Source organism: Notothenia rossii (assembly GCF_949606895.1).
Source record: "Notothenia rossii genome assembly, chromosome: 6".
NCBI classification, from domain to species: domain Eukaryota; kingdom Metazoa; phylum Chordata; class Actinopteri; order Perciformes; family Nototheniidae; genus Notothenia; species Notothenia rossii.
In genome coordinates, this window is record NC_136909.1 from 39,138,943 (window position 1) to 39,211,031 (window position 72,089).

Below are 72,089 nucleotides of genomic sequence, written 5' to 3' on the forward strand. Positions count from 1 at the left end.
TAATATATAATATACAGTAATTGTTCCTTTTCCTGTACAACTGAAATATTTTATTGTGTTTATGTATGCACCAAACACCAAAGCAGCACCTATTGAGAGTCACATAACTCCATGAGAATGGAATGTGTGTGTGCGTGTGTGTGTGTGCATTTTAGCAGCATCATATCACACCCCGAGAGGGATGAAATGTCAAACATTTATTATCACCCAGCTGACACACACAAACATGCTTTTGTGTTATTTTTCTTCAATGCTTCAACATGTTACAGCTGTCAGGCAGCAGAGAGATTGCTGAGAGAGTGTGTGACGGTGTGTGTGTGTGTGTGTTTTTGTTTGTGTGTGTGTGTGTGCGTGTGCGTGTGCGTGTGCGTGTGTGGGAGATGATTGACGCCCGATCATACATGTCATGCGGTTTAATGTTCTGGAGCTTCTATTCACACATGGGTGTCCTACAACATCTGAGCAGCAGAATGTGGCCTTTAAGAGGTGTGGTGTCAGTGTGATGTCTTCAGCTCGTCCTGTAGTTCCTGTTCACTTTAACAGGTTTCCTGTACAGCTGAGGATCTGAAGGAGTCCATTTATCGCCTCCCAGCTCCCTCTGGAAAGGCTTATACTTATTTTAAACAAACATAAAAACACAACACCAATCCTCACATTACTTGAAAATATCTCTTACTCTTTACTACCATTTCTTGCACATTATATGTTACTCCACTAAATCTCAGAGGTAATGATTGGTATTTCTACTCCACCATATTTGTGAGTTTTTTTCCAAAATAAGTGTTTTCTTCAACATCACTTGTCTTGTGAAAACTTTGTATCTCCAGATGTGTTGACTTTGAAAGTTTGTGCTAAACTGAAAGATAAACTGATTTTTCATATGTCAAAGAGGACATATTCTGCTCATCTTCAGGTTCATATCTGTATGTAGTGTCTCTACTGGGACATGTCTCCATGCTTTAATGTTCAAAAGCTCTTTATTGTTCTCATACTGCCTGTGCTGCAGCACCTCTTTTCACCGTCTGTCTGTAACCAGAGCCCAGTCTGCTCTGATTGGTTAGCTGACTGGCTCTGTTGTGATTGGTCAACCCCTATAGAAGCACGATGATGTCACTATGTTAGTGTTAACTAACTAAGTGTGTGTGGGGGGGGGGGGGGGGGGGGGGGGGGAGAAACTCCCTCCGGAGGGAACACAGGGGGGTTTGCCTTTGCAGACCATTAACATACAAACACACTACAGGAAAGGGAAGACCCCAGAAAGAATAAGATGGCCTCTTTAAAGGTATAATATATAACATTTCTGCATTATGATATCTAAAAAGGAAAAGACCCTTGTTATATATTTTATTGAGCTGTGCTTTCATAATACAAAATGTCACCGACACTGTTTGATACCCAGAGAAATCTTTTCATCAAGTTAACGTTGTGCTTCTTCTGGTCGCCTGTTGATGATCATATCCCGCATGCACCAGCAAGTTAGCGTTAAGTTAGCTAATGTAGTTATTTCATTAGAATGAAATGTTGTCAAGTAAAGTGAATAAAAAAGTTAAGTGAATTTAGGTAGTGTGAATTAAACTAGTAAAACGTTGTCACAAAGCTGAAAACAGGGCTGTTTTTTTAAGAAACTCATGACAGGTAACTGTTTAGAGATGCGTGTGCTAGCAGGAGACAACGCTACAAAACTGCTTCACACAGGTTTATTAATACTACAACTGCTTCATCAGCCAATCAGAAGTGACTTCAACCAACACCCTGATCTCTCTCTCCATCCTCCTTCTGTTTTCTCTCCATCTCTCTCTGTTCGCCCATGTCTGTCACCCAGGGTCCCTGCACTCAGTCAGATTCCAGCCCAGTGAGTTCACTGGAGAGAGAGATAGAGATGGATGAGAGAGCCTTGGATAGAACAGAGAGAGAGAGAGAGAGAGAGAGAGAGAGAGAGAGGAATACATGAGCAGATTCACTGACAGATTTACAGACTGACAGGAGTTTCGCATATAAAATCGTCCACCCCGGAGGCTGACGGAGGCTCAACTGAATCTCTGAAGGTTTGTTCTCTTTTTTAATGAGTTATTCTGAAAAAAAAATCTAAATGTCATTTTTATCTTTCAGTGTTGAAAAGATAGTTATTTATTGAAAATATATGATATCTGCTTTTCTGCATCCTTAATGAGTCTTATTAGAGTCGAATGTGTCCCTACATGTTTTAAACTAATTAAATATTCATTAACTCTTTCACAGTCCAGTGTGTGAGCTGTGTGCAGTCAAGATGGGCTCAAATGCACATTATTATGATATAATTAAAAAACATCTCATAATATAATACATACATACAGTTATATACTTAAAGTATTTATTGTATCATGTCTAACAGCTATACGAATAATGTGAATTGTTTTGAAAAGTAAAAATGGATATATCATTACCATGAAAGGAACAGTACTACTTCTACTTTCAAACTCAAAATTGTGAATGAAGTCCAACGAATATGTTTTTGAATGCAGATAGATTTTTTGATACATCTGCGTGATTATAAGTGCAGTTTCTTTATTGCAATGGACTGTTTTCATGATGTGGTATTGATACTTTTTCTAGAAGATCTGTATTATTTATTTGTCACCTGTTATTGTGCTGTAGTATTACCATAATCTCAGTGTAATAGAATTTATAGCAAATATGTTAAAGTGAAACTTACCGTTTGAAAATAAAATCCCACACACTGTCTAACTAGCAAAAAGAAGGTTTATTTGGGAGGTTTCGTTACTAGATCTTCATCAGGCAAAATGATGCAAATTACCAAAAGGTCAAGATCACAGTGCAATATATGACATCACTGTTTACAAGTGAAGAATACTTGAATTCAGTAAAAGAAAAGTTAGGTCAAAACGATTTACAACATCACAGTACAATGCAAGTTATCACACAGCAAACCACTTTGATTTACTTATCCAGCAAACATAATACAGGACAAATGGGTTAATGCAGTGGTTCTCAAACTTTTTCTGTCAGGCCCCCCCTTTGGAGAAAAAAAAAAGTCGGGCCCCCCCAAAACGAATAATCAGGCTCAGTGGCGGCGCCAGAGATTTATTTTGGGGGTGCTGTGGGGTAGCTTGACGTTTCATAGAGGGTGCTCAAACATTTAGGGTTTCCCATTAATGTACCGGTCGCTACAGTGGAATTTTCTACTGCAACAATCCCCACGCAAATACACAACGTACCCGCGACTGTTACAATGAAGGCTCGATATTCAGCTCACGGCATATAGGTGTAAGCAGGGATAAAGTGCTATTTTTATAGGTGATGTGTGGACGTCACATAGGGGGGTCCGGGGGCAAGCTTCCCCGGGAAGATTTATTTTTAAATATTGAAGTTAAAAGCATCAATCTGGTGCACTTGGAGAGCGAAATGAAGAGATCTATGGATACATCTCTTAACACCCATATGAAACAGAAATGTAAACAGATTTACTTTTTCTTGATGGATATTTTACAAATCACCCTTTTAAACATTATTCTTGTTTTACTGTCATATAGTATTTCATACCTGTTTTTCATTTATTCTCTTATTTTTTTATAACTATAATGATCATATAAACGTGTGCCTCGGAAATAATTATTTACATTAATGGTGACCAAAACATTTGAGACCCACTGAGATAACACTGAGAGAGTCCTTTAGCTCTCAGTCTGACAGGAGAGGACTCTCCTCCACTTTGTTGTTGAAAAAACTCCTTATATCCGTTAGCGTAGCTCGCTAGCACCAGAAGCTAACAACAACGATCTCCAGTACCGGTGCGCTCTCTCTCTCTCACGCGCACACAAAATGGCTCGTTCCACACACACACACAGAGCCGAGCTTTAATGAAACAGAGACCCAGACGTAATAGTACTGTACTGCATCATATTATTTTCGAATCAATAATTTTTCAAATTATGATTTTTATTTTATTTTTTATTTTTTATTTATTTTATTTTTTTATAACCATTTTTCCTCCTGGTCTCTCGCGCCCCCCCTGGCATGCCTCTGCGCCCACCAGGGGGGGGCGCGCCCCCCACTTTGAGAACCACTGGGTTAATGGCATGACGGTTAATCAAATTAGAGTAATTGCTGCCTCAATGTAACTAACCAGCCAAATGATTTCATTTATTGGAGGATGATAATTAAATGTTCACAGGTGGAAGGAAATCTGTTTTTTGATTTTATACAAAAATAATGTTTCAATTTTAGCATTTTTCTTTGGCTTTCATTTCTATATTTCGTATTGAGGGAAATAATCTATTTCTGTCACTTCAATATTGTGATACTTGGATAATGTTACCTACTATATTTGATTGGTAATCGATCATAGTTTTCTGGATGCTTTTTTAAACCCTGACGATTGGTGTTGTGTTGTTGCAGATGAATGTGGCTAAGATCCATGACAGAATGCACATAAAGACGTTCTGGGAAAAAAAGATTAACACTGAATGTCAGTATGCTGAGACCGAAGAGCAAAGGAAGAACAAGAGCTCACTCGACAAGTAAGAAAAACTCAACACACATAGAGTCACACAACCTGAACCGTGATAGTGTCAACGTCGCCTTCTGATTTATGGGAGAAAGATGAAGGAAAGGTCACAGAGCTGTGCTTATAAAGAAAGAAACACATGTGTGAAACAAGCAGTAATGAAAGAAGTACTCAGATCATTTACTGAGGTAAAAGTTCTCACACTGGGAAAATACTAAACTAGAAATAAACATCTTGCTAAGAACATTTCACCATTTCATAAACAGCCAAATGTAAGGTAAAGTGTAACAGATTACTGTTTGGTAGTTGCAATACATTTTGCATACAAAGCGATGAATTAAAGTAAGTATGTGGAAAATAAGATGATTATTGAAATGATGGTCAAACTTGTGGTTTGGTTTGGAATTTTTTTTAGAGCAGGAATAATTTGTCTGACGTATGAAGAAGTACAAGGTGGGAAATCTATGCAGGAATTGGGTAGTGCAGTGGTAACATATTTATTTCGTTATTTTTCTGGAAGTTAGCATCTCAAGGGCTCCCTCGACAAAAAGCAATACAATTTTTCTATTGGATTTCAGAATGTTGCAGAAAACAAGATTTGGCAAACTCAGGTTTATGATAGACGTTCTGTGCAGCCGGATAGTCTCCACATAGCAGAGGTGGGACCAAGTCATTGTTTTGCAAGTCCGAGTGAAGTCTCAAGTATTTGCGCTCAAGTCCGAGTCAAGTCTCAAGTCTTTGCGCTCAAGTCCAAGTCAAGTCTCAAGTCAGGATGGGCAAGTTCAAGTCCAGTCCAAGTCCTAAACTTTGACAAAACGAGTCTTAAACAAGTCATGATGTGCTTTTCAAATGTAATGACATCCATCAACAGAATAATACTTAATAATCAAACTGCTCTTTATTAGTCACATTCGTAATTTAATAATCAATTATCTCTCTGCTGGTAAAGTAACGTGTTTTTTTTCTATTTTAAGAGGGATAAGTAAGGTAAGGCCACCGTGACGGTTTGATTCAGAAGGAGTTTAATTTATAAGATCCCTGATGTTAAGGTGACCAGAATGTATATTTCCACTGTGTACAACATGTTATAAGGGACCCACAATCTATCTTTATGCAAGGGATAATATGCAGCGAGGCGGTCTTTATGCGGAAAAGAACACCTGAATCTAGATCCCTCTGCAGGTGGTACTTTAAGTATATTTTGATGCTAATACTTTTGTACTTTTAATTGTAACATTTTGAATGCATGACTTTTTATTGTAACCGAGTATTCCTACACTCAGGTACTTTTACTCAAGTACAAGATCTGAACTTCTCCCACCTCTGACAATAAATCCTGAGTGGTTACCAATAAAAACCATGCTCTGAAGGTTATTTTCATTTCACAAATCCTGCACTCAGTTTGCTTTCTCCAATATAATTGAAATATAGCATTTCTTGACTTTTTCCGACGCGCTTGCATTTAAATCCGGCTCCCCGTCTCCCTGTCTTTGGCCTGTACCACTACACCTACTGTCTTTGGAGCGTTTGCCCCCCACCCTTCTTTCACATAATGGTATGATCCTAGTGTGTCCTCGCATATGATTGGCCGCATGGTGGCTCAGCAAAATAAAGTCCCGCCCCTGCCTGCATGGATTCACAGCAAGAGTTGCAGCAGCTGAAGATTCTACTTTCCCCGACGGGAGTCTGCGGGAGAGGCTTCTCGCGATTGGCGTGTTGGAGACCCCTGAATTAAATTATCAAGTCACCTCAAGTCCAAGTCAAGTCCATAGTCATTGGTGTTCAAGTCCAAGTCAAGTCGCAAGTGTTTTGTGATTTTGTCAAGTGGAGTCCAAAGCAGAGTCCTGCATCGGGTCGGGTACCCGCGGGTACCCGACGGGTGACCCGCGAAAACAGTGAATCGCGGGTGGTATTCTTTCAACAAAAAATATTCGGGTTCGGGTCCGGGTAAAACAAAGAAGATGCGGGTCGGATCGCGGGTGTTGCATAAGAAAAATATAAAAATGATAATTTAATGTAATGTTTAAACCCTATGACCTTTCCCCCGCGGGACCGCGCATCCTCATAACATATGCGCCGCCAATCTGCTGCTGAGCGCGCCACATTCAAAATGACTGAGCCGGTGAAGGCGAAGCTCTTCAGCGGAGAATACAGTATTGCCGAAAACTCTTCATCAAGAGCAAAATCCATTGTCTGGGAGGCTTTTGGACTCATCCTAGATGGAGAACACAACCAGGTCGCTGGGTTCGCTGCTTGCAAGAAGTGCAAAAAAGTGTTGGCCTATGATAGCCGCAAGCTAGGTACTTCATCATTGAAAAAACATATGGAGTCGAGCTGCGCTGCCAATGCCACAGGTACAAGAACAATCAATCAATACTTCACCAATAACCGTGATCTTAAAGCACCCAAAAGGGAAGACAAGGAGACGGTGTCCAAATTAGCAGTACAATTTGTCTGCAGTGATGTTAGATCATTCGAAACGGTGTGTAGCGATGGTTTCACTGGATTAGCACAGGGATTGATTGACATTGGTGCGCGGGCTGGCCGTGTCGATGCAATGCAGCTGTTACCAGATCCGACAACAATATCTCGCAGAGTGACAAAATATGCAGAAGACATACGCCAAAGCATAATTCCTGAGCTGAGAGAACAGATGAGTGAGTACAATGGAGCAGTCACTTTAGACATGTGGACCGATGATTATCGGAAAATAAGCTACCTTTGTCACACAATACATTACATCAATAGCAAGTGGGAGCTAGTCGAAAGGGTGCTTTCTACGTCGGAATGGGATAGCACCTTGCGTAAAACGTCTGATAATATCAAACCAGCAATAATCCAAGCCCTGCGGAGATACAGCATTGAGGATTTCTTCACCAAACTGGTGTATGTGACAGATAGGGGTTCAAACATAGTGGCAGCCCTTGGCTCCGTCACAAGACTGAGCTGTGCTGCACACATCCTTAACACCGTGCTTTACACTACGATCAGGAAACCAAGCCAAGAAGATGCGTTCGGAGAGGAAGTGACTACGCTTGTCACGGGGGCAAAGTCACTCGTAACTTACTTTAAGCAAACGAGTCTCCAGAATCGCCTTAAAAAGACGTTAAAAGCATCAGTGGAAACACGCTGGAACTCAGTCCACACAATGCTCGAGTCGATCAGCTGTCAATATGAGGACGTTCGTGCACTGCTGTTGGAAAGGGGGGAAGAGGGTCGTCTGAACGACTTGAGCGAAGACACTTTGAATGCAATGGTGATGTTTCTTCAGAGATTCAAGGAGGCTACTAAGGCACTGGAGGCATCCAAAACTCCAACCCTTCACCTCACCGCTGTGTGGCTTGATCGCCTCAAACGCCACCTGCAACCATCCTCCACTGACAACCTGACATTCTCCTCTCTAAAGGCAAAATGTCTCACAATTCTGGTTGAAAAGTACGAGATACACCTCCTGCACAAACTGGCCATGTTTTTGCACCCAAAGCTGAAAAGTCTGAAGCTGCTTGTGGAGGAACATTCGATGGAAACAGTGCACAACGAAGTGCGGCGCCTTGTGAACGGTAAGGCCGAAGGAAAAAAGAAAAAAGAAATTTCATAGTTTATTTCATACTGTATTAAAATTAAATTGAGGTAGGATTGGAAAAAAGTTACTATCCTAACGTTACAGTATAGCCCACTGTTACTGTATTGTATATGCTTATTCGCCTGCTTGTCTGTTTTCATCATTTAAAATATGAAATGTAAAATATTAGGAAATCTATTTGTAAAGTTTATAAAATTGCATATGCTTAATCTTGCGCCCTCTATTCGCACCTCTCTAGACATAAAAGAGAGGCGTACATCGCCCACACAACGTGTTGCCACTGTCAGTTCAGCACCGCCCGAGAAGAGAGCTAGACAATCGGAGGGATTATCCGACGTCGAGGATTCCTCTTCCAGCGATGAGTGCACTCAGGATGAAGTGAGCGCATACATCGACTTCAAGTCACCGAAGGAGGAGAATTTCGATATTCTCAGCTGGTGGAAGGAGCATGCAACCAGGTTTCCAAATGTGGCACACATTGCTCGTTCGATTCTTTCCATTCCAGCTTCAAGCGCCGCGAGTGAGCGAGATTTTTTCACGGCTGGATTTGTGGTCTCAGAAAGGAGAAGCCAATTGAAACCAGGGACAGTTGATGACATTCTTTTTCTGCATAGTAATCTAAAGAAACACTGAGTTGTGAGATGAACATGGCGTTAGCCAGCCTGTCTGTAAAAGTCTGTTAAAAAAAAAAGTGTGTTATATGGAATATATGTTGTTTTATATGTACGTTTTATATGTTTTATATGTACGTATATATTTCGTATATTATATAATAATACAGACTCTGTAAAAGGTTATACGTCTGTTAAAAAAAAGTGTGTTAGGTCTACTATATGTCTGTTGTTTTGGCATTAGCCAGCTTGACTGTTCTAAACAATTTAAAAGTGTCCTTGTTGCAATTGCACTGGTTTCAGTTGGCTTCAATTTGTTTTTAAATCGTCAGCCATAATGATTGTAACATTAAACCAAATAAATGCACGTGATTGTTGCATAACAATATGATAACGTTCCGTTTTTAATAAGTCACGTTTTCTGGGAGGGGCGGAGGACCATCTAATTAATGTGTCTACATGAATATAATTAAATGGAATGAACGGCATTGTATTTCCTGGATTAGGCTGCCTTCGTTTTAAAGTATACTATCCAAATTTCACATATGAAATGGCCAACAATTATCACTTTAAACGTCGTAGGTTAGGCTACTTGATTATTATTATTATTATTATTATTATTATGTAGCCTAATTATTAACATCCCACGCTTTTTGAGCCAAATACGCAACTGCGTGTATTCATAATTGCATGATTCTCTGCATCATAAGCAGCTCGAATACATCGTCCAGCTGAACATTTATGGGAAACGCAACAAATGAATAGTTTATTTTCAGTAAGTGTTACTGGACACAGTGGACAGCTCCTCAAAGTCCTACAGCTTGTATTTAAGGCAGCGCAGCGCTCTCTCGGGAGCTCCATTTCCCTCTAATCGTGCTCATGTGAATTCTGTAAATTCTTTCACTGCTCATATATACAGTATATAGGCATATATATATATATATATATATATATATATATGCGGGTTCGGGTCGGGTTGCGGATCTTGTGCCGACGGGTCGGGTCGGGTTGCGGAACTAATTGGCAATATGTGCGGGTAGCGGGGCGGGTTCGGTATTGCACGTCGCGGGTGCGGGGCGGGAGCGGGTCTTGAAAATCAGACCCGTGCAGGACTCTGGTCCAAAGTCATCAAATCATGTGACTCGAGTCCACACCTCTGCCACATAGTAACACTATTGTGTGTTCTATGAAGCGTAAATGCAATCGGCAGAGTTAGTAACAAGCTAACGTCAGGATATAAAGGAACTACAACCCGTATACTATATATATATATTATATATATACCCGTGTATTGCTGCACATCACTACTGCTAAGCTAAAGACGGCTAACGTTTGGTGTGATGATGCTTAGCAGTCTCATTTAGCCACTTGTTAGCAACCTCTGTTCAGATGTTCACCAGTTGAGTATTTACTGACGCATTTTATGTCGTAGAACAAAACGTGAAAATGTCTAAAACTTAACCACAGATCTCATTTCAGGCATCTAACCAGAAAAACCATTGACATTAACAGGAAGTGGTCAAATGCTAATTAATTTCCTGGTTAAAGTGCTCCCAAAAAGTGACCTGAAAGTACACACAAAGCACACTGAGACGCTCCTCAGGGTCCTGACATGCTCCACGTGTTGACATTTTACCGATAGCAGCTACCGTTTTTGAACTATAGTTAGAAATGTAAGAGGTTTATTTCTCATTCAGAACAAAGGAAAGGCTCTCCTTTCACTGATCACTGCACATCACCATGGTAACCTTTGATCTCTGGGCCCACACAGGTGTTTGATCACGTTGTCTCCTCAAACACAAACACACAGACTGGAGGTTAACAGACTGTCTCAGCCTATTCTTTTCTGTCTGATGGAGGCTTCATACTGACTTCAACACGTTCCACATATTTTATACATTATTGGTGACGTATGGTTTTAGTTCAAAAGTTTGCAGTTCAAATATTCTGCTGCTTTTCAAAGCGTTTTTACTTTCTTTTCTCTTCTTAATACACATTCATTCACTACTACTTACATTTAATATCTAACTTTCAGCTGCAGAAACTATTCTATTAAATGATTCAGCTATTACAGGACATTGAGGCTATACATTTAGTTGTTTATACCTTTTTTAAACCTTTTCTTTTAAATATTAAGCTTCTTCACTATTTCTCCTAATATTCCAGTTTAACATTTCACTTTCAAGTTTTCAAGAAAGTTATTGCAATGCTTTTGAGCTGTAACAATTTGATTCAAATAATTTCACTTTTCTGCATCTATCCGCTAAGTTCAGCAACACACTTACTTGGTTTTGGTATAAAAGCAGCTACAGAGACCATTCAGCTAATAACATATTCAGCTCTTTCTGCATTTTCAGCTAAATTCAGCAACAAATGTAAACATTTTACAGCATTTGCCCGCATTTTCAGCAGGAAATGTATTTTCTAATTTGAGTACTTTTTCCCCACGGTTTACAGTAGACTCAAGCCAAAAAGATTGGTTAAATGACATTTGAACTACTACAAATTAGTAGTAATTGTAAGTAAGTAATTGCGTCATTGCGTGCCATCGTCTGGAATGTCGACTCAGTCAGTTTCTGTGGTAAGTGGCTAGGAACGATCGACCGCCTGATGCACACCTATAAGCTCACCTCCCAGCACTTGATCCAGAAGGAGACCCTGTTCTGGGAAAAGTGTCCCCCTCCTCAAGATGCCAATCTATGGAGGTCTTTGAGAATGGCGTCTGTGATCAAACTGAATGTGGCTTCATTTATAGTGGACATGTGACCGCCTGGCAACTAGACACATCTAAAAACAGATGCGCTCATTACAAACAGCCTCTCGTCACTCAGCGAGCTGGAGGACATACCAGGACAAACACGCAACCCTGCCGAAAGTCTGGCTGTTAAAGGTCTCAGATATGGTGACTGGAACAACCACAGAAAATACACAGCAATCAAAAGTCCAGAGATTTATAATCACACTTATATAAAGGAATGTTTTATTACTGGCATACAAAACTGATGGAAGAGTTTCTTTTTTTCCTTCCCCCACCATCCAATAACTCCATAAGTATTAAGAACACTAAGATGTCCAAAGAGATGCATTTAACAAACATATAGAACCATAAAGTGGTTCTATCGATGGTGATGGTTCTTCTTGAAAACAACCAAGCCTTTAAAGAACACTCACTGTTCATAAAAGGCTTTTTGCTTAACCATTAATGTCTATGTGTACTTTTTAGTTTCTGTTAACTTTGAAAACCTAAGATATTGAAGTTGTATTTCTGTATTCTGTCATAAAGGATTTAAAACCCCTCTACCTACCATCAGCCATGAAAAAATAGGTAAATCATGTAAATTAAAGTTTAGTATTTAGCAGTTTATAATTGAATGTTCTTCAACATTAATATGTTGTGTAATATATTTTACAGCATAGTGTATCTTTTATATCTTCACTTCACATAAATAAAGTGGTTTCTTATTTTAACTCTTGTTGTTTGGTAGATTTGTGGTACTGATCCACCCATTATTGGCACAGTTTATTTATTAGCAATGCTCGCCACATATTTTCCTTCTGTCAAACTCCATCATTACATTACAATGGGATTTTCAGGTTTTTGAAGTCTATACATCCTCCCATTAAACCTTCACCTTAGCGTTACACCAGCTATTAGTCCTATCCCTCTTAACTCCAGCCTTCTCCTCCTATCCCCCTTATCCTCACACCACCGCCTCAGCACATCACACCTAATCCCCTTGCTATCAATTACACTGTACCCCTAATCCCCCACCTATCAGTGCCATGCATCTTGTAATCCCCCAGCTATCTATTACAATGTTACCCCCAACTCCACAACTCTCGGCCCCCCTGCCGCCTCCTACCCCGGCTCTAGTCCCTGCTAATTGTGTGCGTTATGTTTGACCCGTCCAGAGCCAGGAAAAAAAGTGGTGGAGGTGATAATCACAGAGCGATGAGTGATGGAGGCCGACTCACACTCCACTTAAATTAGAAGAGGTGCTGTTCTACATAATGAAAATAAAGACATGTGCAAGGAAATCTGGAATAAAATGTTATTCTCATTTATTTTGTATTATTCGTTATTAGCAGTAGCACTAGCATAAAGCTGTATAACGCATTAGAACGGCCCTGCGCTGACGTTGCCATTGTATCTCTATGGAGAGAGCTTGAAATTGTCTAATTAATTTCAACTTTGACCTCGATTGCTGCTGAACTTTCGAGGCCCAACCAATGACAGCTGTGCCAAGTGACGCAAGCTAGCAGGGGAGTTAACAATAGGAACAAAATGTAACTGGGTGTTTTCCCCACAAGGTTCTGTGCCTAACTTAACGGTGAACAAAGAGCAAATCACTATCATGTGAATGCAGCTAACTAATTGGCTATTTTCCTGGCCTCAGGTGATTGGGCGGTTGTCCACCAATCGGATGCCCAGTGGCTCGGTCTCTAGCTCCTGCAGTCAACATGTCAATGTGTATTTTGGCAAGATACTTAACCCCAATTTGCTCCTGCAGCAACAGTGTGTGAATGTGTGTCCCTGAGCAGCTGGTATTTTATATGGCAGCCACTGCCTCTGTATGAATGCATGTGAACGGGAAAATGCTGACTTGTAAATGTAAAAGTGCTCTAAGGGGTCGCAAAACATAAAAAGTGCTGTATAAATGCAGTCCATTTACCATTCCAAATATCAGCCGTCCAATCCCTGGCTCCTCCGCTTCACATGTCGATGTTTACTTAGGCTTGATTCTGAACCCAAAGTTGCTCCTGAAGTTGTGTGAGAGTGTGTGAATGAGCACTCGATTAGATGGTGAGAAGTTTGGCACCTTGTACAGCAACCCTGCTAACACTGTATCAATGTGTGTGTGAATGGGTACAGGTTGGCATGTAGTGTATAAAAGCACCAGAAGGATCTATATTCCAAGTCCATTAACCATTAATTTATAACCCCAAAAGCCAACAAAAATTAAATGAATTATCAATAGATAGGTGCAGTGATGATGTGTTTCTCATAGGCGCACCCGGAAGTTAGCATCTCAAGTTCTCAATTGACAAAAAGGTAATTTTAACATTGGATTTTTGAATATTGCACAAAATAAGCTCAGAGGAAAAACTTGTTTATATTACTTAAACATCTTGTTCATTGGGATAATATCCACATATTAACACGACCTTTATGATTTTTCAAGCGCAAATGCAATTGCCAGAAGTAAAAAGCTAACGTTAGGCTAGCCGCTAAAGCAGGGGTCGGCAACCCCTGGCACGCGTGCCAGCATTGGCACGCGGCACCGTAACCAGTGGCACACTAGGAATAAGTGTGCAAAATATTTAAATTAATTTTCGGATCCTGAACGCGAGACCGCCGCCAGAGCGCGTCTCCCCGTTACCTGCAGAAGGAAGCCATGCACGCAACGCAGCCCCGCTCTCTTTATCTCCAGGTGACTTTCTGCCGCTTTCCTCCGTGGTGCAGTGCTGATCGTTTCACCACGGAGGAAAGCACTTCTCTAATTGCAGTACCCATAAGGAGCTGTACAAATGACGCAGTTTTTGCGTGGCTGTGTTTATTTAGTTGAAAGCCCAGTGGCGATCTGCTCATCTCTCATCGAAATAGTATGCTACAAAGGGGCGGACTGGCCATCTGTGTGTTGAACTTTCCTGTCGGCTCCCAGACCGTAGTCGAGGAGGGCAGAAGCAACAAGATTCAGGTTCAATAACCCACTTTAGCTTAAAGGCCCAGTGAAGTGCATGTTTTTGCACCAAAATGAAATGGCAGTTTCATTCCTTACATATCATTGTGCCTGTTCATGGCTAAAATAATTTTTAATAATTCATAATTAATGAATTAATGAATTATTAATTTTGCCGTCTGAGCCTAACGGAAGTTGCAGACGATAGTGGCTGTGACGTCACAAGATGTACCCAGTTGCGATTGTAAACATGGCGGAGACTCTGGAAAGTGATACTAGTGTGAGAGAAATGATTGATTTGGACAGCTTTTCGGACAGGATAGATGAGGAAAGTGATCAATCTGGTGCACTTTGAGGGCAACATTAAGAGATTTATGGATACAGCTCTCAACACTCATATGAAACATATATTTCAAAAATCAAAAAACATTGGAATGATTTCTTAACCTATTTTATACAACTAATAGTACATAGATGGAAATATTTGTTTACATAGATGACCAAACCCACTGAGATAACTTAGGCTACAGTTTACCTCCCTGAGCTGACGTTATCTCTCTCAGTCCCACAGGAGAGCACTCTCCCTCTCCTTATTGTTGAAACAGCTAATCTCCGTTAGCTCCGAGCTAGCACCAGATGCTAACAACAACCCTGTAACTCTGTCAGTCTCTCTTTCTCTCTCTCTCGAATCGACCACTGGCCTTTATTTATCATGATCAATCAAATAATCTACGAAACAATGACCCCAGCCAGGCTCACCTTCATCTTTTGGGAACAGAAACATCGCCACTTCGGCAGACTTGACATTACTACAGCCAGCGGCAATGCATCGTTTCCCCTGTGTTTTTCATCCCTCTTTCTTCACTGTCGCCTCCATTGTCAGGTTTTCTCGATTGGAAATCACTTCCAGTCGACTCCGACACACTTTCCAGGAAAATACTAGCTCAAAAACGTTGAGAAATTCGACTTTGAAAAAGAGAAAAAACGAACGGTGGTGAATGTAAACAGTGCAGCGGCGTCCATCTCGTGACGTCACGCAGTAGATCGCAAGCCACGCCCACGAAGGCGAAGGTCGACTGCAGATTTCCCCGGAAAATTCAAAACTCGTCAAATTTGTTGCTATTCCAACATTTTTTGACATGGGTTCCAATGGACAATTTTGGTCATTACTATACGTATTAGCATAACAGATCATGCACAGGTGCACACTTCACTGGGCCTTTAAATGACTGGAGAGAGGCGAGCTCTTCTTGGGAGGACGTTGCATTTATTTAGCTGTTCTTCTGTTTCACAAAATACATCACAGACCTCTGTTTTTCTGCTTTCCCGTTTCACTTCCAGAAACATACACACGTTCCCTCACTGTCGCTCTACCATTCACAAACACACATGCACAAGCCGCACCCCTCTCTCTCTCTTAAAGGGACAGCGATCTCATCTCACTCTGCATGACCCTAATATCATAACTTGTGTGTTCTGGAGAATCACAGAACGGACGATCGTCCTTATCATTATGCCGTTTAAACCAATTATTTAAATGTGTTTGTTAAATTCGGCATCATGTAAGTTCCGCTGACAGGTCCACACACTGCTTCCCCGCAGCGAGGCTCCCCCGCCCTCCTGCTGATAGTTGACGAGCGTCAAGCTCCTCAACCCCCCCCCCCCAGTTGATAATTATCGATCGTTGGCACGCCGATAACATTTTTTTTTTAAAATGGCACTTCATATCAAAAAGGTTGCCGACCCCTGCGCTAAAGGAACAACATCATGTTAGCAAAGCTGCGCATCAACCCCACTAAGCTAAAGGCCAACAGCCTGATGACGGTTAGCAGTCTCATTGTTACAGTGGCGGTTCTACGGGGTGGCACGGGGTGGCAGCTGCCACCTCGGAAAAATGCCTTGCCACCCTAGTTGCCACCCCAGTTGGCAGCTTTGTTTTGAAAGAAAAGTTGTGGCTCATCGGACATTTATGAGAGAAAATCTCAAATATCCGAGTGCAAGTGAATGCAGCACAAGATGCGAGCCTTGTAACCACTCCCCCGGCCCTGGCGCGAGCATGAAAATATGATTGGCGGCGATTTCATTTGAACGGGACGGCGCAAAACGAGAAGCATTCGGATCCAATTACACGGAAGGAATTAGGTATTTGCGGTCTACAATGACAGAGAAGAGACTGTCAAGTTTGGCTGTACTCAGCATTGAGTCAAAACGCACTAAAACTTCTTAATAAGTTTGTGAGGTGTTTTGCTGAACAAGATGGTAATCGCCGCATTCAGCTGTTATAGGCATGCCAACCTAATGCTCTGCTCACGGATGACTCGATGAGCATAAAAAACGGTTGAGATGATGACCTTACGTGTGTATAAAATGTTTCTTCTTTGTGGGGGTCTGCCCCCAAAAAACAGTTTTAACTCCTGAAAAAGTCAAAGAAGACTTTGTGTGTAAAACTACACTGCCCAGCCAAAGAAAGGTCCTTACCTACTAGCAGGGGTGGACTAGGACAAAAATTCAGCCCTGGCATTTTCGGTCCAGACCAGCCCACTACATTATCAGCGGACACTACATAGAAGTCCACTAATCTTGCAGCATCTTCTCTCATACATACAACAAAGGAGAGTTATATTCCTTGATAGCAGTTAACAAATAATGCACTTAACTATGAACTCAAGGACTAAAATTCACAGCTATATCAATCAATCTTTATTCATTATAGTGTCAAATCACAACAGAAGTTATGTCATGACTAGGGGTGGGACGAGACTAACGGGAAGAACCCTTATGCTACCCTTTCAGTTTTTAGTCTGTGACTGTGAAAATCTTTTGGTGTAAGCCCAGTATTAGTTCAAACCAGACTCGGACAATAATAACAAAAAAATATCCAAATAATCTAAATAGAAACATATTACAGACAGTAGCAGCATTAGAGCTGAAACTCACTCACTCATTATGAAACCATAAATAGAGAATTGGAAAAAAAAATATATATATATAGCTGTGTGAAAAGTCTAAGACATGGGTTACAGGTCTGAATAGATATGCATTCTCATATACGTGTATGTGCACAAGTATGTATTGCTCTATACTTCCTCGTCCGCAGCCAGCCAGCTCCACTCCTCACCAAATTCGTGACCCGCAAGAAACAGCAAACAGAACTTGTACTCAGTATCTGTGTACTGACAAATATATGTAGCCATGTAGCCTTTTTGTGACGTAGTGACACTTAGTGAACAAATGTATCTGTAATGAAGGATGACTTAAGTCTCAAAAGAGCCCTAAGGCCTACCACTGTTAATTGTACTTAAAAGATATGCAGATGTTTGAAATTAAAACCATCAATATGAAAATCTTCAACCAGGAAATAATCATAATCAAACCTTTTGTTTCAATCTGAGACAAAACAAGTTGCATAATAAACTCACAAGTCAAGACGAAGCTCTCAGATATGATGGATGACTCAAGCATCATAGAAGAACTTCTAGCAGGTCAGGAAAACCTGTTTGACAGGAGATAATGGTAGCAGAGAATATAAAGAGACATTTATGAATTACCAATTGTCATTTTATCACACATATTTATCACACATATAGTAGGTTTCTTCACATAAACCTTTAAACATACACATATTGCATTCCTCTCACCACATGAAATAAGCTCAGGAACCCAAAAGTGGCCCAGTGAATGATGGAGGAGACAAAGCAGGTCCTCAAAAGGGGACAGAGGGAAAACAACTCCTTAGGCTCTCATATATAGGGTGGTCAACCTAAAAGAGACATGGAAACATTATTAAGTCTCTCATCATCACAAATCAAGTATGAATTCATATAACATTATAAGACACATGACATACTCAACAAATCATAGACCAAAAAGTGGTGAAGTGGAGGCAGTAAGGGAGCAAATCCTTGAAAATGGACGGAGGGGGAACAACTCCTCAAGCTCTCACATGTCAAGTGGTCAACCTGAGAGGGAATTGGATACATTATTAAGTCTGAAAAATAAATAAAATGTTTCCTCTGTCCTGCACCTAGAGTTGAAAACCTTTGGGATGTGTGTTTCTTTCAAAACTTTTTTAAAATTATGAAGTATGAATTTATACAACATAAAAAAATACATGATTAACTTACCAAATTCTAACAGTGGTCCCAAATGAGAGAACAAGTCCACGTATAGAACAGAGGGAGAACGACTCCTCAAATATATCAGAACAACCTGTAATGGAGAATAATTGATAATTTAGTGTACATGATCCCACCATTAAGGATCAACACATAAGCACAATACAACTTCTGAAAAGCATCATTAAAATGACAAATAATGAATTACTACATCCATAATGTGTGATGTGTGATAATAACAATAATATTAAATATTTGTCGCCTTATCAGTGGAGCAGCTTTTTAAGCAGCTCACTCTTCTCTGCAAGTCTGTCTATCACAGAGTCAGAGTCCAAGGACATGAGGATGTCTTTCTCTGTGGCCATCAACATAAATGCCTCCAATTTATCAGATGAGAGGGTGCTTCTGAGTCTGTTTTTAATAAACTTCAAAATTGAAAATGTGCGCTCACAAGCCACCTGTGTGAGGGATAATGTAAGCAGGTATTTATAAGCAAGGCCTAGGACAGGGTATGCATCTGTTAGCATGTTGAAACGGCGAAGTATCTGGTAGCAGCACAGAGGGCATTCTTTGCAGGAGCAACAGCTTATGGGAGTTATCTCAACCTCTTCTGTGTTGTCCTCCTCACCACCTGATCCATCTTCTACTGTTCTTGCTTTGTACTCTGCCAATGGGGATGCCTTCAGCCTGTTCCACTGGAGTGCAAAGCTTTTCGACTCGGCCTGCATATTTTCCTTGGTTGCCTTGCTGTCAAATCCTTGCAAGCACTTGCTTAAGTCTTGAAGGGCAGACTGGGGAAGAGCACTGGTGCAGAGCTGAGGGAAGTTTCTGGGATCCAGACATGCCAAGTCAGCATATAGATTGCCGTGTGTTAAAAAGCGCCTATGAATGGCTTCAATTGCTGTGTCCATGATCCGGTTATGCACATTCACCTCATAGGATTTTTCTGCATCATCCAGAGTCTCATCCTGAGCCATCTCTCCAGGCAAGACTTTCTTCATCCTCCTCCTCTTTTGTGGCAGTGTGGCCTCCACTTCAATGTCCGTGTCATCTCTCTCTTGGATTTCTGTGTTTGTCCGGTTCACAAATGTGTCTGCTGCTTTTTTTACAGATTTAAAATCTCTTCCCAAGCTTTTCAGCATATCCTGTGTCGATGCCACCATTCTGTGAGCAGAGAGGATGTCCAATCCTGCCGTCTGAAGGTATTTAGACAATGGAGAGGTATGTTCAAATATGCGGAGGAAGATTTGAGCCGTCAAGATCGTCTCATACTTGAGCAATGACTCTGCATATCCTCTGGCCATGACACGGATACATGGTTTCACTGTTGCCTGTTTCTGTATAGCTGATAATGTCAACAGCACATCAACGTACAGACCATCTTCCGGTTTTCCAAAGGAGCCAAACACCTTCTTCAGGGCCTCATGCTTGGCCCACCAGCGTGTCTCGCCAATAGGAGCAAGGCGTCTACGTCTCTTGTTTCGGCCTGACTCTTCCCACACATTCATCCTTTTATATGACTCTTTGATGAATACCGCAATGCCATTGAGGAGCGCAAACAGGGACCCACTCTCAATAACAATCTGGGTTGTGTTTGCAAGCACCAGATTTAGTACATGTACGTAGCACCATACATGCACCTGGTTTGGAGATTGTGCAGACAATAGTGAGGAGAATCCTTTGTATTGGCCTTGCATGTTTGATGCCCTATCAGTCGCATTTCCAATGCACATGGTCTTGCTGAGGCCCATTTTGTCTAGAACTTCTGACAGCATGTTGACAAAGGCCTGTCCAGTGGATGAACTGCACTTCAGCACTGCAACAAGCCTCTCATGAACAACATCAGTAACATACCTCATAATTATAGAGCATTGATCCTGAGAGGTGATGTCCTGTGTTGTGTCCAGCTGCACTGAAAACATTCCTGCTTTCTTGATATCACTGGAGATGTTTTCTTGAATCAGATGGTGAATTGCATCTATCACTGAGTTGACTGTGGTTTTGGAGAGTAAAGTTACAAGGGAGGCTCTGCCTCTCGTGCCACCAGACAAATGGAACTTTCTGCTGTTCTCAATGCAGCTGTCCAGGTGCTCTTTTAAACAGAAATCATACTTCCCCAGTAGAAGTATGAGTTCCAAGAAATTACCATGATGAACAGTGTGGTCTTCCAGAGTATATGCTGCCTCATTTTCTGACCTCCTGTATGCAAGCCCCCTCTTCCCAAGAACCTTGATGACATCTATGATGCGCTCCAAAACCTGCCGTCTCTTTCTGACCTGCTCTCTGTGCGCCGACATCTGACTGCCACCAAACACACTGCTGATATCAGCACTGGCGGATTTCAAGAGGTAAGCTTCAGCACAGTTTCTGTGTCCACTGCTTCTCTCATGCTCCTCTGTGCGCTGGTGTATATGCCTCCAATCTGACATCCCACTGATGAACAGACTGCTATCAGTTCTCTTACCGAATGCCATGCAGATGAAACAATACAGCATGTGACGCTCTGGACAGTACGTCAGCCACCTTCTACTGGTGCCGTCTCTGCTACAGAACACTTTCTGCACCACTGGATTGCTACTTTTTTGCTGAGGATGGTCATTTAAAAATGATTGGAGATTTGTCTGATCAGGTTGTGGAAAAAAAATCAGTTATTTGACTGGCACACTCATAGCTCTCAACAGCTGTTTCCCTCTCTCGAGTGATCCTGTCTTTGGGCTGACACACTCCTCACTCTCTCCAGCCTTTTCCCTCTCAGGTGGTGCAGTCTTTGGGCTGCCTGATCTGGTCTGGCTCTCTCCCTGAACTGACCAGCTGGACTTGCCCTGAACCTGTCTGGGCTGGACATAGGGAAAGCATTTATCATTGGATGGGGAAATAACTCAAAACCACAGAATAATGTACAAGATAAAAGATTAGTTCATATTGAACGAAACGTTCGCGAGCGTAACAACACTAGTGGCTTTGCCATGTTTTCATTATGACACTTAGTGTTTTCCAATGCAAAAAAGTCAGATCTTTGTGACAATACCTGAAAATGCTCAAGACAGCACTATACACAGCCATTTGAAAACTACAGTAAAAGTAACACATTTACACAGAAATTAAAGTTACACACAAATTATGAAATAGTTATCACCTCAGTAAACAATAAATGAATTGAAAGATTACAATAAATTCAATGGCAAATATTGAAAATTAATGTAATTATTTCCTATAGGTTTACTTGTATTTTGTGCTAAAATTCAAAGTATCTCATCTGTATTTACAATAGAGAACCGCAGTGACTCGTCGTAAAACCCGGAAGTAAACTTCTTCCGGTTCCTTCATGAAAAACCAATGCAAATTCTCCATAGTATTTTGGAAAATAGCTCGAAATAAGGTCTGTGGTTGACACACATTTAAGAGAGGGATCACGTTTTGTTCAGCCGGATAATCTCCACATGTCAACCCTACTTTTATAATTTTTGAATCATAAATCTAGTCGCCAAAAGCGAAATGCTAACGTTATGCTATAAACGAACTACAAGCCAGTGCAGCAGCAGGGTCGCACGACTTCAACGTCACGCCAACTTAAGATCGTTTCAACTGACTTGCACTGAAACTGCAATTTGAACACTTTAAATATATTAACATTTTAAACTGTATACCCCGGTTATCTAGGCCCTTTTTGTTTTGTTTAATGTATACCACGTTTATCTAGGCCCTTTTTGTTTTGTTTTATGTATACATGTCACACTGTGGGAAACGATATTTCGATATTTCTGGATGTATAACACATGTAGAATTTTTGACAATAAAGCTGAATTTGACTTTTGCGTGCTTGCATATTTTAACAAAGCTTTTCATTTTAGCCACACTGAATTTAACTAGAAGTCATGGCTGTGTCAATTACCAGTCTGATATCGTTTTACAAAGATGACAAGAAGAGTGTAGATAGAGGAGAGAACCACTACAAGTCAGGACACGTAACAGTGCAGCCGAGATGAAGGTGTGCTTACCGGTGTTGTCAGGGCTAGAATGAGGGACAAGGTTTATAGTGTCGGTGAGTAGTGATAGCAAGAGTACCGTTAACCTAGAGTTAATTTATTCACATTAATTCCCATCAACAAATCAATTGTATCTTTCACATGAAATCTTTATTAGGCAAGGCAAGGCAAGTTTATTTATATAGCACTTTTCAACAAAAGGCAATTCAAAGTGCTTTACAAAAAATGAAAGACATTAAAAAAATGGCATTTAAAATCAGTAATTAAAAAGAAAAGCTAATAAAATAAACATTAAAAGAAAAAATACATGGATAAAAGTTACAGTGCAGTCTAAGGTATGAATAGTTCAATTAAAAGCAGCGACAAAAAGAAAAGTCTTCAGCCTGGATTTAAAAGTAGTAAGAGTTGCAGCGGACCTGCAGGTTTCTGGGAGTTTGTTCCAGATATTTGGAGCATAATAACTGAACGCTGCTTTACCATGTTTAGTTCGGACTCTGGGGACAGAAAGCTGACAAGTCCCTGAAGACCTGAGAGATCTGGATGGTTCATCATTTAGCAGGAGGTCAGAAATGCATTTTGGTCCTAAACCATTCAGTGCTTTATAAACAGCAGCAGTATTTTGAAATCTATTCTTTGACACACAGGAAGCCAGTGTAAAGACGTCAGAACAGGAGTGATGTGATCCACTTTCTTAGTGTTAGTGAGGACTCGAGCAGCGGTGTTCTGAATCAGCTGCAGCTTTCTAATAGATTTTTTAGTGAGACCTGTGAAGACACCATTGCAGTAGTCCAGTCTACTGAAGCCAAAAGCATGGACACGTTTTTCCAAATCCTGCTGTGACATCAGTCTTTTAATCCTAGATATGTTCTTTAGGTGATAGTAAGCTGATTTAGTAACTGTTTTAATGTGACTGTTGAAACCAATAACTAATTTAACCTGCTGACAAGAGAGCCCACCTCCGAAGATCGTGACTGGCTGAGGGACAGACTCGGGGGCAGGTTTTCAGGAATTTCTTGGCTTCTCTCCCCCGAGCCAGAAGAGGAACACTACAGCTTGGAAACATTTACTGTTCCTGAAATTATCAAATCTGTTGGGCATCAGGGACCTGAGGCAATTGTGGCAAGCATGGCATTGTCTGAAGAGCAACAGAGGGCAATTCAGGTGGCTACCACTGGTCAGCGAACCAAACCAAACTGGCATTTGTTCAGGAAAGGAAGGTTGACTGCCAGCAACTTTGGAGCTGTCCTGAGGTCAAAGCGTGTGACTGCTTCCCTTATTGCCAGGGTGCTAGGGCAACAACAGGCCCTTGATGGTGTTTTGTCTGTACAGTGGGGGACTATGAATGAATGTGAGGGCGTCAGGGCATTCACCACTGCAACCCAGATGCAGGTCCATGAGTCAGATTTGTGGCTCTCCCTATCAGGATTGTTGGGGGCATCTCCAGATGGTCTGGTAGGGTCTTCCGCTGTGCTGGAGGTAAAGTGTCCCTACGGAGCCAGGGAAATGACAATTAGTGAAGCATTGCAAATCAAGGGCTTCTGTGTCAGTAAGGAAGGAGAAACATTCAGCCTGCGTGAGGAACATCCTTACTGGCACCAAGTGCAAGGTCAGCTTCACCTCACTGCATGGAAGAAGAAATAAAAAAATTGTGAATTGTTTTTAATTTAGATTTACTCGCCTTTGCAATGTTGTGGTTGTTAGAGTGTTAGGTTTCCTGTCAGCTCGTCTGTTGGGAAGATATAAAATATTAGTTTCATGGAAGTCACACCGTCACATATACTGTAGGAGCATTAAAACAAAACATCTAAAGATATAACCTTGCACTTTGATAAGTCTCGTGAACATTTTCACTATTTTTATAGATGAAAATTGAACTAAAGAAATAAATGGTAGATTAATCCATATTGAAAATAGGTGTCAGCTGCTACACTAATTATAATAGTTATATTTCTTAATTAATTAAGATAAGATATTACTGTATTGATCCCAATTTGGGAAATGTTTGTGTTGCAGCAGCATAACAAGAAAAACAAAATATAAGTTATTATATATACAAAAGTATGTAAGCGATGGAATATTAAATTGAACATAAATGTAAAATGTACATGTGATTTTACGTCCAAGAGAAGCTATGGAGCAGAGAGTTCTCTGCCAGCCAGAGGTGATTTGTTATTAGTTCAATATGTCAAACTGATTTCCCTGACTACAATCTTTAGTTACATGGTGAAACGTTATGCTGCTTGTACTAATTAGACTTATCATATAAGCCACACAGGTTTTAATAGGATGTATTCATTATCTTTACTTATGTTGCGGTCTTTTCAGCAGCGCCATCTCTAAAACAACGATACAGTCACTACCCATCATTTACATTTCACCGTGAAATGGACAAAAATGTAACGTCAGCTTACCTCATGGCACGAATCCAGACTCTCCTTTGGAAAACATTGGCCGGGAAACGATAGAACAAGCACGTTTCATGCGAAGACCTGTGGCTGCAACCCGGAGCAAAGCAACAAACCATTGCGTAGCTAACTAGTTGCGCTAGCTTTAGCTAACGAAACGAACTGCCGAGTAAAATTGGAAAACACTGGTAATTAATTATTCTATCATTTGTAAAACTACGGTGTTAAAAACGACAATTTCAAAAATACAGATTCTAATAGTCAGATATAGATATACAGATACTAAAGATAGGCAGGTACTTGCTTTCAAGCAGAACACAGGGGAAAACAAACTTAGCGGGAGTGTTTACGTGTTCGGCGTAATGACGTACAACGGCCTCGACAATTTCTGTAGTCCTATTCAGCCACTCGGTAACAACCATCGTTTTTCAGACACGTAAACTCTTCAAAAATCCCCAGTGGGGTCACTGCTGATGTATTTAATGTCGTAGAACAAAACGTGATTTATCTCTTAAATTTGTGTCAACCACAGACCTTATTTCGAGCTATTTTCCAAAACCCTATGGAAAAAATGCATTGCTTTTTGAGGAAGGAACCGGAAGTGCTAAAAATGCTAACTTACTTCCGGGTTTTACGACGCGTCACTGCGGTTCTCTATACAGCTTGATTCTGCAGCTTCATCTCTACTTACAGCTCGTTGGTCTATGTCAGGGGTCGGCAACCCGCGGCTCTAGAGCCGCATGCGGCTCTTTAGCGCCGCCCTAGTGGCTCCCTGGAGCTTTTTCAAAAATATGAAAATGGAAAAAGATGGTGTGAATATATTTTTTGTTTTAATATAATTTATTATCCAATGCTGTAAAAATGTGTATAATAAATATTTAATTTAATTTAACATTTCTGTCAACGAAGATTTACGTCATAGCCTGCGACACACGTTTCAGCTCGGCGTAGTGCCAGGGTCAGGGCTAGACTGGATTGTTTTAACCGCGTAATTTAACCGCGTAACTCCGAGGTGCTAACTGTTGCTAACAAACCGGCGGGTGTGTCATGGGCCATGGATCCCAAAGGGAACAAGAGAAAGATAGCTGAGGAGAACAGAGGATTCAACAGTTCTTGGACCGAATCATTTGCTTTCATTGCCAATGCGGAAGGATTGCCTGTATGTTTGCTTTGTAATGAGAAATTGTCAAATAACAAAAAGAGTAACGTGGAAAGACATTTCCATGGAAGGCATGCTACATTTGCAGCCGAGTACCCAGTTGGGAGTGAGAGAAAAAGTGTGATTGCATTACTTCTGGAGAAATTAGAGGAGCGCAAAGATAGATTTAAGAAGTGGATTGCATCTCCAAACTCCACTACTGCTGCTAGTTTTGTTGCAACCCGGGAGATGATAAAGCGTGGAAAACCGTTCACAGATGGTGACTACATGAAGGATTCATTCATTAAAATATCAGAGCACCTATTTTCAGACTTCAAAAACAAAACCGAGATAATACAGAAAATTAAAGACATGCCTCTCTCCGCAAAGACAGTGAAGGAAAGGGCCATTAAAATGGCAGACAACATCACCAATCAGCAAATCAAGGACATTAATTCAGCTCCAGCATACTCAATTGCCTGTGATGAGTCGTGTGATGTGATCGATATTGAACAGGCAGCGCTGTTATGCAGGTATGTGAACTCTGATGGGCCGCAAGAAGAAATGATCGAATTAATACCACTGAAAGGCCAAACACGCGGGGAGGACATATGTGAGGCTGTGCTGAAGTGTTTAAATGACAATGGAATAAACACCAACCACCTGATTTCAGTGGCTACAGATGGGGCACCCAGTATGAGAGGATCACAAAAGGGGTTTGTGACTTTACTACAGAAAGCGTTGGATCGAAATCTGCTTGCATTTCACTGCATCTTGCACCAAGAAGCACTGTGTGCACAAACATTCCCACCGGAGTGTATGGAGGTGATGAACCTTGTCATCGAGATGGTGAACAAGATAATTGCAAAAGCATTAAACCACCGTCAGTTCCGTGCATTTCTAGATGAAGTTGACAGCGAATATTCCGATCTCCTGCTACACAACAAAGTCCGGTGGCTGTCCAGGGGTGAGGTTTTGCGTCGCTTTGTTGCTTGTTTAGAACATGTGAAAACATTCCTGAAAAGCAAAAACCCGAACTACCCGCAACTGGAAGATACCGAGTGGCTGGAAAAACTGCACTTTATGGTGGATATGACAAGTCACCTAAACATGCTGAATAAAAGTCTCCAGGGCCGGGGAAACACTGCACTGCAAATGCTGGAAGCTGTTTTGTCATTCGAGCGCAAGCTGACTGTATTCGCCAGAGATGTACAGCGAGGCACGCTCTCTCACTTCCCCTCCCTGAGAGAGTTCAAAGAAGCCCATCACGATCACACACTCAACGGTGATTATTTACAAGGTGCGATCGTTGATATGCAAACTGCATTTGGGAGCAGATTTAGCGAGTTCCGAAAGGAAAAAATGACACTATCTTTCCCTGTCACACCCCTGGAGATTGACCCGTCCTTGTTGCACACATTCCCAGGAGTAAATCAAGCTGACCTTAAAATGGAAATGGCTGATATAGCTGACAAAGATTTATGGATGTCCAAATTCAAAAGTCTGACAGCCGAGCTTGAAGACGTCACTCGCCAGAAAGCCCAGCTTGCCCAAAGCCACAAATGGAGCGAAATTGAAAGCCTCCCAACACCCGAGAAACTTGTGTTTGAAACAATGGAATGCTCTTCCAGACAGTTATAGGAACATGAAGAAATATGCATTTGGAGTATTATCCATCTTTGGATCAACATACCTGTGCGAGCAGATATTCTCAAACATGAACTACATAAAATCCAAATACCGCACCCGCCTCACAGATGAGAGCTTGCAGTCCTGCGTGAAGATTAAAGTTACATCTTACATGCCCGATGTTGAGAAGCTGTCCAGTGATGTCCGAAAACAGAAGTCACATTAAACGGGTAAGAACACAATCCTGTCATAGGCACATATTTAGTAACAAAGTGGCTGTTTTTATAAAGTGATTTCTGATTTTTGTCAGTATATATTTGGAATGACACAGGGATATTATTGTGTTTTGTTGCTCAGGTCCGAGGATGGCTGCATTGTATTGTGCGTGTCAAAAGAGAAGAGGGTGCTGCTGCATTTTACCCTTGCACATTTGCAGAAAACTAAAGAGAAGAGGATAATGCACAGAAATCGAACTTAAACTGTATTATTTTAATTGTATATACTTTACCTTTTCAAAAGGCTGCTGTTTTATTGCACTCTGTCTGTTGCCCAGATAAGGGGGAAAAGAGAAGAGGATTGTATTGTATTGTATTATTGAGGATTGAAAAGGACTGCATTTTATTTCCATGGGGAGGTTTAATTATTAAATATTATATATATTATAATTAATTTCTGAAATTACAGGAGGCCTATTATGCACGTTGCACATTTTGTTGTTGTTTTTTCGAATCCTAAAATAAAAATGACATAAAAAATCTGATTTCTTTATTGTATTTCTATAATTTCATCAATGCAACGAAACATAATACATTAATATTATAATGGAAGTTCAACTTAAAGCACCATCGTACAGCAGAGTAGTCACGTGGTGCGTCATTCTCTCCAGGATGCGCTGCAGGGAAAATAAACATTTAATCATGAATGCTCATTATGTATTTGTAGCCTACTTATAATTTTGATAGTAGGCTAATATAGCCACTTACAGCATGTGTTGCCTTCATTATAAGGCTTATATAAGGCTTTTAATTTTTTGCGGCTCCAGCCAGATTTTTTTTTTTTTTTTTGGTCCAATATGGCTCTTTCAACATTTTGGGTTGCCAACCCCTGGTCTATGTGAACGTTTACTGTTGCTATGGCAACAAGAAACCGCTGACGTTAGCAGCTCTTAGCTAGCCTAGCTAAATCATCTGATCAATAATAACCCATAATATCACAATTTGGCATATTTAAACAAAATCAACAACAACTACCAACATTCACAGCCCTTCAACTCTGGGCTAATATGTTGTCACAAGTAAGACTATGCAGTTAATTAGGTCACATCACATTCAATGTAAAAACGTTTTCTACTTTTTTTTTGGACACGTCTCAAAAATGTAGCCTAGCCAGCCCCAGGCTAACGTTACTTACCATGTATGCCTCCACTCGCTCGTCTCCCGGCGCAGCAGCACCTGCTGGGGCGGTGAACCCGTTACCAAATAGGTCCGTCAATTTAGAATATTTAGCAGCCTCCACCTCCAGAGACTTCAGCTTTTTAATTCGCAGTTTTTCAGCGCCACCCGGGCGTTTCTTCTGCTTATCCATTTTCAGCTCAGCAGCAGCCCGTCCCGCGACTCCCGCCCATGCGATGAGGTCCCGCCCCACCCTGGTTTGTGTTGTGATTGACAGCACTGTCAGGGCTCTCTGAGCCTGTCAGCCCATGATTTATTGACAATGACAAACAATAGACCAATAATATGTGTCGATGCTGGCAACAAACTGCTAGCCCTCTGTAGCCAATTGGCCGGCCCAATTGGAGGGAATTTAGAGGGAAAAAAAGAAAAGAAAGAAAAACCATAGCGGACCGGCCCACATTGGGTCAACGGCCCACATTGGGTCAACGGCCCACCGGAACGATGCCCGGTATGCCAGATGGCCTGTCCACCCCTGCCTACTAGGCCAGTAGGTAAGGACTTTCCACTGGATAATAACTGGATAATAACTGCAGCGATGTATATGTTTTAGCTGAATACACGTTTTTTAACCCTAACTGGTGCAGTTAGTCACTTCTTTAATGTTTGTTCTTTCTGATGTGAAGTCAAGGTTGTAACTGTTTGCAATGAAGTTGTGGGGCGCTGAACTGTTCCTTTGATTCTTTTGATATATGATAGTAATGTGTCTTTCAAATTTGAAGGAGAGTGAGCAAGCATCTTGAGGAACATTCATCATTAACTCCAACAAATATAGTTTATTTAATAATAACACTGAATATGTGAATCATAACAGTGATTGACAGCTTATAGGAATAATATGATTGTTATAGTATCATATTCATACAGAAAAACATAGATGAGACAGTTAATTAATGTACTTGTTGCAGCAGTCTGCATAGATGTGGTACCCCTGCTGGTCTAAGAGTGAGACAAACTCATTCAGTTATTGTTCAGTTAAAATGCATTCAATTATGTCTGCCATTTTATATATTTCTATTTAAGGCTTTACTGTTGTGCCACAATAATGTCACCTGATGTTATTGAGTTCAAATATAAATATATTGTGGCTTTCCAAGTTAAGATTGATATGACTGCGATTAAATCAGCATATACTTCTGCCAGGGGATGCCACCCCTCAAATTCTCCTGCCACCCCATGAATATTTTTCTAGATCCGCCCCTGCATTGTTAGCAACTGCTGTTTTTAAGACACTGTTAAGAACTCAGACACTTAGGATGTAGGACCCAATTGCACGATCCGGGCGACAGAGGTAAAGTATTGGTAAGATACTTTATTTTTCCAAAATACAGCAAGATGAACAAAAAATGGTCACTATCAAATCTCAAGTTGAGATGACAAAAATTGAGAACAAAATGAAAGCGCTCACGTAGTGAGAAACAAAACTTTTCAAGAGCACAGAGAACATAGACCTGACCATGGCAAGAGACAAGACGAACTGACACTGAACACTGGGAGACAGGGGAATTTAAACACAGGATAACAAGACACAGGTGAAAACAATCAGGTGCTGATGAGCACAGGAGACACACAAGGGGTACAGGTGAACACAATCAGACAACACACCAGGGAAACTAACGTCAGGGAGGTAAACACAGGAGCCTCATCCCAATACCCCTCCTCGACTCCTCTCTTCCCCTCCTCCGGGACTTGACCCGGAAATCGATCAAGACACGCCATTTTGAAGGACGTCCCAATAGCTGAAATGCACATGGAGGAGTCGAGGAGGGGTGAGGGAGGAGGGGTGCGGGAGGAGACGAAAGGGAGGATACACGCGAGCAGACTACGCGGAAGTGTTTTCACTACTCGCGTATAAAAGCCCCGCCCCCACCTTCACAGCTGGTCGATTTCAACAGAGGAGAACCGACAACTGGAAGATGAGTGGAAAAGCGTCACATAAATGTATAAGTGCTCACAGCTCCGTGGGAATTATTATGTGCAATTCATTTCTAAAAGGCTTTTACATTACTATAATTATATTTTTATTTAAATGTAGCCTTTTTACACCAAAACGGAACGCAAAAGCAGGACCAACCATCATACATTGAATTCCTTGACTAACAAGAGAAAGATTCAGTCATTTCAATAAATATTTAACCAGAAATGGGTCGGTTCTAAAGGGTTATTCAGTTAAGCCCGATGAGAGGGTATACAGCTGTGCACATGTCATCATTAAAAGACGTTGTTTAAGAGTGACGTTTGAGTGAACGAGGACAGGACATGGAGTTGGCAGGACCCCCGGCGGAAGAGCAGTCGGCGGGACCCCCAACGGGACAGGACATGGAGTTGGCAGGACCCCCGGCAGAAGAGTAGTCGACGGGACCTCCAACGGCACAGGAAATAGGGTTGGCAGGACCCCCGGCAGAAGAGTAGTCGGCGGGGTCTCCAACGGCACAGAACATAGGATTGGCAGTACCCCCGGCAGAAGAGTAGTCGGCGGGGCCTCAAACGACACAGGACATACGGTTGGCAGGACCCCCGGCAGAAGAGTAGTCGGCGGGGTATCCAACGGCACAGGACATAGGATTGGTAGGACCCCCGGCAGAAGAGTAGTCGGCGGGACCCCCAATGGGACAGGACATGGAGTTGGGAGGACCCCCGACGAAACAGGTGTCGGCTGGACCTCCAACGGCACAGGACATAGGGTTGGCAGGACCACCGGAAGAAGATTAGTCGGCTTCCTATAACCTCCTTTAGCTTAGGAACCACTGGACCTCCCTTGACGAAAGGAGAGGAGAAAATGCTGCCCCACAATGCCTTGCGGCCGCAGCATTTGCCATCACACAACAGTCGGCCATTCACGGAAACAACCGATTATGACCGAGAAATTATATCATGAAAGTTACGGTGCTTATTAAGCATTTTAAAATGTATGTGGTAAGTTGCCAAAGTGCTTTGTTTTGAACGTTCATCGGTATTATCAAAAAGAGAAATATGAACGTTAGTTTTTACTGAAATGATCAAATAAAGCCAACATTTCACTGAGCTGTGTGGGGTTTGTTCAACTTTTAAAAGATGTTTGAATGGTGATGTACACAGTGATAGGTGTTAAAGACTAATGTTTATAATAAATACATTTGTATTGATTTTAAGACCTTCTCATAGTTCATACAATCTTGGGATCATTTGTATTAATGTGGACCGGAGGGAGAGGGTGACGAGCATAAATGTCACTTTCCTTTTTTATTTAAATTCCAACTTTGGTCATGAAGAATATGTTTCTCTGTTGTCCACGTTCATAAAGTATAAAGCAACAGCAGCAGACGCACATTTATGACGTCCGCTGGCGCATCATAAACACGTTGGATAGTGAAAGTGCAGTCGGAGTACCACAGGCTCTTCTCCTCAATCCTTTTGAATTCTCCTATCCACTATCCCTTAACCCTGTGACGTTACACTCAGAGGTCAAGGAATAGACGATAGGGTTAGACGTCAGGAGCTGATTTTTGGATTATCCAACCGCAACCAGGGAGAAGGACCAGACAATATACAAGGAGGGAAACATGACAGGGAGAATAGAACAGCAAAAACCCATTACAAGACACACCAAACTAAAACCGTGACATGACATAAGAATCGTGACAGACACATTGAAGCTTTGGATGTTTACCGGTGGGGTATTTACTGACATATTTTATGTTGTAAAAAACGCGAAAATCTCTTCAGCTTGTGTTAAAGGTGGGTTAGGTAATTTTGGAGAAACCAGCTGGAGTGCGCTAGAATTTGAAAATACACAGCCGGAAAAAATCTGCCACTTCCTTACAGAGCCCCTCCTCCAACACACACGAATGCGCACATGAACAATGAGGGTACGAGATAAGTTTGTGCACAGATGGAAAGCTGACAGGCAGATAGGCCATCCAGTTATTTTAGCCGGGCCGGCTAAAATGATTGGTCGTGCTTTTTACAGTGCTACGGCTTCCACAGATGACATTTTTTAATGGATTTTTTGTCAAAGCACTTAAGATATTCATTGCTATCGGGATGTTAAGAGCATTCCATGGAATATAACAAAAAGTGTATCTCGAGCCGGTTTCTCAAACTTACCTACCCCACCTTTAACCGCAGACCTTATTTCAGGCATCTTACAAAAACACGTTTAATAACCGTCAACTTTAAGACAAGGTTAAAATGCAAACTCATTTCCCGGTTTATAGGACTCAGACCCCATTTACACGCAAACTAAACGCAAACGAACTGAATACGATATCAAAAAAGTATTCTGTTAACACGAGACCGTTCGAAAGCGCTGGAGACGCTGTAGTACATATGCCGGGCCTGTAAGTGGCGCTGTACTTCCGCCACAAAATACACCAAAAGCAGCGAAGAAGACCCCCAAGCATGGTTGCCATGGTTGCCCTTCTGTTTATGCCCCGCGGTGGATTTAGCAACATGTAGTTCATGTAATTCTCCATGTCCACATGTTGCTGATGGTTGTGGTAGAGGAGCTGTAGCAGTAGCTACTGACCATGCTATAGCAGTGAGCAGCAGAGGTGGGGAGAGGTGGGGCTATGGCTTCATTGTTATCAGGAAATGATCGTATAGGGCATACACACAGAGCCGTTTGCCCCCCCCCCAGAGCGTTTCGTTTGCAAATCTATCCACCTTGGGACCCGTTATCGTTTGCGGGGTCCGTTTCCGCGTCTCCGTTACGGCCTCATGTGAACAAACGGGCTATACGAAAGAGAGAAGTAGCGGATACAACCGTTTGCGTTCTCGTGTAAACAGCACCTTCTTGCAGCACTGTTTTTAAATTGACGATCAATAAACAGTCCTTGAATGACCTTAATCGTATATATCCATCCTGCCCATTCACACATTCAATTCCAAGAAGATTGTGAATTAAAATACATTTCTCATTACCTGCCAAGGGGGGATATCTGTTTTCACACAGTTTTATATTTAATGTGCATACATCACACCTTTATACTAACTGTACACACATGCACACAAGCACACACACCCACACCCCAGTACATTTTAGCTTAATTTAACAATTTCATTTAGGATAGTTAAAGACAGACTAAAGATATTTTTAATTCATCTACTCTAAATGCAGCTTAGTTTAATGTGCTTTGAAACATTGAAAATCAAGACACTATTTTTCTGGTTTCTTCAAATATGAGGACAACATACAAATATGAATCTGAAAATCATCATTATGTCCTCTTTAAAATATGTATTCTCGCCGTGTCAGCTCCCCTTCCTCACTAAGAACCTTGTTATTATCCAAAAAAAGGAGATTCCCAGCTTGTTGCCATAACATCGTAAATGTCCCCCTTTGTGAATCCCCCTCCATATCTGTCTGTCTGTGTGTTTGTCCCCCTGCCTTTTGTCCTGCTATTGTCTGTCTTTCTCTGCCTGCTTACCTGACTAACTAGCTACCTGTCTGTCTGTGTGCCCTTGTTTTCGTCTCTCTCCCTGTCTGTCCGCCTTTGTGTCTGTCTGTGGTCTGCTGGGGTCAGGTGGATTATCAGCAGCTGAAAGGACAAATGGAATAATCCAGAAAAGTCGACAGGAAGGTGGCAAAGAGACAGTGAGGACAGCTGACAGTGAGGGTTATGTTACACACACACACACACACACACACACACACACACACACACACACACACACACACACACACACACACACACACACACACACACACACACACACACACACACACACACACACACACACACACACACACACACACACACACATGTACGTCCACACACGTACACACACACACACGTACACACACACACACACACACACACACACACACACACACACACACACACACACACACACACACACACACACACACACACACACACAGAGGTGGCGTGTATTTGATTGATGGTGAAATAAAGGAGTGAAATGTACCGCTGATGTGTCAGTGATAACACTGCAGCTGTCAGATAGATACCAGATCTGCCTCCACTCTAAATCTGACCTCAGTGCTGCTCATACACACACTGTGAAGTGCAGGATATCATGACAATTAAGTGTAACAGGACATAACTAAGTGCTGTTATTGAGTCAGGCCTTGAATAAAGGGGACACACACACAGACACACACACTTGAATTAGCTAGCAATAGAGTATTTGCATTTGTTCTTGCCTGCTACTGAGATGTGATTGAAGATTTAAAAAAACAATCCATTAAGTTATTCATATTATTTTATTAAAATCCTTTAACTAGCTTCAACGCTTTTTATGTAAACAAACAAACAAAAAGTTATTATTTTCTGTGTCTGTCTTGCATATGTAAATTATTTTGCAAACATTACCTTTTGATGCATTTTTATTTTGCGTGCGGTGTCGGATAAAATAAACTCACTTGTTAGGTAAATGGAAAAAGACGTCCAATCCCAAAACTGCAATAGAAAAATATAATCTTTTGACAGTTACATTTTTAACAAACTTCAGTCCTGACAATAACTTCCAAATTCTTTAATTCAAAGTCATTGTTTGCACAATACCACAAAAAAACGTGTTTTTTCCACACAAATAATATAGCAGCATGTCCCTATTGGAAACCAGGAAAATAAAATGTATTTGTATAGAAAATGGCTAGATTTGAGGGCAAATAGCAAGAACTACACTATTTTTACCAGGGTTCTAGCATGTTTTATAAAACAGTAGACTTAAGGATGTTATGCTGTAATAGCCTGGCATATTTGAATGGTCTTTTGTGGGTTTGTCTGACTGTCTGTATTGTGGATGCATATATTTTAGATTTTCTTCGGAGCTGAGGTTTAATTTCCAAAATATGAAAAATAAAATGTGTGTGATAAAAACTTAAAAATCATTATCAAAAACTGCCAAAAATGTCACTACTGAGTCACAATAGTTAAATAAATGGTGTGTGTGTGTGTGTGTGTGTGTGTGTGTGTGTGTGTGTGTGTGTGTGTGTGTGTGCGTGTGTGCGTGCGTGCGTGCGTGCGTGCGTGCGTGCGTGCGTGCGTGCGTGCGTGCGTTCCCAGGCTGAGGGGGGAGTGGCTGGTCCGCCTGGAGAACCGAACCAAACACCTGAAGAAGCTCAACGACAGCTGCATCAAGAAGGTCAAAGTGGAGAAGTCAGCTGACCAGACATGAGTTGAAAAACAACAGAACACAGGGATGATAGCAACTAACTGTGGCATCATAATGTTGAAAGCAATAAAGTGAAGTTTTGACAGATATTAACATTGTTTCTGTTGTTTCAATCATGTAGTATGTAGCCTCTTGGTTGTAATAATTATGGAACTGTGACAGAAAATAGCAATTTACTGTGATGATAAGAACATAACCAGGTGATGGTCCCTATAAAGTCTAGGGCTAAGTGAAGAGGTGTGTTCAGGGGCAGCATGCCAAGTACATAATCACAGATCAAAAAAACTTGTTTGAGAACCATTTCAACCATATCACCAGAAATACCTTTTTCCATCTCATATCATAACAACGTCGTCGCCCATCACTCTTTCTCTGCTGCTGAAACCCTGATCCATGCTTTTCATCTAATAATGAATAGACTACTGCAACAAAATCTTCTATGGCAGTGGTTCTAAACTGGTGGGTCGCGGACCCGTTTCGAGTGGGTCACCGATGTGTGAGTGAAGAAAAAAAAAAGTTGAACAAATATTATCTATTTTTTTCAAATTTTTATTTTGAAGGCACGATTTTCTAACGCTGTGCATGCAGTAGGCGTTGGACTGGAAGTACCGGAGACCATAAACGGCTTTGATAACTTTTTTTAATGAACATGAAATATGACCCCCGGTTTGATGATTGACAGGTCACAGAACAATGGGAGCTATCTACCCTTACCCATAATTTAAAGTAATTCACACAGACTATCTCCTCTTTGCTCTTCCCTCTTTGCTCTTCTCTCCGTGTGGAGCAGCAAGTTCAGCTGTCAGAACAAAGTAAAAAAGACATGGCATAAAATACTATTAAAATGTCAGGTAGTAATACATTTATTTATTTTCTTCTCAGAGTGTACCAGAATGCGTAGTGTATATGTTATTATTTCAAAAAATCTCCACAGACCCCCATTCTGGGGTTGGGTTTTCAGCATGTGTGCTTTTTCATGTTATACGGTTCAGCTTTGATTCCTTCATCTCATTAAATCTTTTTTAAAAGCATACTTTAGTTCTGTGAAGGGATATAAGGGATATATGCACTGCACTTCACTTTAATTAATAATATATGCTGAAAAGCGTATATATTACAGGACAATTTTTTTGATGAATAGATTTAAGTGGTTCAATTTTCGGGTCGCGATTTATTGACAAAGGAAAAAGTGGGTCCCGAGGCCTGACCAGTTGAGAACCACTGGACTATGGTATACCATAAATAAACTCCTAAATAATTTCCCTCAATACATTAATTTTCATGTCCTCCTCCTCACTCACATACGCCTCCAAAACCAGGCCCCCTCCTATACCTCATCCAACTGCCCCACACTGAAAAAACTGAACCGTTCACTTTAATTAAACATGTTATGTCAATCAATTTCACATAAAAGTATTACGTTAGTTGAAAGCCATAATATTACGTTTTAATTAAAACTATTAGGTTCAGTGAGATCATTTAAACTAAAAAATGTAGTTTTACCACATTATAACAAATCTTGTTTATATTTTGTAAACTGTATGCACACCAAAGACACTGCATACAATAACTATGTCAATTTAATGAGAAAGACCAACAAGAGCAAAAAAGGGGGATCTAGGTCTAGTAACTTTTTGAGCTAACCATAACCAATCAGTGGACATGATCCAAAAAAAACTATAAATAAATACATGAAAAACCATACATGGTAAAAGTTTCAAATTAACCGGAGGGAACTCAACGATTTTAACCTTTGCAGACCATTTACATGCACAATAACTTATATAACACACTACAGGGAAGGGAAAACCCCCAAAAGCAGAATAGTGCCTCTTTAATAGGTCATTTTAATTTGAAAGAAAATGTGAGAAATCCAAACCAATAATTAGGTTATATTGGGGGTTGGGTGGCTCTTTAAAACATCACATTCTTAAAGTACTGTCACACTGCCACAAAGGATATTTTTCTAATAAAAGGATTTCAAATTGATAAAACACATATTTGATTGCTCTGTACAATTAACCTCAACAGTTAAATAATACATTAAACCTGATATACACATTTCTTTCAGAATAAAAGCTCCCTTTTTTAAAGCCAAAAGTTAGCATGTTTTTTTAGTCCTCTTGTACCCCTTTTCCACTGAGGCGGTTCCAGGGCCCATTCCATGCCGGTCCCCCACTGCGAAACAGTTTTTCGTGTTTCCACTGCAGCGATGCCACAGTTCCTCAAACTGTTGAACCAACACACTATCGGGACGGTCAAAACAACCGAGAACCTCATACGTTAAGGCTGGAGTGGAACAGTTCATGGCGAGAGTAGAAAGTTGTTGCAGAAGCAGGAAGCAAACAAGAGACAGAATGATTTGAATTTGATCAGACACCGAATTTTCAGTATTGAAAATAAATAATTTGAAAATCATGCATCTGAATTTATGTGAAATAAAAATCTGAAATATCTTGATATTAAAGCTGAATTTCAATGTATTTGTTTCAGTGTTCACAAATTCAGATCTAAAAATTAAAGTCAAAACATTTCGAATGGTCAAATTTGGTGCTTCAAATTTGATGTAAAAAATGTCGAGGGAGCGCCATCCGGGCTACCCAGACACAAGCCCGCCTTAACCTGCCATCAGGCCCTGGGGCTGATAGTTTGTGTAGGCCCCCTATTTAAACAACAAATCAAAGTCATTTATAGCCTCGGCAGGCTCTGTGATCGCACTTCTCCACTCTGCTCTACACCCGCCTGGTCCTCTCCTCCAGATGAGTGACGTATCGGGCCTCCCTCATGTATTTGTCCGGTTGCCGTTGGCTCCCCTCCACGTAGCAAGTCCTCTTCGTCCTCTCCATCTCCTCCAACAGATAATGTCCCTCCTGTCTGTTTTTCCTCTCCCGCTACTCCATCGTTATCAGAACCAGACGGCCTACTTGTCTCCGAGGCCCCGCGGCCGGCACCGCTACCGCTCGGTACAGAACTCATCTGTCCTTCCTCATCATCATGGCCTACAGGTTTAAAATAGCCTGTAAGCTTCGGCATTTTTTGTAACAGCTGCTTGTCTCGAAACTCCTTTTCCCTCAACAATTTCCTTTTCCGAGTGCCACTCTCAAACTTTTTCTTCACTCAATCACTCGCAATTTGAATAAGTCACATGTGAAACATATTCTCATTCTGACGTGTGTGTGTTTGTGTATATTTGCGTTTGTGTGTATTGTGTTAGTTTCCCGGGGAAAACCCTCACGAGAAACACCGGCTGTTGTTATGCCTGCTGTGACGTTAAGTTACTCCGTTCTCCGCTTGTAATTATGCCGTTACAAACTTCAAAGTTGTATTTATCATCTGAGTTTGCCGAAACAAGTTTAATATTCTGAAAGCCAAGACTTTGTTTTTTTTAAATCAGATGAAGACAAACTGTAACGGACCTTGCTGTGTTATCTATGATTACTATACACCTTACATTCATAATTTCAGTGGAGGGAGGGGGGGCGGCGCTGTGGAACAGCAGAGTGGCGAGGGAGAGCTGTCGTCTTCCCTTTACAAGCTTCAAAAATGTATTTATCGTGTGATTTTGGAAATGAAAGTTTCATATTCTGAAAGCCAAGACTTTGTTTATTTAACTCTTTTTTTTGAAAACACCCGAAATAAAAAATAAAAAAAATTGAATTTTTTTTAATTGGCTCATGATAGGCCCCCGATCTCCGTAGGCCCCTGGGCTTCAGCCCAGGTCAGCCCGTGCATTAAGGCGGCCCTGCCCAGACAGGATAAGCAATCGAGCCTGAATGCAATCGAACCGACTTCTGGCCTATCAGAGCCAAGCGGCGAACTCCGGGGCAGTGCCGTGAAGCCCAATGCTGCAAACTGTAGGCGATGGATGCAGATGGGAGCAGACCCTATGTAGACCCTATGTTAAAATGTCCAACTTAACACCAGAAAATGAACATGTTTCTAGCCTGTATCCACAAAAACATATTCTGTATATAGTTAGATTCCCCCTTCATGACAACGGGACGGCTGCTCCTAGCCAGGGGCGGGGCCAGGGGCGGCGCCAGGAGGGAGCTAGGGGGTGCTGAAGCACCCCCCAGGATAGCCAAAGCACACCCTAAGCACCCCCAAGAAATATATATATATTTTTTTTTTCGAAAATTATTATTATTATTTTTATTAAATTAGAAAAATTATTGATTACATCAATGCAAATGTGAAAAAAACAAATGTTTGACCAAAAACATAAAGCCAACACAGGTGATATGATTAGGCCAATGGCCAGCACCCATTAGATTTTTGACCTACCCATAGGCTAAATTACTTTGTGACACTTGAGTGACTTCCTGTTAGCTGGAGCGCCAAATGATTTGCTAACAGCAAAGTGACAAATGGATCGTTTTTCAGTCCTTAAACATCCACGTGTGTACACTCAATCAAAACCACCTTGTGTACCACCTGCACATAATAGGCCTTGTGAGTACAAGTAGCTTACTTCTGGGTCTCTGTGTTTCATTCAAGCTCTGCTCTGTGTGTGTGGCACGAGCCATTTTGTGTGCGTGCGCAAGCACCGGTGGGTATCTACCGGAGATCATTGTGGTTAGCATCTGGTGCTAGCTAGCCAAGCTAACGGATATAAGGAGCTTTTTCAACAACAAGGTGGAGGGAGAACTCTCTCCTGTCAGACTGAGAGTCTCAGATAACCTCAGCTCAGGTGAAGTAAAGGACTCTCAGTGTTTAGACAGTTAACTTTAGTCTAGTTATCTCAGTGGGTCTCAAACGGTTTGTTTTAAAAGGGGAGTGATTTGTAAAATATCTATAAAGAAATAGTAAATCTGTTTACAGTTCTGTTTCATTATGTATGTTGAGAGATGTATCCATAGATCTCTTCATTTTGCTCTCAAAGTGCACCAGATTGATGCTTTTAACTTCAATATTTAAAAAAAAGATCTTCCCGGGGGAGCATGCCCCCGGACCCCACTAGAGGAGGTGAGGACCCTCCTAGAGGATGTGAGGTCCTCTCCCCACTTGTAAAAATAGCACTTTACCCCTGCTTACACCTATATGCTGTGAGCTGATTATCGAGCCTTCATTGTAACAGTCGCGGGTACACTGTGTGTGCGTGTGGGCAGTGTTGCAGTAGAAAATTCAACTGTAGCGCTGGTGCATTAATGGGAAACCCTTAATGTTTGAGCACCCTCTATGAAACGTCAAGCTACCCCACAGCACACCCTAGAAAAAATCCCTGGCGCCGCCACTGCTCCTAGCTCCTCTATCTCGCTGCTAGCTCCGTTAGCTCCGTTAGCTCCGTTTGCTCCGTGATGCTACAGGGGCTCAGCTCATCCTGTGACGACCCCTCCACACCACGTGGGGTGCCGTCTGGTTATGTGTGTGTTTTGTGTGTGATTGCAGGTCCCAGCTGCAATCTGTCTGATGAGGCGCACCTGCCGAGTGAGCTACGCTGCAAAGGATATAGGAGGAGCAAGCCGGATACGTCACACTCACTCCTCTGGGCACTTTCTCTGTGCCAGCCTCGGGGACCTGTGTGTTTTTTGAGAATAAACAATTGTTATTTTCTTACCCTTCGTCTTGCCTCCCTGCTTTTTGTTGCAGCCCAGGAGCCGGGTTGTAACAGATGGGGGCTCGTTGCTTTTGACCTGGGAAGCGTGTGCAACTGGATGTCCGTTGTGGGGACGGATTTCGCGCAGCTGCTGTTGTCGCTGGGTGCGGCTGGTTGTTTGGGTGTAGCGTTACGGGGGTGAGTGTTTTGCAGTTCTAGTGCACGGAGATTGAATGGCAGCGAGTACGAGCACAGATCGTTAGTTACCGTGGTATCTGTCCCTGTTAGGTCTACAGTCTTCCTTGGAGGTCATAGGGGGGGCTGTTAGTGCGGCGTGAAAGTGGTTAGAGCTATTAGCTCGGGAGCACGCCGAGGCTGCAGGTGGTGTTGCCGGTTTGCTGGTTGCTTCGCCGAGCTTACGGTATTAAGTGCATAAGTACCCGCCATAACTAGCACCTGAAGACTAGCGGGGAGTTTAGCTAGTTTCTGTAGGCAGTTAGAGGGACGGGCCACGGTAGCATGTAGGCTGTGTAGCAGCGTGAGCGTGCACTCAGTGTTGTATGATAGAGAGTGTGGAGGAGTTTGTGAGAGCGCCTACAGAGGAGCTCCTGGAGGGCTTCTCACGTGAGCAGCTGATCTGTGTTGCTGAACATTTCCGCTTGGATGTTGGGGATAAGAGGATGAAGGAAAACATAAGAGGGATTGTTAGAGCAAATTTGTTTGAGTTAGGTGTTTTCAAAGGGGGAAAACATACTGTTGATCCTAGCAGAGACAGTGGCAGTACGTCTGGCTGCAGTGATACAGGCCTGACTTTTGAACAGAGAAAGGAGTTGCTGTTGTTGCAAACAGAAATGGAGAAGCTGGCAAGGAAAAAATAAGGGGGAAAGTAGAAATTAAAAGGCTTGAGCTAGAGGAGCGGAGGTTGGGTTTTCCTGCTGGTGGTGCAGGTCAGGCCTCTAATTTCCCTGGTAGAGCTACTCCATTTGACGTTGGCAGTAATTTGCGGGTAGTGCCTCAGTTTAGTTAACGAGACCCAGATTCGACCGTGTAGCTGAGACCAGAGAGTGGTCTGACGCTGAGGGGACATTATTGTTACAGTGTGTGTTAACGGGTAAAGCCCAGGAAGCCTACTCTGCTCTGACGGTGGCAGAGAGCAAGGTTTATCTGACTGTTAAGACTGCTGTGTTGAAGGCATACGAGTTAGTCCCTGAGGCATATCGACAGAGGTTTCGGTCCTGGGAGATGTCTAGCACGTAGACACATGTTGAGTTTGCCAGGGATCTGGTTACCTTTTTCGGTAGGTGGTGTAACTCTTTGAAAGTGGACACGTATGTCGCATTATGTGAGTTGATGGTGTTGGACCAATTAAAAAATTCTGTGCCCAGCCACATTGCGGTCTACATCAGCGAGCGTAAGGGGAAAACTGCTGCGGAGGCTGCTGCTCTGGCAGATGATTATGTGCTAACGCACAGGGGCGGTCGCGACTTCAGGGTCCAGGATGAAGGGGGTATGTATCGTGCAGGAGGTAGATGGGAAGAGAAAGCTAATCCGCACTGGGGTGAGCGTGAGATGCGAGGTCAGCCACAGGGTGATTCAGAAATCTGTCATTTCTGCAGGGAGAGAGGGCATTGGAAGGCTGACAGTCCAAAAGCTAAGGCTAAAAGGGGGAACTGTGTAGGCCAGTTTAACTCTGCTGCTTGTGCTGTGTCTGTGGTGCCGTTACCTGTCATCTCTCCCTGTCAGCAGATTAATGAGCCATGCGGGTGGAATGACCCACTGTTTTCTGCATTTGTGTCAACCGGATACGTGTCATTGGTGGGAAGTGATATCAGCATGCCGGTAAAGATTTTGAGAGACACTGCATCGTATGACTCATACATTCTGAGCTCTGTGTTACCGTTTTCGGACAAATCTGGAATTGGGAATTTTGTCCGGATGCGAGGTATGGGAATGAATATTGTGCCTGTTCCTCTGCATTCTGTTGTGCTTAACTCAGGTCTGGTGCAGGGTGAGGTCACCATGGGGATCCGTCCTGTAATGCCAATTGGTGGTGTGGATGTTATCCTGGGTAACTGCCTGGCTGGCAGCCTTGTGTGGGCGGAGGGTCCACCGCCTACCATGCAGTCATCTTCACCTATTGTGATTGTTAAGGCAGAGGAGAATGCCAAGTGCTCTCCTGCAGTGTTTGTGGCTTGTTCTGTGACACGGGCTGTGAGCCATGCACAGGAGGAATCTGAGCAGGGTGAAGAGGTCAGTGCGAGAGATTCTGTGGTTATTCCTGACTTGTTGTTGTCGGTATCCCGCAGTGAGTTGGTGATAGAGCAGAAAGCTGATGTCTCCCTCAGCAGTATTAATTTTGGCAGCTGTTTCTGATTTAGTCTTAGTCTTTAGACGAAAATGGTTATTAGTTTTAGTGACATTTTAGTCATTCCTATCCTTCGTAGTTTTAGTCGACGAAAACTCAAAGCGTTTTAGTCTACTTTTAGTCGACGAAAAATTACATTTTAGTCAACTTTTAGTCAAAATGTTTTCTCTCTTCAAACCAATTCAGTTAAGCAAATACATGTAGGCCTATCTGAAATTGGAATCAAGGTGACAGTATCAAGTGTTGAAATTCGTAAAGCAACATTTCACTCTCTTAACACTTTACTTGGGTAATATCTAGGGATGGGTATCGTTATGGTTTTCTACGGTACTACTAGTCTTATCGATACAGCTTATTGATCCGGTACTTTAACGTATTCTTGTATTTACTTTTTGTTATTTTTTAAAGGGAAAAACTAACAAATTGTTAACCGAATTAATTGCTTTATTTAAATTTGAAATAAATGAAATATATATAATTATGATAAAGTATTGTACTGTACTTGAGTACAATGTTGAGGTACTTGTACTTTACTGGAGTATTTAAATGTGTTGCTACTGTGTTTCTACTCCACATCATGTATTTAATACCTTTAGTTACTTTACAGATGTGGATGCATGATGTGAAATCTAATCAAGTGTTAAATCAGACTTTAGTTTCACCTGGAGTAAATTCACAAGCTACCCTGCAGTATACAAAGTCATTCAACTTGAAGGACTCCAGCATGTGTCCAGCATGTGTCCCATTCCCTTCTGAACGCTCCGTCCCCGGCAGATCTCTGTGTGCCGCTGCAGCGTGTCTGTTAGGCCCCGCCCCCTGCACACAGAGAGACACAGGGAGATCGCTCTTCTGGAGTGAAGAGAGCGGAAATAATGATATTGCAAGTCAGAAACGTAAGATGCATTTTGACAGACAAGACGGACAATTGGGGGAAAATACCCTGCATTTTGAATGTCCGTTAGTCCACCATTAACACCTTAGTCCCGTCTCGTCAACGAAAACTAAATATACATTTCGTCAAAGTTTTCGTTATCAAGAATCTATTTTTAGCTCTTCATTGTCTCGTCTTAGTCATGTAAAAAAGGTCGTTGATGTTTCGTCATAGTTTTCGTTGACGAAATTAACACTGTCCCTCAGTCCGTTTTTTGAGGCGGTTCTCTCCACTGAGGATGGAAATGGTGTCACTAGGGGTTGTCAGCTGCAAGGGGGATTGCTGGTCAGAAAGTGGTGGTCACGTGGGAAAGGCTTCATTGGTGGGCCAGTGTATCAGATTGTGGTTCCTGTCAGGTTTCGTGAGGAGGTCCAAAGAAAAGCGCATGGGCAGTCGGGACATCTGGGTGTCCATAAAACATGTGGTTACCTGTTGCAGTATTTCATTTGGCCTGGGTTGAGGAGAGATGTGTCTCGGCATGTTGGATCATGTCACGCATGTCGGACGGGTGAGCCAGCGACCTGGGGGTCAGGTCTTGGGTTTGTTGCCGCGGGCTAGGTTGTGGTTTCTGGAGGGACATTCCGGGTTCTTCCAGGGGCTGGGTCAAGGGACTGGACAGAGTGGTTTTCTGTCCGCGCTGGAATATCGGAGAAGAGCTCCTAGCTATTTGGTTAATTAACGGTGTTCTTAGGGGAACTCTTTTCTTATGGGGGGGAGTGTGACGACCCCTCCACACCACGTGGGGTGCCGACTGGTTGTGTGTGTGTTTTATGTGTGATTGCAGGTCCCAGCTGCAATCTGTCTGATGAGGCGCACCTGCCGGGTGAGCTACGCTGCAAAGGATATACTCCTCTGGGCACTTTCTCTGTGCCAGCCTCGGGGACCTGTGGCAGGTTCTGTTCATTACATTGTTTTTCTCTGTTAACCACCTTTGCTTTCTCACTGTCTCCATTCCCACCAACTCATAACGCTGGCAATGCCCTTGATCTCATATTCTCAAGGAACTGCACTACTTCTAACCTCTCTGTAAACCCACTTCACACATCCGATCACTTCTTCATTTCATTCTCTCTACCCCTTTCCAAACATAACAAACTAATCTCTTCTGATTCTGCACCTGTCTGCCGTAACCTCCGTTCCCTCTCCCCCTCTACCTTAGCCTCATCGGTGCTCTCAGCCCTCCCTTCCTCTGACTCGTTCCAACTCCTGCCTCCAAACTCTGCTGTAGAAACTCTCCTCTCTACTCTCTCATCCTCTCTGGACTCTCTCTGTCCTCTCACATCTCGGCAGGCTCGTCAGTCCCCTCCTGCTCCCTGGCTAAATGACGCACTGCGTGCTAATAGAACCATCCTTCGGGCAGCAGAGCGGAAACGGTGGAAATCCAAACACCATGACGACCTCCTAACCTATCAGGCTCTCCTCTCCTCTTTCTCTGCTTCCATCTCTCAGGCAAAAAACACTTTCTTTCAAGATAAGATCCAATCTTCCTATTCCAATCCCAAAAAACTATTTTCCATCTTTTCCACCCTCTTGGACCCCCCCAAAGCCCCTTCCCCCTCCTCCCTTCTGTCAAGCGACTTTGTTAACTACTTTGAAAAAAAGGTTGATGATATTCGCTCTTCTTTTTCTGACTCACCTTTACTCACCGCTGGGTCACCAGACCCTCCCTTCACCCACACACTGACCTCCTTCTCACCTCTCTCTCCAAGTGAGGTTTTTACCCTCATTACCTCTGCCCGCCCTACCACCTGTCCTCTGGACCCTATCCCCTCAAACCTCCTTCAGACTATCGCTCCTGATATTCTACCGTTTCTCACCCATTTCATCAATACTTCTCTAACTTCTGGTCACTTTCTAAACAGTCTCGAGGAGGCAAGAGTAAACCCTCTCCTAAAGAAACCCACTCTCAACCCGCCTGATGTTATAAACTACAGGCCTGTCTCTCTCCTCCCGTTCCTGTCTAAAACACTTGAACGCGCTGTCTTTAAACAACTCTCCTGTTATCTCCATCAGAACAACCTTCTGGATCTGCACCAGTCTGGTTTCAAGGCAGGTCACTCAACATAAACTGTTCTCCTTGCTGTCTCTGAGGAACTGCACACTGCTAAAGCAGCATCCCTCTCCTCTGTCATCATCCTTCTGGACCTGTCTGCTGCATTCGACACGGTGAATCATCAGATCCTCCTTCGCACTCTCCAAGAACTTGGAGTTTCAGGCTCTGCACTTTTCCTCCTCACCTCATACCTCAAAAACCGCACCTACAGGGTAACTTGGAGAGGGTCAGAGTCCGACCCTTGTCAAATAACTACAGGGGTCCCTCAGGGCTCTGTTCTTGGTCCTCTCCTCTTCTCCTTGAACACAAACTCGCTCGGATCTGTCATTAGCCCGCATGGTTTTTCATACCACTGCTACGCTGACGACACCCAACTAATTATGTCCTTTCCATGCTCAGAGAACCAAGTCGTCGCACGCATCTCTGCTTGCCTAGCAGACATCTCTCAGTGGATGTCTGCTCATCACCTCAAGCTCAACCTTGACAAGACTGAACTGCTTTTCCTTCCGGGAAAAGATTGTCCCACTCTTGACCTAACAATCAACATCGGCACCTCTGTTGTTTCCCCGACTCAGACGGCAAGGAATCTGGGTGTGACCCTAGATCACAAACTGTCCTTCACTGCAAACATTGCTGCTACAATCCGCTGCTGCAGATACACGCTTTACAACATCAGGAGGATACGTCCCCAGCTGACCCAGAAAACAGCGCAGGTTCTGATCCAGGCTCTCGTCATCTCACGCCTAGACTACTGCAACTCCCTCCTGGCTGGTCTACCTGCATGTGCCATCCGACCTCTGCAGCTCATCCAGAATGCAGCTGCTCGTCTGGTCTTCAACCTTCCAAAATTCTCCCACACCACTTTGCTCCTCCGCTCCCTTCACTGGCTTCCGGTAACTGCTAGAATCCACTTCAAGACACTGGTACTTGCGTACCATGCTGCGAATGGATCTGGTCCTTCCTACATCCAGGACTTGGTTAAACCATACACCCCAGCACGTGCACTCCGCTCTGCATCGGCCAAACAGCTCGCTGCACCCGCACTGCGAGGGGGACCCAAGTTCCCATCATCAAAAACACGTGGGTTTGCTATCCTGGCTCCAAAATGGTGGAATGAGCTCCCCGTTGAAATCAGGACAGCAGATAGCTTGCACATCTTCCGGCACAGACTGAAAACTCATCTCTTTCGACTCCACTTCGAGCGATAGAATTACTAACAAAGCACTTATATACTAATAAAGGACTGGCTTATCTAAAGCCAGTTGAGTAGCACTTGAAATGTTTGGCTCTATGAAACCTGATGTACTTATATGATTCTGTTTTCTTCAATGTTGTATCTTCCTGGTCGAATGTACTTATTGTAAGTCGCTTTGGTTAAAAGCGTCAGCTAAATGCATCGCAATGTAATGTAATGTTTTTTGAGAATAAACAATTGTTATTTTCTTACCCTTCGTCTCGCCTCCCTGCTTTTTGTTGCAGCCCAGGAGCCGGGCTGTAACAATCCGGAGAACATTACTTGAACTCGGCCGTGTTTGTTGTGTTGGTTCCTGATGGACTATTCGTCATGCAAATATAGGATTTATCTGCAGTTAGAACAGACCGTCCATGAATGCAGTTTCTTCGGTAAGTCAACCCTGCTTTTTATTAAGCTAACGTTAATGAATGTTTAGAGTTGGGTTAGCATTTGAGCAATCGGTAGCTACGTCTGTGCTAACGATGCTATAAGTAGCATCCAAGTTAAAAGGTAATAGAGAAGTGTAAAACATTAAGTGGGATGCTACTGTATACCAAAAGGCTTCTGTGTGAGGTTGGTAAAATAAGGTTATCCTTGTACGTTAGATAGTTAGTTTGCTAGTTAGGTTACTGTATGCATTGTTATGGTTCATTTAAATTCACAAATTTGACAAATATGAAGAAGTTAAACTTTAAATATCCATGGCTTAAACACTTTATCCAGGATAAAAGCCACATAGTTGCACCTGCAAGGTGAACACAGCTGGTAAAAGAAAAAGTGTTTGAATGCGTATACATTAACAGGTTTATGATATCATTGCCCCGTCTAAGACACGAGTGGATCTTACTTTAATTGCATTTGACCAGTGGCGAGCCGTAACTTTTATACCTAGGCCCTCTGACCTGAAGTCTGCACTCACAGTGCCGCGGACTCTACGTAATGTTACTTTGATCCAGTTACTTTTGTTGTGACAGATATTTAAGTAAGCTTTCTTAATGCTAATGTTATATTAGTCAGATTGCTCTGAAGATGGGAGGTGATATTCTATTAATTTTCACGTTCACAGTCAGTTGATTTTTGCCAGCCGTCTTTCTGCTTTCACTGAGTTGACCTCTTATCCTGGAACCAAACCTGCTCCGGAGCAGACTTGTCTGCAGACTCGTCAAAGCTTTAATTCATGGTTTTTACTAACCGGTATCAGTATGTTGTTACTTCGGCATCATTTTGAAACGTGTATTACAAATAAAATGTTAATTTTGTTATAGTCGTAGCCATAGGCGGAGTTTGACATTTGCCCTTGGGGGGGGGGGGGGAAACCTTTTTTTACTGACGTAAGTACACAGTCCCAACTATTGCGTGGGGTGCTACGGATACAGTAGCAATAAAGCCAGCGTTCACAACACTGAGTATGACTTTTCCACATACGAACACAACTCGTCTTGTCATGCACGCCTCATGCCCGCCGTACACACACACTCATATGGAAGGGGCAGTCTCTCCTCCCAACAACAGTGCATTACATCTGTAAAACTTATAACTGTGCACATCTTATACTTATATAACTACTATATCCCTTAGTTACTTGATCACACTACAATATTATTAACCAGTGTCTTACTTAGTGCAGAAGTAGACGCCTTAAACGTCCCAGAAATTGGACGTTTAAAAAATCGCTGCATATCTTATTGTAATACAATAGCTGAATCACTTGTATGTAAAAAAAAAAGCGAGGGAACTTGTGTCCTTAACCTCATTCGTCACACACACACTCACGTCACAACATGCGACTGCTCAAAAATGAAATTATTTCAAACAAAACATGATATTATTCAGATTTGTATTTTAACAATCATTATATTACATCTATTAAAATATTGATATACGAAATATTTGTATTGGAACAGTTTTAGACGTAGTAATGCTGTAACATATTTCAGCCACTAGGGGGGGCAATTCGTTAGCATAGCTAGCTAACCAGATGCTAATAACAACAAAGTTATTGACTGTATGACAGATGAACAGATCGCCACTGGGTTTACAACTAAAGACAAGCCACGCAGAAACTGCGGCATGTGTACGGCTCCTTATGGTATACTGCAATTTTTGGAAGTGCCGAAGTGACGTTCTGGTGCTCCCCTGCCATGCTCCCCTGTCAGACGAGACATATACCACGTGATGACACGTTAGGCTCGTGTTGTGTTCAAGGACCCTGACCTTGGCCAGGAAAAACAGGCACTCGCCTTTTTTAATTTTTTTGCGGTCTAGATTTCTTTAATTTTTTTCTTTTTTGCGTGTGTTTATAAATTACCTCGAGGGCCGTAGCAAATGGTCTCGCGGGCCGTATACGGCCCGGGGGCCGGAGGTTCCCCACCCCTGGTTTAGAGCGATGTGATTAGAGCGAAGCGAATATTCGCATTGCGTCCGGTGTGAACGCAGCATTAAAGAAGAGCTGATTCTGGGTCCTTAAAAGAGGAGGGGGAGCTTATGCCTGCTCAGAATTCTACTGAGATACTCAGCTAAATGCTGTCTTGATGAAACGCCATATCATGTTCAAACAATCCAGCCTCATGGCATTTCGTGTTATAGTTACAACATTTAACCCTTTCATGCATGAATTATGAAAGCCTCAGTCAGGATCTTTTTACCAAGTGTTATTATTGCTCTTGGGGCATGAGTTTTTTCAAAGAGATTTTTATGGACAGTATGCGTTCAGGGTTTGAACTGAAGAGATGTACAATTTGAAAAAATTATAAATAAAGATGTGCAAACTTAAAATTACATTATAATAACATAAGTATATTGATTTACGGCCCAAAAAGATATTGCAGATGAAGTATTTTCAAGAATAACCAGGGCCAGGGGCCAATTTGAGGCCCCACGCACAGTTTTTGATGAGTGCTAGTGGAGCCTCGCAGCGGCGAAACCGTGCCGCGCCACCCTAATTGCGCCACATAAGCACATAGGTGCGCCTCAGATGAGGCCCCCCTCTGCAAGGTGTGGCCCCCCCCACAAGGTGAGGCCCCACACAGTCTGCATGATCTGCCTGTAGTGAGGGACGGCCCTGGGTACGGCAGCAGCAGTACCGGGATTAATTGTAGTTGAAATATAACCAGTGATGCATGACGTCCACTGTAGTGGACAGGTGGTTAATCATGATTTCCTCCAAACATAAATACTTTGATAATTTATGAATTATATGATTCCTTAGTTGTTACTTGATATCACCACATTTGTTATACCTGCAGGGGACGCTTTCCATAAAAGGACTGGCAAGATATAGATGGGTAACTTGGTCAATGTGTCTTTTCTGTCATCCATCTTAGTTTAGAGACATGTATCATGCACTTACACTGACTTGGCACTGAGTGGCAGTGTATGGGATGATGCAATAGGGTCCTATGTAGTGGCTGATGGTGCAACTATGCAAAAAAAAAACAATGCATATACAAGAAAACACCTTTTGAATAGCTGTCCACTGTAGTGACCTCTATGCATGAAAGGGATTCGTGTTCACCAACACGATTTCCCCCTTTTTTTTTGTGTCACACAGAACGATTTTAAAAGTAATGTATTTCTATTGGTAGTGTGTGTGCCGAAGACCGGAAGCTGTGTGGTTCATAAAAACATGTTCTTACTCAATATCAAGCCACGATTATTGTTTTTATTTAAAATCGTTTAATGTCGGACTTTTTTTGCTGTCCGCGAGGAAAAAAAACGGGGCTCAGAGCCTTAGAATACTGAAATCTGTATTTTTAAAATCTTTTTATGCTTCTAATTTGTTATTCTTTTCTAAATAACACACTGTTATTTACTCCCCGTTTTTAGAGATTTGGGTACGGAGGAAAAGAGAGGGTTTTGTTTTCTGACACTTTGTGAGTTCCCTGACACAGCGGGGACACACATCTATGTATAAAAGACATTAAAAAGTGCCTTTTGCATGATTGGAGACCTTTAAATCACGTGAAAATATTATGCCAAGAAACCTGTTAGCTCATGGTAGTATCTCTACAGTATCATCAGTGTTATTCAAAGATTATGTAAAATACAAACAAACTGTGTTTGTAATGGAAAAGTTTGATATATAAAGCATATATATAATAATGATTATAATAGAAAACATTATTATATATAATATGTAGGAATATAATATTTTTTGATCTCTTAATCTATGCGTTGTGTCCTTCCCTTCACACAAGTACACACACAGGGCCCCATTCTGATGGCCATTTTGGCTGCACTGGTTAGCTGTTAGAGGCTGGTGACAACAGAGGGTGAAGTGAATAGTCCAAAAAAAAATTTTTATGAAAAGATAAGAGTCTCTGGTACATATACTAAATGACATGTTTGGGTGATTGCACTCTTTAGTTTCAAAATGACAGAAAAGCAAAAACATACATTTAGCATTTTCTATTTCCTATTCCATTTCCGCCTATGATTTATGTGTGTTTAAGTGTTAATATTACAAAGAGATACACGGGATAAGGCCAACACGGCCCCCTTCAGAGGAGCCCACATTTTCACTATTTTCGGTTATGGGAAAGTTCCAAACATTAACCAAAAATAATAATCTTGCAGAAGAATATTTGTATACAACCATCCGTTTAATAAACTAGACATATTAAAGTAATGAAAAAACATGGTTGTGCTTTGTTCTACCTCGGGTAGGGGTATTTCGTCATCTGGATAACTAAAGCCTTTTTGGGGGGTTTGTTCCTCTACTGTCGTTCAGCATCAGTTACCATGGAGATCTGAAGTTACCTACTGTAACTCCAGCTTCTATGAGTATTGGCGAAGTGCTCTAAGGCTATCGCTATTGGGTAATCCCATGCGCACCCGCACAGCACTGAAACACTTGTAGTCCACGCCCACCTGCAGAGTGGGCCCCACCTTCGGGCTCCCTTCCGGTATAAATAGGAAGGAGGCCCGACAATCTGCTCCCATACAAAATAACTTTTCTTCAGCTATTCGTGGAGCCATTGGGGCCCAGCACTTAGAGGGCTTCGCCAATACTCATAGACGCTGGAGTTACAGTAGGTAACTTCAGTTCTATTTCGTATATGGCTTCACCCTCTAAGGCTATCGCTATTGGGTTAAGAGCGAAGCATGATGTAGTCTGCACCCCACTGCGTCCGCCCGGTACTAGAAGCACAGACACACCTGCTCAGATAATAACCCATGCCTATTGCGCCATGCGTAATGGTGCATCGCCGTCCCTTGAATATAGCATAACATGAATATTTTCCATGAGGGGACGAAGGCTGGGAACAATACATACCTGCCGATGTGAAAAAGTAGAGACGAAGGTCATACTTTGCCCAGCGACAAAAAGAGGGGAAACAGCAGCTCTCTGCGTGCAGACAGGCAGGAGAGCGCACAGCTGGATCCCTGACGTCACTCACTCTGACAAGACACTCCGTACAGGGTGTGTCAGAGAGGAATGGGAGACATCCCTCAAATACAATTGAATAAATGAACAGGGGGAAGACCAAGATGCAGCAGTGCAAATGTCTTCCACTGACATTCCTCCGTGCAAAGCCGTGGAGGAGGACATTCCTCTGGTGGAGTGCGCATTGATGTTCTCCGGGGGATCCACCCCATGAGGAGACATGCCTGTGACACAGCTTCACACAGGCAGTGTGACAGCTGTTGTGCAGACAGAGGCTGCCCGATCGAGCGCTCTCTATAGTGCACAAACAGGCGCTGAGAATGGCGCAAGGCAGCAGTGCACGCCACTAGCAGGACAGCGCGCACACAGGACAGAGGAGATGAGACGCGGCTTCTTCCTCCGACCTGTGAGGAGGGGGAAAGAAGCCAGCCAGGGTGATCACTCTCGACTCTAAAAGAGCTTGTGATGACCTTTGGCATAAAAACCGGGTTAGGGCGTAAAACAGCTGAACTGCCATCTCCTTGGATCCGGAGGCATGACGGAGCCACAGAGAGAGCAGACAAATCACTCACCCTTTTCGCTGATAGAGCCAAAAGTAATACTACTTTGGCTGACAACAGTTTAAGGGGAACCTGGTCTAAAGGTTAAAATGGGGCTTTGCTTAGTGCGCGTAAAACCAAAGCCAAATCCCACTGAGGCGCCAGTGCGCGTGACACAGGTCTGAGTCTCCGTACTCCTAGCATAACACGGCTGCTGCGCTCTGTGAGCCCCTCTGTTCAATTTGCATATTGCAATTCGAATATACATTGCTCTGATGAGAGCAACGCGTGTGCGCGCCCAGAACAGCAGCCGCCTGGCTGCGTTCAGAAGCTGCGCAGATCGTACTCCTCCCTGGCGATTGAGGTAGGCTGCTTCCATAGCCATGGCCTGTTGTCTGTGCGAATCAACACATTGATTGTACAGCAACGGGGCGACTCCCCCGTTCTTTTCCGAGATTTAGAAAAATAGCGGAGTAAAAACCGCGCAAGACACTGTTCCTGGGATGACAGGAGTGTTTTTTGTATCCCATGGAACTGCTGGGGGGAGAGGCTTCTCTGTGATGTGCCGTAATGGTCGTCATGGTGACGAGCCACGCCATCACCACCGCTGCCCGTGAGGCAAAAGGGCTGTGAGGGAGTTTCCACACGCTGCATTTCACTCCGTCTCTCATCATGCGGCGCGTACACGCCCAGGGGATGAGAGGTGTGTGCATGCTGTCCACCCGAGGCGTTATAACAGTGGTCGTGGGTTATTATGACCGTGTGTAGGAGGCATATCTGGGACAGAGGAATGCTGCGAGCTCTGCAGTTTATAAACCAATAGGTTAAAAACAGCAGGCTTCTGCAGCGAATGAACCACCTCTGGAGTGTCCCCCTTTTGGAAGAGACCCAAGGGTATCATCACGTGACCAGCTGACGCCAACGCCGAGCAGCTGCGTCACGGAGAGTGCTGTGTGGGTTGTGAGACGCCGGAGGAGAGCTGTGTTAACTATGTTCGTTATTCTCGTGACCAGGAGAGAAGCTTTAAAATGAGACTAAATGGAGTCTCTGAGAAGATTCAAATGGGATACTTTAATTAAAAAGGCGCGGTAGTGTTACAAACAGAATATTGTTCTGGTGAGGAGAGAAAAGCTGCAGCTCCCTCTCGCAATGGCGGCCGTGAAGAAGAGACACCCAAGTCTTCGTACTTCCCGCTTCCTGGCTGTTCGCTCCTCCTCTCTGGGAGCTGTAGTGACGTAGGGGACTCCCCCCTCGTTCTTCTGAGTCCGATCCGATATTACGTTATACGGAGGATTCCGACATTTTACATTCATTGCTTACTTCCACATGCCTCTTCTCCTCATATTCTCTTTGATAACTTTTCATTTAACACATTCTAAACGCTGTAATTCATACTTTAAAAATACTGGAAATACTTCACGGCATTTTGGTTTCCGGTGGAGTTCCGGATGTTGTCACATGCTACCCACGTCTGTAAACAATAATGTATTCAAATAAACTGTACCTTCATTTAATATTCAGCATGGTAGTATCTCGACATCTATAGTTGTAGTGTTAAATCAGTAGGTTTCGGTTTGCACCACTCCATGTCATTTCGCTACTAAATTCACCTCTTTAGGAAATCGTATATTAGCCACATGCTAAATGCTAACCGGAGATGAAGGATTTTCAGAATAAAAGCTTAACTGGTTGTGCACGAGAATTTCTGTTTTTTTCAGTATAAAACAGCGTTTAAACTGACGGTATGTTTAAGCTACATTATACCATCAAAACATTGATTTTAATTTCTAACAGTCCCTCGTTACACACCTAAAAGGTGTGTATCTAATACTGAAATCAATGAGTTCTTCATCTGAATTTTGCATAGTACATAACTCATGTTACAAAAATACAATCAAAATGGAATGGTTCAATAGCCTTAACTTTATAAAAATACAAAAAATACTTTGACTGTGCTCAAACATAAAAGTTTTCCCTTGTGCATAACTTCTATTGTTTACATTCAATATCATTCTTCAAATATTGCAGCAATGGCTTGGTATTAGAACATTTCTTCCTCCCTCCTTTCACAGAAACCGTTCCCATACCACGCTCAGTGTTAAAGCACTTGTTTTTTACAAAGTGAAAAGAAACAAACCATTTTAGAATAGCAATGATTTATAAAACATGAGATCCACCATATTAGAATAGTATAAAGTAATAAAGAATAAAATAAAATATCTTGGATTGGCAAAGTAAATTGAAAAATAAAAATAAACTATCTTGGAATAGTGTAAAGTAAATTGAAATGGATTCACTCCATTTTAGCATTTTATTTTGCTCACTTCTTCACATGATTTCATCATTTAAAGAATCACATCGGCTGGACATTCATTGATCAATCTCATCTCCGAACATCCATATCATTTAAACTAACTCATCATTGTCATCAACATCTGTATACGGGGGTTGGTCGTCTTGTTCTGCTTGCATTTGTAACTGTCTCCTCATGAGAAATTTACCCTCCCTCCTTTCATACCATTTAAGGCAGGGGTGTCAAACTCATTTTCACCGAGGGCCACATCAGCATAATCGTTGCCCTCAAAGGGCCAGATGTAACTTATAAATGTAACTAAATGCAATGTAACTAAATGCAATGTAAAATAAATGTAACTACTCCTTAATGTTAAATAACTGAATGTATTACTTATTCAAGTTACAAATATTACATATATATTTGCATAGATGTAAAAAATATGTTTGCTTGTTGCTCTGTTATTATAACATAAATCCTTTTAATTTGTCAGGTTATGAAACCCATATTACTCCATCAATCAACGATCAAACTATCCAAGTGAATAAAGAAAAATAACATCAAACACAAGTTATGACATTAACTTTGTTCAAAACTTGAAATAACAAATAACTGTAAAACCAACAATTGTGAGCTGCTAAGAACATGTGTGACAGATGTAGCATTTTACAAAAACAAATGGCTGCACACAGCCTTGCAGGGGGCATACATCCAACTCATGAGAGATGGTTTGATTACAGTAAACATTTGTTTGCAGAAACACATAAAACCTGCAAACACTAAATACATTGCTACACATATAAAGTAGTATATGTAATAAACTCAAAATAACAAAATAAGGGTTGTCTCAGTCCACAACTATATTGGTCAAGTTTTTAGGTTAGTTTTTGATGAGGAGATGCTGCCTGTCCTTGAACACACCATGTGGATCCCCTCTCCACCATCCTCATCCATTGATCATGTTCTGTAAATAACAAACACAAAACAAAATGCAAACACAATCATTACATTGCACATAGTTTAACTATTGTTCTTCTTGGTTGAATTGCATTTTATTATATATTATTAGGTTTTTTCAAATGCTTACCAATGTGTTTTCTGACCAGATGTCTGACACCGTTTTTCCGTGGCCAGTGTGTCAATGTCTGGTTTTAGGTCCTGTGCTGTAGCAATCCGTAGAACAGCGTGGAGGTTGTCGTCAGTGATGCGTGATCTGTGCTTGTTTTTGTTTAGATTCATTATTGAAAACATCTGTTCGCACAGATAGGTGCTCCCAAACATAGACAGAACACGGGCAGCATGAAGTCGAAGCTTTGGCATGAAAGCAGGGGGCAGTAGACGGTAAAAGTCCTGGATTGTAACATCCTGGAACTTTGCTCTCAGGCCACTATCGCTTTGAAGCTCTATTAACTCCATCTGAAGTTGTTGGGGTGCAGTGCACACGTCGGTGGTGAAAGGACTAGCAAAGATGGCAAATCCAGAGTGCTGTGGTCTGAAGTCAGAGAATCGCCGATCAAACTCATTCATCAACAGGCTCAGTTTGGTAGCTAACTGAGCACATGAGAAAGTACCGGGACATGAGGCTGAGATGCTCTGAGAAACAGGAAAGTGGGCAAGATTGTCCTGTTTCACTTGGCACATCCATAGGTCAAGTTTACGCTGGAAAGCCGTGATCGTGTCGGACATCTGCGTGATGACTTGTTTGCGTCCCTGCAGCTTCTGATTCAGTTGGGCGAGATGTTCGGTTATGTCACACAACATAGCAAAGTCACACAGCCAGTTTGGATCTGACAGTTCAGACAAGGGTTTTCCTTTACTCTGCATGAAAAGAGCAATGTCTTCCCTAAGCTCAAAAAATCGTTTGAGGACTTTGCTCCTACTCAGCCACCTTACTTCTGTATGGTACGGCACGTCTCCGTGCTCCGAGCCCATCTCCTGCAAGAACAGCTGGAACTGACGATGATTCAGGCCACGCGCCCGAATGAAGTTCACTGTCTTCATGACCGTGGTCACTATATCATCCATCCCCAGCACCTTCCCGCACAAAGCTTCTTGATGGATAATGCAATGATACGTTATCAGAGGCGTGTGACAGTTACTTTCTTGCATTTTCTCCTTCATTAGTCCAACCAAGCCCACTTTTCTTCCACACATTGCAGGTGCACCGTCTGTAGTTAATCCCACCAAGTTTTCCCAGGGCAATGCGTTTTTACTGACGGACTTCTCCACTGCATCAAAAATGTCCCGTCCCGTTGTGGTCCCATGCATGGCAGCCACATCCAACAGCTCCTCAGTGACAGAGAGGTCCGACTTCACGCCTCTAATAAAAATAGATAGCTGCGCTGTATCCGTGTTGTCTGTGCTTTCATCAACAGCTAATGAAAAAGCTATGTAGCTGCGTGTCTCTTCGGCCAGCTGTGTTGCCAGGTTTCCTGCTAGTTCCTTAACTCGGTCCGCGATGGTGTTTCTTGATAAACTGACATTTTTAAAAGTCTGTATCTGGTCGGGACACACCTGCTCACAGACCTTCAGCATGCACTGCTTCAAAAACGCTCCCTCTGAAAAAGACTTTGAAGCGCGGGCGATTTCTTCAGCCACAACAAAGCTAGCTTTCACTGCCGCGTTGTTTTTGGTTGTGGCTTTCGCGAACACATTCTGCTGCGATCGCAGTTTGCCTTTTAATTCTTGGGCAATTTGTTGTTTTTCTTGATGGCTAAATTTGGCATACTTACCTCCGTGTTTGGTCTCAAAATGCCAACGTAGATTGTACTCTTTGACAACCGCCACCGCCTCATAACACAAAAGACATACCGGTTTTTCTCCTTGAAGCACAAACATGTATTCGCCTTCCCATCTTTCTTGAAACACCCTTCCATCTGCATCAATTTTTCTCTTCCTGGACATTTTGGGATCATTATTTGTATTTCTCAATTCCACTTGTTGGGAAAATCGCATCGATGTGGAAACACTGCAGTCTAGTGGCGGGATGCCGTCACTTCGCGGGTAACATAATCGGCATGTATTGTGGGAAATGTAGTTTTTGGTCACGGCACGCATTTGACTTATTTATTTTTAGACAATCAGACCTATTAAGAAAAAAAAAAAATTAAGAAATATTAAAAAAAAAAAAAAAATGCAATGTAATGTAATTAAGCTCTCGCGGGCCACATAAAATGACGTGGCGGGCCACATTTGGCCCGCGGGCCTTGAGTTTGACACGTCTGATTTAAGGTATGAAAGTAATATGTTCTCTAGAAGAGGCCGTCGTGATCAATCGGTACATTCTACTCTGGGGTACGGCATTCAAGACAGTCATTTCTGGGAGAAAATGTTGGTCAGTTACAACGGTTGTAGAATTTCATCACTTAAAAGTTCCTACTCAGTACCTTTGCGTGGTCTGTTCTAATGCAGTGATAAAGTCCCTGAAATGGTGTGAGAACCGGTGGAATATCAATAACGCATTATACTAATTTATTTTCAATTATGGTCTACTTAAATACCTATGCTAACCCCTTTAACAGTGTGTGGAACCTTGGGTGCCCGAGCATGTGATAATTACTCCCTCCTTTAACAAGGATTTTAAAAACAGAAGTCATTTCATTAATGGTTTGTAGTTCAATTCAGGAATTACACTTATGGCAGATATGTTTCTCCTTTAAATAACATCTCTAAATGTCAGGTCATCTGGTGAATGGATGACCATTAGGAGCTGGTGGCGCTTGTCTTTTAAAACTCATATTCTGGTGCCGTGCGCTCCCTCTGAAGCTGCAAGTAAGATTTAAAACATCTGCAGGGTGGATCGAGCGACCCCTTCTCCCTGAACGATATTTGTTGTAAAATATGCACCATCACAATGAGTGATCCAAGGCCCCGCATGTATTACTCCCAATTATATTATTTTTTTTTTTAATTAAAATGTGCAATCTCTCTTTGTCCAGTGTCTTTTTAAAACTCTACATCTTGGACGAAAAACAAATGTTATTTCCACCTTAATCTTCCCTCCTGAGGTAATAACCATGCTACAATGGAGAAATCTATACTCTAGATTGGAATACTATCTTTGGCTTGGTACTAGCTCTACCTTTAACATTTTTCATACGAATAAAGATTTGTCTACTTTTATAGAGTGGTTCCGAAAAAAACTGTAGATTTGAATTGTAACAAATTAAATCTTCCCTGGTTCACACATGAATAAAAATCTCTTAAAGAATAATTTGTTCATATGATGAAAATATTGAATAATATGTTCTACCCTCAGTGTGTTTTTAGGGTTATTTAATAGTTTCCTCTTTCTTTCTTTATAAATTCACCAATTGATTAATTCATGGCTAATAAATCTTTTTCTTTACGTATTTCTTGTTGGTGAATAAGTGTGTTTATGTGTAAACTCACTCACTCCCGTTTTCCTTCTCTCCCCCTCTGGTTGTTAAGCCACGACCCCCTCACGTTCTGCCGGACCATGCCAACTCCTCCGTCCACCTTCTCCTCAGTCCATCCGCTCTTAGATCCTTCCGCTGTAACTCTTTTGAGTGGCCCAACTGCTTTGCATTTCATCTCCTCCTTTACAGTCTCTACTTTGTTGCATGGACGGCGTATTCCGCTCTCATGTCCCACCCTCTGCTCTTGTGCCCAATCCCGTGGCTCAGCTTGGAACTTCATGTCCTGTGGGGGACCGATGAGAGTGTGCCTTTTATGTCACCTGTAGTTCTGGATTCCTCAGGTGGAGATGGTTCTGGATAAAGTCTTGTCATTGTTGGTTCAGCTCTGGTTCTCTGTCTGTTCGATGGAGAAGGAGGAATCTTCCGTGGTGAGGTCTTTTGTCTGCTTGGAAGTTGGGGTCGTAGCGTTCTGACAGGCGGATAGATAGAGAGAGAGAGATCTCGGGACGCATTATCTATAGTTAATTCTAACACACTGAGGTAAAATAAATCCAACCTTTTCCACTCTATTTTCCTAATCTTACTATCCATCTTAGTTGTGAAATGTCATCTAAACACAATTCATGCCTACTAATAATTTTACCATATCCTTAAACATTGCTTTCACCCACTGTAACATGTCTACTCCAATTAACTTTTTCTGGAAACCATTTTCTTCTATACATTTAAATACCTACATGTTTCAAGCACCACATATTTCACACACTATAAAATAACGTCCCCATATTTTCTCCATCATTTTAAATCTCAGTTATTTAGAACATAAGTAACTTTTGTGACTGGACATATCTGCAAATGTCGCCACTATCTGCTGGGAGATCCTGTTCATAGGGTTTGTACGTACAAAGCTGTACTTGTGGGTTAGTAGCCTGTTTCTACTGTAATCATTTTCAATAATTGTGCTCAGATAGGTCACCGGTCGGTTGTTCATAAACTTAACAGGGGGTGTTTCTGGTACAGACTAAAACATGGATCCAGTGTATTTAGAGATTCCCCTAATCTGTTAATCCCCATCACTTACATATCCCGATCACTTAAACCCATCTCATCATTTGATACAAGAACTGCATATAAGGGGGGTGAATCATCTTGATTATAACCGCCTCACCTTTGGGAACGAGTATTTCTAACTCCTCCTTTTGTTGCTCAGCTGATCTTTTGGCTCTGGGGATAAGTGAAAGTCTCTGAAACACAGCTGGAGTTCTGTTAGTGATGTGGGCATTCTCTATGAGTGAACTAATGGATCCATGTCTTACATAATATTGTACTCCCCATCCAACCAACAAGGTGCCAAGTGTAATGAGCACAATCAACAATGCTATTCCGACTCTTATCCCTAGGGGACCCCACAATTGGTTTGGCTTTGTTCTTGTCATCATCTCTATTTTATCCCTGGTTGTGTCAGTTACAGAATTTAAATAATGAGTACTAAAATAACATATGCAAAAAATTGGACTCTTTTTCAGATGTAAAACAAAAAAAAGGTTTTCACATTAATGTACAATCTATAAAAATCTATAGACAATTCGTCTTTTGAGCTGTTTCTATCTTTATCTTATTTCTATTTATTGTTTTGTTCCAGCTCTGCCAAATCAGTCCTAACTTCCAATCATTTTCTGGAAGTTGCCAGTGAAGGGTGACAATATGTGAGGTGGTGTCAATTTGCTCCTTTTTCCTTACCTTTAAACCGGAGCGCGTGTGAAGTTCGTTACAACTTCTCAAACTTCCGTCCACCGGGGATGAGCCCACTGTCTTTTGTGAACTTTCACCCTCACCCAATCACCTGGCCGAACAAGAGTCTCTTCTGGTGTCTCGTCTGGTATCTCTGTAGTTTTCCTAGCCTGCTGTGTAGACAAAACTTGCATAATATTACTCAGAGTTCTGACATATTCATCCACTTCTATTTGTCTAATATCTAAAACTGGACCACTCCCTCCTCGGAGAAGGGCCAAGCTTTGGCATACCTCTTGTTGTTATGAGACCTATTGTTAACTGCATGTTATTATTTATTAACTACAACGTCACCGAATCAACATATCTGTATAATCATGACACTCCCTCCTTTGAGCATAACATGCTCAATTAATATTGCAATGATTACCCTATTATGAACAGGACATGTAAAACCCATAACGTTGCATTAAATAAATATAACTTCTCTGTGTACCCATAAGGCGTACAAAAATATCGTATGATGTATGGCTTTCTGATGGTAAACATCTATATTCACTAAAAAATCTGCCATTAGCACAACAAATAGTTTACTTGTTTCAATAATGTCTTTTGTCATGGTATTATGCATCATCGTTGCTGCGAAAAACAATACCCCTTGTTTCGCTAATGCGTCTCAATAATTCTAGGATCAGAGGATGGCTGATACTGCTGAACTAACATATGATCAAATTAATTTCTCCAAACTGCAGGGAAAATATGAACTATTCTCACAGAGAGTGACCTGCATGAAGGGCTGGTGCCCCTCACTCAAATGAGATATTGCCTTACGCACTACACTATAAATCAGTAAAGTTACTCAAGAATAAATAAATAAAGACTGATTCTTAAAACGGTTGTAAAAACCCTACAACTTCTTCCTCCAAGCTCTCAATCAGTGTTATGTTATTTAATCTGCGGCTCATGCCTTAAAAAAGATACTTCAGACCGATTATAAAATTGTGTTTATGAGAAAAATGTAATCTGACTCCATAAATCCCATAATTGTTTGATGAAAAACTACACTTCTACTAACAATAAATGAAGTTCCCCTTTAAACACAGCCCCGGTCTTCTGACGGGGTCTATCTATGTACTGGCTGGAAAATGTTGGGCCAGTTTCTGTCGCTCCGTTACTGTTCTCCCACTCACAGTCACTCTAGTTTTGCTGGGTTCTTGTTGACTTCTTCACTGGTTTGAGACAAGCGACCCTATTGGAACACCTCCCTTTGTAGCCAGACTTCACCACAGCAGAATCGAGTTTCTGTTTTCAGGTCTGGACAGCTTCACGTCAGGTGTATCGCCGCCCCTTGCATATTTTGGGTGGAAGCCCATCGTCTTGACCTCACTAGCTGTGTGGACACAATAGTTTTCTGTGTGGGGGAACAACATCACTCGTAATGTCTTTTCCTTCTCATAATTACAAAAATACTCTGCTAAATGTTCTACTATGTCTTAATCTTCTACTACTCTGTGGATGCTTTATGTGTAAATTTGCAATATTCTACTCACTATCTTTTAAATAACATTCAACCTCTCCCTCCTGTGGTGACATATGTGGCTCTACAGTATGTAGCTGGATTTCAAAATACCCTTGTGCTGAAGATGCATCACCTGGTGGTCTGGCCCTCTGAGCTTCCTCCATGTTCTGGTTGCTACCAGGCTGTCAGTGGCATTTGGTTCATGTTTGGCACACCTGTTCGTCTTTGACATCCCTGGGACCCCCTGCTTCTGTCGTCATCATGGAAACCTCCCCTGGGGTAAATGCATGGAGTGCCGTTGTTTGGTGCATTGTTCTGGGGACACTCTCTGGACCAATGTCCCATTTGGCTGCAATGGTAACATCTCTCAAACCGGAAACCTCTTCCTCCTTTTTGTCGGTTCTGCATCTGAATCTCTGGCACTAATCGAGGTTGAACTGTTTGAGGTGTATGCCCTGCCTTCTCTGGTTCTTTGGCTATCTTTGATGTAGCTGCCATTTGCCTTGCCGCTTTCTTGTTTTTATTAGCTTCGGTATATTTCTCAGCTATTTGTATCTTCAAGAGTCTCAGTTGTAATGCTACCATTTCTGTCTTTTGTGTTTCTCTTTGTCGTCGTCTTTCTTCTGTGATTTCTTCTAATCGTATGTTCTCTTCCATCAGGTGTTTTGATTTACTGGTTAGCATTCTTACTTCATACTCCAATTATTTGAGATGTTTGTCCGTGGAGTCTCCATTCAACTGCAAGACTTCTCCTATAAAACCAACATTCGGGGAGGGAGGAGGGACTTCGGCCAAGCTTAGATACAGCTTCGGAGTTTGGATAACTGGAGCCTCTTTGTTTTTTTCTGCTATGTCTTCCCTCACTGCCAGGTCTGCTACTTGGACCACATTTATGCTGTCTGCCAATAGGCTGGCATATTCCAGGTGGAGTATCAGACTTGTAACTCTTATAAATGTTTCTTCAGCTTCTCTCCATGGTTAGCTGTTGTAGGCATTTTTCGTGCTCATAGTCGAGTACTGTTCTTCTATGGGTTTTTGTTGGTCCAGGTTGATCATCTGCTGGAATCAGTCCTCTTGTTTGCCACTGTTCCAACAGTTTCTCTATTTGGTTCCATCTCTTCTGTCTTTTACTTGAAAAGGTCAAAGCATCTGATCTGGTTTTTACCCTTTCCTTGATATCTGCAATTGAGCCTGGCTCTGCGTCTGGTCTCAACTTAGTTTATTTCGGTGACATGCTCTCTTCCTATTCGAATGAAGTTATTAAGTTATCAAAGATCGAAGTACTAATCCTCCGACTAGCACCTTCGTTCCTGATAAATAACATCCTATGTCATCCGAACTTAACTTTAAATCTGGGTTTTTTTTTGTTTTGTTTTTTATTTACTCAAGGTTTTTTTAATTTTTAAAAATATATATTTTTGAAGTTATAGATTTTTTTTTTTTTAAGTTTTTTGTAAAATATTAGTAAAGTAAATTAAAATATAACAATTATGCAAATGTTAAAATATGAAATGTTAAAAATAAAAATTGTACAGTGTATGGTTTTGACTTTGAAAATTAGAAATCTGGTGAAAATGTACTGTGTACAGTATATACCAAAGTGTATGGAATTATGTAAATGTCATAACTTGTGTTAGCTTTCTGAATATTCTATAGTCTTATTTGAAAGAGTATTATTTAAAGTTTCTTATCTCATAATTAGAAACCACTTGCAATTCTATCTTGGCGATCAAGCATGTGTTTATTTATAACACTTAAAATTAAACTTCAAAATGCTATTGAATTTTTCTTAAGAGGTGTTTCCTCTATCTGTGTAATAATTCTGTACTACCAGCAGTAGGGCTGTGCAATTTAATCGATCCTGCGATATATATCGATATTTTGTTTTCGGAGAAAGTATCGATATTTCAGCCGCGGGTATCGATACATTAACTCCCATTCAAATCCCCCGTGTTCCGCCTGGCACTCTGCTCTCTGCCCATTCCCCCCCGTTCGCTTTGCATGAAGAGCGGTTACGTCAGCCAGCCGAGCCGCTAGTGTCGCTGTAGAGCATTTCTAGATACACAGACGCCGGTGTCTTCTTCTCGCAGTGAGTGCGAAGCGGTTCAGGAGAATGGCGGCAAACATTAACCACACTGGAGAGGGTCTTCTCTACCGCCGGAGATATCGGCCCAATCCCAAACCACTCCCTCGACGGAATGAACTCCGTCTGTAGCCACACTCGCAGCTCAACGAGGCTCCCTCCTGTCAGATGGAGGGAGTAAATACAGCAGCAAGCTTTGGGACGGCCTCCCCTCTCTCCGGCAGAAACAGAAAATGCCGTAACTGTATGTAACAACGGTTTCAAATCAGCATCTCTTAGACAAAAAGTTTAAATTAATAACTAAAATAAAACTCCTAACATCTTTCATTGTGTTTCAAAGCTCTTTTAGTTTTAAACCTGATGTTTATAAGCTTCTTAGTTTTTGCAACGGTCTGTAAATATACACAACTTTATAATAAAATGCACACATTTACCTTTTTCTAGACTAAACATAGGTATGATCCTAAGTTAAAACATATGAGGTTATCATGAGGTTGTTAACATCGCAGTTTGTCAGTGGATGTTTGCTGGAACTACTTGTTAACAGCTTGACAGCAGCGGACACACACAGCGCGACTCCGGTCAGGTACAGTGGCGTTTTCTCCTGGAGGCCAAGGGAAGCCAGGCTTCCCCTGTTTTTTCGGATTGTAGTTATCATTTTAATAAATAAATGAAAACACTTCGCTTAGTTTCGGAAATTATTTGTCGTGTGTTGCTGCCGGCCCGTCTCTCCCCCATTCTCATTGAGTATTTTACAAAGAGTGAAACAGCGACCCTCTTCAGGGGTGTCAAACTCATTTTCACCGAGGGCCACATCAGCATAATCGTTGCCCTCAAAGGGCCAGATGTAACTTATAAATGTAACTAAATGCAATGTAACTAAATGCAATGTAAAATAAATGTAACTACTCCTTAATGTTAAATAACTCTGAATTTATTACTTATTCAAGTTACAAATATTACATATATATTTGCATAGATGTAAAAAATATGTTTGCTTGTTGCTCTGTTATTATAACATAAATCCTTTTAATTTGTCAGGTTATGAAACCCATATTACTCCATCAATCAACGATCAAACTATCCAAGTGAATAAAGAAAAATAACATCAAACACAAGTTATGACATTAACTTTGTTCAAAACTTGAAATAACAAATAACTGTAAAACCAACAATTGTGAGCTGCTAAGAACATGTGTGACAGATGTAGCATTTTACAAAAACAAATGGCTGCACACAGTCTTGCAGGGGGCATACATCCAACTCATGAGAGATGGTTTGATTACAGTAAACATTTTTTTGCATAAACACATAAAACCTGCAAACACTAAATACATTGCTACACATATAAAGTAGTATATGTAATAAACTCAAAATAACAAAATAAGGGTTGTCTCAGTCCACAACTATATTGGTCAAGTTTTTAGGTTAGTTTTTGATGAGGAGATGCTGCCTGTCCTTGAACACACCATGTGGATCCCCTCTCCACCATCCTCATCCATTGATCATGTTCTGTAAATAACAAACACAAAACAAAATGCAAACACAATCATTACATTGCACATAGTTTAACTATTGTTCTTCTTGGTTGAATTGCATTTTATTATATATTATTAGGTTTTTTCAAATGCTTACCAATGTGTTTTCTGACCAGATGTCTGACACCGTTTTTCCGTGGCCAGTGTGTCAATGTCTGGTTTTAGGTCCTGTGCTGTAGCAATCCGTAGAACAGCGTGGAGGTTGTCGTCAGTGATGCGTGATCTGTGCTTGTTTTTGTTTAGATTCATTATTGAAAACATCTGTTCGCACAGATAGGTGCTCCCAAACATAGACAGAACACGGGCAGCATGAAGTCGAAGCTGTGGCATGAAAGCAGGGGGCAGTAGACGGTAAAAGTCCTGGATTGTAACATCCTGGAACTTTGCTCTCAGGCCACTATCGCTTTGAAGCTCTATTAACTCCATCTGAAGTTGTTGGGGTGCAGTGCACACGTCGGTGGTGAAAGGACTAGCAAAGATGGCAAATCCAGAGTGCTGTGCTCTGAAGTCAGAGAAGCGCCGATCAAACTCATTCATCAACAGGCTCAGTTTGGTAGCTAACTGAGCACATGAGAAAGTACCGGGACATGAGGCTGAGATGCTCTGAGAAACAGGAAAGTGGGCAAGATTGTCCTGTTTCACTTGGCACATCCATAGGTCAAGTTTACGCTGGAAAGCCGTGATCGTGTCGGACATCTGCGTGATGACTTGTTTGCGTCCCTGCAGCTTCTGATTCAGTTGGGCGAGATGTTCGGTTATGTCACACAACATAGCAAAGTCACACAGCCAGTTTGGATCTGACAGTTCAGACAAGGGTTTTCCTTTACTCTGCATGAAAAGAGCAATGTCTTCCCTAAGCTCAAAAAATCGTTTGAGGACTTTGCTCCTACTCAGCCACCTTACTTCTGTATGGTACGGCACGTCTCCGTGCTCCGAACCCATCTCCTGCAAGAACAGCTGGAACTGACGATGATTCAGGCCACGCGCCCGAATGAAGTTCACTGTCTTCATGACCGTGGTCACTATATCATCCATCCCCAGCACCTTCCCGCACAAAGCTTCTTGATGGATAATGCAATGATACGTTATCAGAGGCGTGTGACAGTTACTTTCTTGCATTTTCTCCTTCATTAGTCCAACCAAGCCCACTTTTCTTCCACACATTGCAGGTGCACCGTCTGTAGTTAATCCCACCAAGTTTTCCCGGGGCAATGTGTTTTTACTGACGGACTTCTCCACCGCATAAAAAATGTCCCGTCCCGTTGTGGTCCCATGCATGGCAGCCACATCCAACAGCTCCTCAGTGACAGAGAGGTCCGACTTCACGCCTCTAATAAAAATAGATAGCTGCGCTGTATCCGTGTTGTCTGTGCTTTCATCAACAGCTAATGAAAAAGCTATGTAGCTGCGTGTCTCTTCGGCCAGCTGTGTTGCCAGGTTTCCTGCTAGTTCCTTAACTCGGTCAGCGATGGTGTTTCTTGATAAACTGACATTTTTAAAAGTCTGTATCTGGTCGGGGCACACCTGCTCACAGACCTTCAGCATGCACTGCTTCAAAAACGCTCCCTCTGAAAAAGACTTTGAAGCGCGGGCGATTTCTTCAGCCACAACAAAGCTAGCTTTCACTGCCGCGTTGTTTTTGGTTGTGGCTTTCGCGAACACATTCTGCTGCGATCGCAGTTTGCCTTTTAATTCTTGGGCAATTTGTTGTTTTTCTTGATGGCTAAATTTGGCATACTTACCTCCGTGTTTGGTCTCAAAATGCCGACGTAGATTGTACTCTTTGACAACCGCCACCGCCTCATAACACAAAAGACATACCGTTTTTTCTCCTTGAAGCACAAACATGTATTCGCCTTCCCATCTTTCTTGAAACACCCTTCCATCTGCATCAATTTTTCTCTTCCTGGACATTTTGGGATCATTATTTGTATTTCTCAATTCCACTTGTTGGGAAAATCGCATCGATGTGGAAACACTGCAGTCTAGTGGCGGGATGCCGTCACTTCGCGGGTAACATAATCGGCATGTATTGTGGGAAATGTAGTTTTTGGTCACTGCACGCATTTGACTTATTTATTTTTAGACAATCAGACCTATTAAGCTCTCGCGGGCCACATAAAATGACGTGGCGGGCCACATTTGGCCCGCGGGCCTTGAGTTTGACACGTCTGCTCTAGATGTTACGGTGAAACAGTAGATTGCACTCTGTTGCGAGAGGAGGCCAGCCGAAATTTGCTTCCCTTGGTGAAAAAAAATGGAGGGATTGACCAATCAGATGAGGCTCACGTCATGCCCCTGCCAACCTGTGATTGGTCAGGGCCATGCCAAGGGAAGCCAGAGGCGGCTGGCTTCCCTTGCGTCACAATCCAATCAAATCGCATCAATTTAGTGGTGCAGTGACGCGTCCCAAAAAGCGGAAGTAAGCTGCGCTCGGTTTCCCTCGACAAAATAGCAATGGGATTTCTCCATAGGATTTTGGAAAATAGCTCGAAAAAAGGTCAGTGGAAAACAAACCTGTTAGGTAAATGCACGTTTTGTTCAGTCGGATAATATCCACATGTCTACCTTACTTTTATAATTTTCGAATCATAAATCTAATCGATAGAAGATAGATAGCGTCACTGCACCACTCTCACCGCCGTTAGAAAGTAGCAAGCAACTGAAGCAAGTGCAATTATGGAGGGTGGAGATTTGGAGTATTTAATCAAAAAATAATTGTACTAAACTTCCGCTGCAGCAGCAGCAGCAACAACAAATACAATCTGATGACAGGCCAATGCCCAAACTGGAGCTGTGTACAGCGAGGAACAAAGGAGCGAACCGGATGTAAAACGTTAAAGGTCTCCTGATTTAGTTTGTGAATGAATGCTTATTAGAGTTTCGGCTGGAGAGTGCGTGCGGACCAGGGCTCTCGACTAACTTTTTTCATCATCCTCCCGGAACCGTCCCGAAATACAATCTAAGCCGTCCCGAAATTATTGTGGACCGTCCCGAATTTAAAATATTAGTTTTTCTACTACTTATCATTAGTTAAAATCATTCAAAGTGACCTTTAACATAAATAAAACATCATACAAATCATTAGATGATAATTCATCAACCTTTTTATTTGAGTAAATCAGTCAATCACATGACAAAGGCCAAATATATTTAAACAAACACACAAACGAGAAAATTACTAATATTGAATCAAATCAAGTCCCATCCAATTATCAAAAAAAATCCAACACTCTGTCCTGAATACAGAACCCAGAGTAACCACTAACCAGGAGGACAGTCTGTAACACAGTCAGGAGACCTTTACAAACTGCCCCGCCCCTCGCACACAGACGGGAGAGAGAGATCTCGTCTGGATTGGAAAGCTCGAAAATACATCATAGACGCATGTTGTAGTCTTATTGCATATTAGAAACGGAGTTGGATAAACTAAAACTGCGATATAATGTTTATGTAGCAATACTACATATGACATATATTTTTTAAATGTCTCCAGTACCGATAAAAAGTCAGATAACGTCGGAGCTTAACGTCACCACTGTCTTTAATAATTCCGGCCCGGGCGGAGCCCGTTTAATACCGGGGTTCGGTACCCATCCATACATGGGGAGAGGCGCAGCATATTGCTAAGGACTAAATACGATGGAGGGTTCTCATCTCAGCCTTATTATCCATAGGGGATGAAGTGGAGTAAGTAAATAAAGAGGCCGGCGCTCCAGGGTCTGGTTCTGCTGTGCGTTTTTGTGATGTAACGGTAAAACATTTCAGAATTCCTCCACGGGATACCATTGTCATTTTACATCACTCAACCCGCGAAATACACACACTCAGTACATAGCCTACTGTAGATAGACCCGCGAATTTGCGGGCCAGGAATTCGCGGGCACAGCCAGCTGTGCGGCTGGCTGACAGCACATAGGCACAGCTTACGTATGTGTATGTGTATGTGTGTGTCTGTCTGTCTGTCTGTCTGTCTGTCTGTCTGTCTGTCTGTCTGTCTGTCTGTCTGTCTGTCTGTCTGTCTGTGTGTGTGTGTGTGTGTGTGTGTGTGTGTGTGTGAGTGTTTCGTATGGAATCAAATTAGGGTCAATAATATTCACAAATTATTTCACAGTCTGCAGTTGTATATCACCTGTTGTGCGCATGTGAAAAGATTTTGTGCATGTGTAAAAAAGTTTTGTGCACACAGATATAATTTGCTCGTGTAAAAACATGTTGCAGCTGTAGAAATATTTTGTGCGTGTGTGAAAAGTTTTTGCAGATATAATTTGCACGTG

General features: G+C 42.1%; 4 protein-coding genes and 1 long non-coding RNA gene across 13 annotated transcripts in view; 2 read left to right on the forward strand and 3 right to left on the reverse strand.

The window, feature by feature from the left end:
• Nucleotides 1-1,698: 1,698 nt before the first annotated feature.
• On the reverse strand, nt 1,699-29,147 carry LOC307042226 (zinc finger MYM-type protein 1-like). 6 transcript variants are annotated; one of them, XM_079685999.1, is made up of 8 exons: nt 29,063-29,147; nt 28,496-28,544; nt 28,161-28,194; nt 18,504-21,331; nt 18,227-18,338; nt 18,018-18,139; nt 17,799-17,872; nt 1,699-1,893 (listed from the first exon to the last, which is right to left on the reverse strand). In XM_079685999.1, exon 4 carries the CDS (start codon nt 20,987-20,989, stop codon nt 18,761-18,763), a length of 2,229 nt encoding a protein of 742 aa, XP_079542125.1. In that variant the 5' UTR covers nt 20,990-21,331; nt 28,161-28,194; nt 28,496-28,544; nt 29,063-29,147; the 3' UTR covers nt 1,699-1,893; nt 17,799-17,872; nt 18,018-18,139; nt 18,227-18,338; nt 18,504-18,760. The 6 variants fall into 6 exon arrangements, with proteins under 6 accessions (XP_079542125.1, XP_079542126.1, XP_079542124.1 ...); XM_079686000.1 differs by lacking the exon at nt 28,161-28,194 and having other exon boundaries at nt 29,063-29,085; XM_079685998.1 differs by lacking the exon at nt 29,063-29,147 and having other exon boundaries at nt 28,496-29,038.
• Nucleotides 29,148-40,560: 11,413 nt separating this feature from the next.
• Nucleotides 40,561-48,556, forward strand: LOC307042551 (uncharacterized protein). Of its 4 annotated transcripts, none has more exons than XR_013809155.1 (3): nt 40,777-40,915; nt 41,614-45,950; nt 47,071-48,556. XR_013809155.1 is itself a non-coding variant. In XM_079686503.1 (2 exons), the coding sequence occupies exon 2, from the start codon at nt 43,112-43,114 to the stop codon at nt 44,132-44,134; it is 1,023 nt and encodes a 340-aa protein (XP_079542629.1). In that variant the 5' UTR covers nt 40,561-40,677; nt 41,614-43,111; the 3' UTR covers nt 44,135-48,556. The 4 variants fall into 4 exon arrangements, 2 of the variants coding, with proteins under 2 accessions (XP_079542629.1, XP_079542628.1); XR_013809156.1 differs by having other exon boundaries at nt 41,614-45,880; XM_079686503.1 differs by lacking the exon at nt 40,777-40,915 and adding an exon at nt 40,561-40,677 and having other exon boundaries at nt 41,614-48,556.
• Nucleotides 48,557-57,023: 8,467 nt separating this feature from the next.
• On the reverse strand, nt 57,024-59,681 carry LOC307045153 (general transcription factor II-I repeat domain-containing protein 2B-like). The gene is made up of 2 exons (XM_079690686.1): nt 57,650-59,681; nt 57,024-57,526 (listed from the first exon to the last, which is right to left on the reverse strand). Coding segments are annotated over exons 1-2 (1,971 nt in total). The 5' UTR covers nt 59,620-59,681; the 3' UTR covers nt 57,024-57,525.
• Nucleotides 59,682-67,060: 7,379 nt separating this feature from the next.
• On the reverse strand, nt 67,061-70,019 carry LOC307044089 (general transcription factor II-I repeat domain-containing protein 2B-like). The gene is made up of 2 exons (XM_079689130.1): nt 67,910-70,019; nt 67,061-67,786 (listed from the first exon to the last, which is right to left on the reverse strand). Coding segments are annotated over exons 1-2 (1,971 nt in total). The 5' UTR covers nt 69,880-70,019; the 3' UTR covers nt 67,061-67,785.
• Nucleotides 70,020-71,883: 1,864 nt separating this feature from the next.
• Nucleotides 71,884-72,089, forward strand: part of LOC307042408 — a 2,571-nt gene continuing 2,365 nt past the window's right edge. The window contains exon 1 of the long non-coding RNA XR_013809104.1: nt 71,884-72,089. This exon is cut by the window's right edge and continues 350 nt beyond it. This is a non-coding gene — a long non-coding RNA (uncharacterized lncRNA).

Bases quoted from the DNA above. Each gene is read 5' to 3' on its own strand.
- LOC307042226 (XM_079685999.1), bottom strand. From the start codon at position 20,989: ATGCTGTATTGTTTCATCTGCATGGCATTCGGTAAGAGAACTGATAGC.
- LOC307042551 (XM_079686503.1), top strand. From the start codon at position 43,112: ATGGTGTTGGACCAATTAAAAAATTCTGTGCCCAGCCACATTGCGGTC.
- LOC307045153 (XM_079690686.1), bottom strand. From the start codon at position 59,619: ATGCGTGCCGTGACCAAAAACTACATTTCCCACAATACATGCCGATTA.
- LOC307044089 (XM_079689130.1), bottom strand. From the start codon at position 69,879: ATGCGTGCAGTGACCAAAAACTACATTTCCCACAATACATGCCGATTA.